The 72089-nt window shown below is 37.6% G+C and overlaps 3 protein-coding genes across 3 annotated transcripts; all 3 read left to right on the top strand.

The window, feature by feature from the left end:
• Positions 1–2105: 2105 nt before the first annotated feature.
• Positions 2106–3052, top strand: LOC102911916 (olfactory receptor 5K1-like). Its single transcript, XM_006998221.2, has one exon. The coding sequence runs from the start codon at positions 2106–2108 to the stop codon at positions 3030–3032; it is 927 nt and encodes a 308-aa protein (XP_006998283.2). The 3' UTR covers positions 3033–3052.
• A 15201-nt stretch (positions 3053–18253) lies between these two features.
• LOC102911587 (olfactory receptor 5K3-like) lies at positions 18254–21140 on the top strand. Its single transcript, XM_006998220.2, has 2 exons — positions 18254–18341; positions 20203–21140. The coding sequence occupies exon 2, from the start codon at positions 20214–20216 to the stop codon at positions 21138–21140; it is 927 nt and encodes a 308-aa protein (XP_006998282.1). The 5' UTR covers positions 18254–18341; positions 20203–20213.
• A 31351-nt stretch (positions 21141–52491) lies between these two features.
• LOC102921724 (olfactory receptor 5K3-like) lies at positions 52492–53418 on the top strand. Its single transcript, XM_006996483.1, has one exon. It carries the CDS (start codon positions 52492–52494, stop codon positions 53416–53418), a length of 927 nt encoding a protein of 308 aa, XP_006996545.1.
• The last annotated feature ends 18671 nt before the right edge of the window (positions 53419–72089 follow it).

Here is a 72089-nt window from a genome sequence, read left to right as displayed (position 1 = left end):
CCTCAGGGGAATGGTCTGCAGCACAAGGAAATTCCTTTAGGAATTTTTCAAACCCTTTACTGTGCTGTGTGGTGGACATAAGTAGCACAGATCTTAGATCATCTCTGAATTTTTTTTCTCTAAACACAACAAGATACTGACTTAGCCATAAATTCTCAGACCTCCACCATAATGCCAGTGCTTCACTATGAAAAACTCCTAGGTATTCAAGGTAAGAGAGATATTCTAACACTTTTACTAAAAGTCTTTTTATAATAAAAACAGACTTATTTCTCTGAAATTTTATCATTTTTATGCTCTAGATTTGAACTCCTCCATAATAGTCTTAATTCTTCACATACCTGAATGGTATCTGAAAGAAGAATGAGGCCTAGAACTATAATTAATCTGACTTTCCAATAGGATAACTTCAGCCTCTACAGGAAAGATCACAAAATAGTCTATATTAGTCTAAAATACCACAGGCACATACATTGAAAGTTATTTCTGCTTCACTAAGTAGATGAGTTGTCTTTATTTATTACAACAATGAAATTTCTCCTGATTACCTCTTGATGTTTTGGTTAGGGAAAAACAAACCTGTTTTGACCATCAAGTTAGTATGAGTAGTCTATAAGTTTGAGTGAAAGAGAGTTTTAAAGCAAAACAAAATTTATTTTCTGAACTTACCTGAGAATTTATTTTTTTTGAAGTATTAAAAATGAAGTTTAATGACAAGTTCGTTTTATTGGCTTATTTGCATGAAAAAAATATATATTTTAAGGAAAAAGGAAGAAATTTAAAGGAACATACCTATTTCTTATAAAAGTTGATTTTTCAACTTTTCTTATAGATGCTTCTTAAGCCAATGATTATATGTGCAAATAGAGTTCACTCGTGATTATGACAAGAATACAATAACAAGGTCTCTGATCCCAGGATTTGTGTCTGGGATTGGAATCACATCTGCTTTCTCCCACTGCCAGCTATATTTCCTTTCACAGAAGTATGTAACAACTAACCTCTAGAATGTTGATAAATTAGTCAGAAAAACTTTGAGATATATTTACAAAAATAAAGTAGTGAAGATTATGTACCAGATATGGGGGATTTAATTGAACAAGGATGATATGTGAAATAATACAGAAAATGAAATTAATTAGGTCTGTTAAACTAAATTATTTTTTGCTAGTGTTGCTTCTGAAATGTCCCTTACCAAAAGAAGAAGGAGAAGCAAAAAATATATGAAAAAAAACACAACTTGAATAATTCCATAGGCAGAGTTATGGTTTAAGATAAACAAGACTGATAATTTAGGAGCATTTATTGCTTCAATCTAAGGTGATTTTATTGCCCCACAGACCTTAGTCTCTTGTGATATTTTTGCCTTCTCTAATATATATTAATTTAACTTTGGTTTATTACTAATTGATGAATGTTTTACTATTTACTTATTCTGACACAAATTCTCATGATTTCAGGCTTGCCTTCACTTACTGCATGACTAAGAATGACCTTGAACTTCTGATTACCTACTTCCAGCTCTGAGGTGCTGCAAGGACAGGCATAAAACACGATGCCTTATTGGTGAGGCACTGAGGGTAAATCCACAGCTTCATGCACAGTAAACACTAATTCTATCAACTGAGCTATATCACATACTTCTATGATCCTTTTTAAAGATTCCCTCCTCTAAAACAACATATAATAGAAACATTCTCATATTGCATGGCAATTGATTAAATGTATTTTAAGGAATTTTAAAAAATGAATGATGGAATTATTTTAGGACAATGAACAAAATCTAGGTACACTAGCATTGCCTGCTATCTTTAACACAAGCAGAAAGATAATCCTTTTCTACTTTAAGTACCCACCAGGATTATTAAAACATTCCTGTATGTTTCAAAAATTGACTCTTTAGAAATAAAAGAAACCACAAAAGTACAGGAACTGTATTCCAGAGACAGCAGGTGATGTTTGCAAAAGAAATTGTTCTGCTGTACCAATTACTTATTATTATTATTATTATTATTTATTATTATTATTATTATTATTATTAGGAAAATGAAGAGCACACAGTTGCAATCTTATGCCTTTCTTACTTGTCAACAGAGTAGCTGAAGATGACTGAGAACAACTTCTCCTTGACAACAGAGTTCATCCTGGTGGGATTCTCAGATCACCCAGACCTGAAGATCCTTCTATTCCTGGTGTTCTTTGCCATCTATCTGGTGACCATGGTGGGGAATCTCGGACTCGTGGCCTTGATCTACATGGAACGCCGTCTTCACACACCCATGTACATCTTTCTAGGCAACTTAGCTCTCATGGATTCCTGCTGCTCCTGTGCCATCACTCCCAAGATGCTAGAGAATTTCTTTTCTGTGGACAGAAGCATTTCTCTCTATGAATGCATGGCACAGTTCTATTTTCTCTGTCTGGCTGAAACTGCAGACTGCTTCCTTCTGGCAGCAATGGCCTATGATCGTTATGTGGCCATATGCAACCCACTACAATATCACACCATGATGTCCAATAAGCTCTGCCTTCAGATGACCACAGGAGCCTTCATAGGAGGAAACCTACATTCCATGATTCACATAGGGTTCATGTTCAGGTTAACTTTCTGTAGATCTCATGTGATCAAACACTTTTTTTGTGATGTCCTTCCATTATATAGACTCTCGTGTGTTGACCTCTATCTCAATGAATTGATGATTCTCATCTTTTCAGGACTAGTTAATGTCTTTTCTAATAGTATAGTCCTGATATCTTATTTATGTATCCTTTTTACTATATTCACAATGAAGTCCAAAGAGGGAAGAAGCAAGGCCCTATCTACTTGTGCTTCCCACTTTCTGTCTGTGTCAATTTTCTATGGTTCTCTTCTCTACATGTATATTCGACCAAATTCATTTGATAAAGGAGATGAAGATATACCTGTTGCTATTTTTTATACTCTAATAATTCCTTTATTAAACCCTTTTATTTATAGTCTGAGGAATAAGGATGTAATAAATGTGATTAAAAGAACCATGAAGAAGAGATGATTTTGTAACATTGTGAAACAAGTATCTTCTCCCTCAGAGAATTTATTTTGATCTAGATATTACAATTCTACAAAATTCTATAGGTCCATGGAAAGTAGAAAATGACACAAAGAATAAATGTTAATTTATTCAAATGTTAATTTGATTCAAACATTAAACTGTTTGAATCAAATTATTTTGAAAATAAATATTCTGCTAAAATTTACTTCTAACATCTAAAGAACTGGGACCAATTTGAACTGTTAGGATTGTTCATGAATGTGACAGTTTTTAAAATGTCCAATAAAATTAAAGGATAAAATTTAGTATATATAAGGTAATCTTCACTGTTATCAAATTCTTGATACCAAAACAAAATCAGCATAAATCTCAGGATAATTTCAAGTTCCCCAATATGAATCCTTTTTTCAATAACACCATTGTTGGGCATTAACTTCATATTTGTATGTGGTGTTTTTTTTCATCTGACTCCAGATACTTCAGTTTAAGATACTATGCATGAAAATTCATTTATACAGAGTGTGTGGTTTCTCGGAAAGAGCGTTTCATATTTGGTATGTACAATGTACTCTCAATCTATGAAGTAGACTATTTGTATTGTGGGGGATTGCTAACATGTAGTTTAAAATGATGCTCTTGATGATAAAATTCCTAAGAAATTTATTTTGTGTGATTCTTTATTTGTTCATTAATATGGCATTCCATTTATTTCACAAAATCATTAACAAAAGTTTTCTGCTCTGATCAATGATTTTTTCATTTCTGTGATTAAGACAACAAAAACTGGCACTGAAAATTGGTATGTTCATAGCATATTTACAAGATAATGATATCATGTTCAAGTAAGGTAGGAAATTAGTGGGTTGATGTAAACCACAATATTTAGTTTTCAAACAATTTTGCAAATATAAAACAAAATAGCTTCCTGTAAACATCATATCTGCCAGGCATTATGTGAGGCTTTTTATATAGCCAAAGACGAAGTGATTTTTTTTGTGTTTTCTGGAATAAAAAGTTATACTTGGAAATATTGAATAGCTTGTTCAAGTTCATCCCAGCAAGCACAATACAACTGTGATTGGAGTTAATACTATGCTTCCCCCATGTGCTTGTGTCTCAGCAAATGGAGGTTACATACCTCTAATGATTAGTTATTACATCACATCAGAATTAAACTGTACCTTTAAAGTGAAAATAGATGATATTTTCAATATACAGTCTGTGTTTATGGAAATGAGTGTGACAGTGGGAGGAGGACTGGGGAAAACTGGAATAAGGCTAACAAAGTACCAAACATTGGAGAGGTTTGGGACACAGGGTAGAAGTGGATCAGGTTACTGAGATCCTTCGATGGTGCCCTCTGGATCTAAACTCAATTGAGTAGCATCAGTTATGGAGTCTTACTAGAAAGAGGGTAAGATGATTGTATTTCTCAAGGAATATATTTGACAGTGCATTTAATTGGAAAGAAATTGGAATGAGACAAACTTTAAGAATTCCCTTATTGGGAGATGTGAGTGGAACTTGAAAGCAGTCAAACAAAGGAGAGGAATACCTCCAAGATAAATAGCATGTTAAAGAAAAGTAAATCAAATGTGCCATTGTAGAACAATGAAATGAAGTCTCCTGCTTATTCCTGTTTAAGCCTGCCAACATTGTATTCCCAAAACAGTGCCCTGCTTACTTGAGTACATATGTATATCATTTACTTAGGGCCAGTGATCCATGAGGTAATTTCAGAAGTTTCTCTGAAATGGGCTGATTCCAATTTCAAAGATATCCACAGAAAATTAATCTTAAGGGCTGGACACATGGGTCCATGGCTACGAGCACTTATTGTTCCATCAGTTCAGATTCCAGCCCCCACAGAAAGTGACTCAACAATGCCTGTAACTCCGGCTTCAAGAAATCTGATGTCCCCTTCTGTGTGTGTCTCCACACACATAGACACAGACATACACACATTTCTAAAATTTTTTAAAGGAATCTTACTTTCTCTGTATGTCATGGGGCATGAGTGAGAACCTACTACAGCCTATTTCCACTTTGTCATCAGAACTGACAAGGACATAGGCATATTTATGATATTGAAAATCATGTTCTTCCTTAGTTAGCATAAAATGTAATAGGTTTCCTTAAGGCATGTCACATCATACTTTATTGTGGTAGACCCCTGCCACCTACATGCAGTTCACTGCATGTCACTCTGGTCCTCATTCCCATTTGTGTCCTGTGGGGACCTGTTCCTACCCTTTTTCCCCAGGGTACTCTTGAGAAGTGAGGGATAAGAGATTTATATAGAAATATACATGGGAGAGAGAGACAGATAGAAACATACGATACCCTCAAGAGGGCCTGGATCCTTATCCATCAGCCCCTTCTGTCTCTTATAAAGTGCTTTTTAAGGGAATGACAAGGGGTGCAGCAAAAGACCTCCCCCTAGCACAGCCAAGTGTAGACACTTCCAAACACCTGATAACCACACACGTCGTCAATCCATCCCCTTATGCAGCCCTGATGAGTAAAGCAAGCTCAGATCTCACTAAGAAACTTCTGTCAGCTCCCACAGTGTCCTTCAGCTTCCAAGATTCTTTTTCTACTTCCATAACATCTATATTTCATTACCCTCACTACATACTTTCCTTAAAATATGCTTTTCTCTCTCATGGACATTTTAGTGGTTTCATAACCTATACTTACATTGACTTGCACAAATACATATATATTAGAAGCTAGGATCCACAGAAGAGAAGGACTGTGGACTGGGGAGATGGCTCAGTAAGAATGCTTGCACAAACCTAAGGACTGAGTAGGAATCACCACACTCACATGAAGACAGGAGCATGGATGCGTACATGCCCCCATAACATAGTGCTTGTAGGCAAATGGCAAGAACAAGTGGGACTCTGTGGCTTGTTGGTTGCCAGCCTAGTACCAGTCGCAGTGACAGACCCTTTCTTAAGGGAATATGGTGAAGCTTAAAGAAATCGAGGAAAAGTCAAACAAAAAATGGGAAGAAATCAGTAAATCTCTTGAAGGCCACGAGAAAGCAATTAAGCAAATGAGGGAAACAGTTCAAGATTTCAAAAGTGAAATGGAGTCAATAAAGAAGACACAAACTGAGGTAATGCTGGAAGTGGAAAATCTGAGTAAAAAAAAAAAAACAGGCACTACAGATGCAAGTATAACCAACAGAAAGAAAGAGATGGAAGAGCAGATCTCTGGAGTGAAGACACAGTAGAAGTAATAGATTCATCATTCAAAGAAAACACTAAAACCAACAAAGTCATGACCCAAAATGTCCAGGAAATTTGGGACCCCATGAAAAGACCAAACCTAAGAATAATAGGGATAAAAGAAGGAGAAGAATACCAACTCAAAGGCACAGAAAATATATTCAACAAAATCATAGAAAAAAAACTTTCCCAACCTAAAGAAGGAAATGCCTATAAAAATACAAAAAGGTTACAGAACACCAAATAGACTGGATCAAAAAAAAGTGCCCTTGCCACATAATAATCAAACCACTAAACATACAGAATAAAGATAAAATATTAAGAGCTACAAAGGAAAAAGGCCATGTAATATATAAAGGCAGACCCATTAGAATAACACCTGACATCTCAATGGAGACTCAAAAAGCCAGAAGGTCTTGGACAGATGTTATGCAGATACTAAGAGACCATGGATGCCAACCCAGACTATCATACCCAGCAAAACAATCAATCAACATAGACGGAGTAAACAAAATATTCCATTATAAAAACAGATTTAAACAATATCTCTCCACAAATCCAGCCATACAGAAAGCACTTGAAGGAAAAATCCAACCTAAGAAAGTTAGATACACCCATGAAAACACAGGCAATAGATAGTCCCATACCAACAAATACCATTGAAGGGAAACATACAACACTACCACCAAAAAATAACAAGAATTAACAATCACTGGTCATTAATATCCATCAATATCAATGGTCTCAATTCACCTATAAAAAGACACAGGCTAACATAATGGACACAAAAACAAATTCCATCCATTTGCTGCATGCAAGAAACACACCTCAACTTCAAAGACAGACACCATCTCAGAATAAAAGGCTGAGAAAAGACATTCCAATCAAATGGATTTAAGAAGCAAGCTGGTGTAGCTCTCCTAATATCTAATAAAATAGACTTCAAATTAAAATCAATTGAAAGAGATCAGGAAGGACACTACATATTTATGACAGGGAAAATCCGACAAGATGAAGTCTCAATTCTGAATATTTATGCCCCAAATACGAGGGCACTGACATTCATAAAAGAAGCATTACTAAAGCTTAAATCACCCATCAAACCCCATACACTAGTAGTGGGAGACTACAACACCCCACTCTCACCAATGGACAGGTCTGCCAGACAGAAACTTAACAGAGAATTAAGGGAACTAACAGACATTATGACTCAAATAGACTTAATAGATATTTACAGAATATTCCACCCTAACACAAAAGAATATACCTTCTTTCCAGCACCCCATGGAACTTTCTCCAAAATCGACCACATGCTTGGTCACAAAGCAAATTTCAACAGATACAAAAAAATTGAAATAACCTCCTGTGTCTTATCAGACCACCGTGGCTTAAAGTTAGACTTCAACAATAACAAAAATTACAGAAAGCATACAATCTAATGGAAACTGAATAGTGCCCAATTGAATCACCAATGGGTCAAGTAAGAAATAAAGAAAGAAATTAAAGATTTCCTAAAAGTCAATAAAAATGAATGTACAACATTCCCAAACTTGTGGGATACCAAAAAGCAGTGCTAAGTGGAAAATTCATCACTCTAAATGCCCACATAAAGAAGTTGGAGAAATCCCACACTAATGACTTAACAGCACAACTGAAAGCTCTAGAAGAAGAAGAAGAAGCAAACTCACACAGGAGAAACAGACACCAGGAAATAATCAAATTGAGAGCTGAAATCAATAAAATAGAAACGAAGAGAACAGTACAAAGAATCAATGAAACAAAAAGTTGGTTTTTTGAGAAAATCAACAAGATAGATAAGCCCTTATCCAAATTAACCAAAAAGCAGAGAGAGAGCATCGAAATTGACAAAATCAGGAATGAAAAGGGGGACATAACAAAAGACAATGAGGAAATCCAGAGAATCATCAGGTCATACTTCAAAAACCTGTACTCAAAAAATTGGAAAATCTAAAAGAAATGGACGATTTCCTGGATAGGTACCCCATACTAAAGTTAAATCAAGACCAGATAAACTATTTAAATAGACCAATAACCCCTAGAGAAATGGAAATGGTCATTAAAAGTCTCCCAACCAAAAAAAGCCCAGGACCAGATGGTTTCAGCAAAGAATTCTACCAGATTTTCAAAGAAGAGCTAATACCAATAGTCTTCAAATTGTTCTACACCATAGAGACAGAAGGAACATTACCAAATTCTTTTTATGAGGCAATAGTTACACTGATACCCAAACCGCACAAAGATGCAACCAAAAAAGAGATCTACAGACCAATCTCCCTCATGAACATTGATGCAAATATACTCAATAAAATACTAGCTAACCAAATCCAGGAACACATCAAAACAATTATCCACCATGACAAATTAGCCTTCATCCCAGGGATGCAAGATGGTTCATCATACGAAAATCTGTCAAAGTAATACGCCATATAAACAAACTGAAAGAAAAAAAAAAAACATGATCATCTCATTAGATGCTGAAAAAGCCTTTGACAAAATCCAACACCCATTCATGATCAAGGACATGGAGAGATCAAGAAAACAAAGAACATAACTAAACATAATAAAGGCAATTTACAGCAAGCTGACAGCCAATACCAAATTAAATGGAGAGAAACTCAAAACGATACCACTAAAATCAGGAACAAGACAAGGCTGTCCAAGCTCCCCATAGTTATTCAATATAGTACTTGAAGTTCTAGCTAGAGCAATAAGACAACAAAAGGAGATCAAGGGGATACAAATTGGAAAGGAAGAAGTCAAACTTTCATTATTTGCAGATGATATGATAGTATACATAAGTGACCGCAAAAATTCTACCAGGGAATTCTACAACTGATAAACTCCTTCAGTAAAGTAGCAGGATACAATATTAACTCAAAAAAATCAGTAGCCCTCCTACATACAAATGAAAAAGGGGCTGAGAAAGAATTCAGAGAAACATCACCCTTTACAGTAGCCACAAATAGTATAAAATACCTTGGGTTAACTCTAACTAAGCAAGTGAAAGACCTATATTATAAGAACTTTAAGCCTCTGAAGAAAGAAATTGAAGAAGATATCAGAAAATGAAAAGATCTCCCATGCTCATGGATAGGTAGAATCAACATAGTAAAAATGGCAATCTTACCAAAAGCAATCTGCAGATACAATAAAATCCCCATCAAAATCCCAACACAATTCTCCACAGACTTGGAAAGAACAAAACTTTATATGGAAAAACAAAAAAAACTAGGATAGCTAAAAGAATCCTGTATAATAAAACAACCTCTAGAGGCATCATGATCCCCGACCTCAAGCTCTACTATAGAGCTATAGTAATAAAAACAGCTTGGTACTGGCATAAAAACCTACATGTGGACCAATGGAACCAAATTGAGACCCTGACATTAATCCACAAACTTATAAACATATGATTTTTGACAAAGAAGCCAAAACTGGACCGTGGAAAAAGGAAAGCATCTTCAACAAATGGTGCTGGCATAACTGGATGTCAACATGCAGAAGATTGCAAATAGATCCATATCTGTCACCAACACAAAACTCAAGTCCAAGTGGATCAAAGACCTCAACTTAAGTCCAATTTCATGGAACTTGATAGAATAGAAAGTAGGAAGTAGTCTGGAACGAATTGGCACAGGAGACCACTTCCTGGATATACGACCAGTAGCACAGACACTGAGAGGGACAATTAATAAATGGGACCTCCTGAAACTGAGAAGCTTTTGTAGAGCAAAGGACATGGTCAATAAGACCAAACGACGACCTACAGAATGGGAAAAGATCTTCACCAACCCCACATCTGACAGAGGGCTGATCTCCAAAATATATAAAGAACTCAAAAGGCTAGACATAAAAATACTGAAGAATCCAATTAAAAAATGGGCTACAGAGCTTAAAAGAGAATTCTCAACAGAAGAATCTCAAATGGCTGAAATACATTCAAGGAATTGCTCAACATCCTAATCATCAGGGAAATCCAAATCAAAACAACTCTGAGATACCATCTTACACCTCTCAGAATAGCTAAGACCAAAAACACTGAAGACAGCTTATGATGGAGAGGATGTGGAGCAAGGGGAACATTCCTTTACTGTTGGTGGGAATGCAAACTTGTACAGCCACTCTGGAAATCAGTACGGCAGTTTCTCAAAAAATTGGGAATAAGTCTTCCTAAAGACCCAGTTATACCTATTCTTGGGCATATAACCAAAGAAAGCTCAATCTTACCACAAGGACACATGCTCAACTATGTTCATATCAGCATTATTCGTAATAGCAAGAACCTGGAAAAAACCTAGATGCCCCTCAACTGAAGAATGGATAAAGAAAATATGGTGGACATTCAGGCCCAGCGGCAGCCGGCAGAGACATACAGGCCTGGCAGCAGCTGGCAGAGACATACAGGCCCGGTAGCCCGCAGAGGTAGACAGGCAGGGCAGCAGTGACAAGCAGAGGCAGGTAGGCCCGCAGCAGCAGCCGGCAGAGGTAGACTGGCAGAGGCAGGCAGTCCAGGTGCAGAGGCAGGCAGGCCCACCAGGTGGCGGCCGAAACACAGTCGCAATAAAGACCAGAAACAGAGCTATTACTTGCTGAAGAGCTAGTGAAAAAAAACTCTTAATCAAAAGCTTGGAACAGGGATGCCTCTAACCCCAACACCCACGGAAGAAGCTATCTCTGTAAGACGGAACCAGAATGAATCTGAACATTCCGTCTGAAGCCAACCCAGGGCCCAGCTGCTGATCCTGCGAAACCCAGCAACTTGGAGGTGTTGGTGAGACTACCCCGCTCAGCTGAAATCCATCTGGGAGAGGATTCAGATCCCTATAGTTTGAAGTCTGAAGAAACAAGATCAGCTGAGGAGTTGACGAATGAACAAAAAGTGACCTGGGAACACAGAAGAAGGCAATGCCCAGCCACCAAACCAGATCAACAGAATCATAAGTATATACTTCACCAACTGAGATCAGCTGCTCCAAAAAACAGCCCAATAGCACCAATTTAACCAAGAACCCATACTAAACCAAGACTAAAAATTAGAACAAGAGAGGCACTCTCAGACACAGACACCACCTGCACCTAGCAGAGGAAGAGATGAGTAGATGCCAGTGCAAAAATACAGGCAACAACATATAGACCTATATGGCAACATCAGAACCTAGTGATTCTACACCTGCAAGACCTGAACATACCAAGACAGAAGAAACAGAAGAAATCAATCCTAAAAATGACTTTAAGAAGATGATAGAGGCCCTTAAAAAGAGGAAATAAAAAATTCCCTTAAAGAGGAAATGAAAAACTCCATTAAAGAGGAATTAAAAAGTTCCCTTAAAGAGGAAATGAAAAACTCCATTAAAGAGGAAATAAAAAAAAACTACCTTAAAGAAATGGAAGAAACAACAAACAAAAAATGGGAAGAAATCACAGAAAGCCAAGAAAAAGCAATTAAACAGATGAAAGAAACATTCCAAGATCTGAAAAATGAATTTGAGACAATAAAGAAAACACATGCTGAGGGAATGCTGGAAATAGAAGTCCTGACTAAACGAACAGGAACTACAGAAACAAGCATAAGCAACTGATTGCAAGAAATGGAACAGAGAATCTCTGACACTGAAGACACAATAGAGAAAATAGATTCATCAGTCAAAGAAAACACTAAAGACAAAAAAGTCTTAACACAAAACGTCCAGGAAATTTGGGACACCATGAAAAGACCAAACCTAAGAATAATAGGGATAGAAGAAGGAGAATACCAACTCAAAGGCACAGAAAATATATTTAACAAAATCATAGAAGAAAACTTTCCTAACCTAAAGAAAGAAATACCTATGAAGATACAAGAAGCTTACAGAACACCGAATAGGCTAGATCCAAAAAAAAAAAAAAAAAGTCCCCTCACCACATAATAATCAAAACACTAAAAACACAGAACAAAGAAAAAATATTAAGAGCTACAAAGAAAAAAGACCAAGTAACATGTAAAGGCAAACCCATCAGAATAACACCAGACTTCTCAATAGAGACTATGAAAGCTAGAAGATCATGGACAAATCTTATGCAGACACTAAGAGACCACAGATGCCAACCCAGACTATTATACCCAGCAAAACTCTCAATCACCATAGGCGGAGTAAACAAAATATTCCAAATTAAAACCAGATTTAATCAATACCTGTCCACAAACCCAGCCCTACAGAAAGCACTAGAAGGGAAAATCCAACCCAAATAAGCTAAACACATCCATGAAAAATCAAGCAATAGATAATCCCACACCAACATACACCACAGAAGGACAACACAACACAACCACAAAAAATAACAGGAATTAACAGTCACTGGTCATTAATATCCATCAATATCAATGGTCTCAACTCACCTATAAAACGACACAGGCTAACAGAATGGATAAGAAAACAGGACCCATCCATCTGCTGCATACAAGAAACACACCTTAACTTCAAAGACAGACACTACCTCCAAATAAAGGGCTGGGAAAAGGCTTTCCAAGCAAATGGACCTAAGAAACAAGCTGGTGTAGCTATCCTAATATCTAATAAAATAGACTTCAAACTAAAATCAATCAAAAGAGATCAGGATGGACATTACATATTGATGACAGGAAAAATCCACCAAGATGAAGTCTCAATTCTAAACATTTATGTTCCAAATACAAAAGCACCCACATTCATAAAAGAAACACTACTAAAGTTTAAAACACACATCAAAGCCCACACATTAGTAGTGGGAGATTTTAACACACCAATCTCACCAAAAGACAGATCTACCAGACTGAAACTTAACAAAGAAATAAAGGACCTAACAGATGTTATGACTCAAATGGACTTAATAGATATCTATAGAACATTCCATCCTAACACAAAAGAATATACCTTCTTCTCAGCACCCCATGGAACCTTCTCAAAAATTGACCACATGCTTGGCCACAAAACAAATCTCAACAGATACAAAAAAATTGGAATAACCTCCTGTATCTTATCAGACCACAAAGCCTTAAAGTTAGACCTCAACAACAACAAAAGTTATAGAAAACCCACAAACTCATGGAAACTGAATAATGCCCACCTGAAACATCAATGGGTCAAGGAAGAAATAAAGAATGAAATTAAAGATTTCCTAGAATTCAATGAAAATGAAAGTACAACATACCCAAACTTATGGGACACTATGAAAGCAATGCTAAGAGGAAAATTCATACCTTTAAATGCGCACATAAAGAAGATGGAGCAATCTAATACCAATGAATTAACAGCACAACTGAAAGCTCTAGAACAAAAAAAAAACTCACCCAGAAGAAATAGATGCCTGGAAATAATCAAATTGAGGGCTGAAATCAACGAAATAGAAAACAAGAGAACAATACAAAAAAAATCAATGAACAAAGAGTTGGTTATTTGAAAAAATCAACAAGATAGACAAACCCCTAGCTGAATTAACCAAAAAGCAAAGAGAGAGCACCAAAATTAAAAAAATCAGAAATGAAAAGGGAGACATAACAACAGACAATGAGGAAATCCAGAGAATCATCAGATCATACTTCAAAAACCTGTACTCCACAAAAATGGAAAACCAGGAAGAAATGAACAATTTTCTGGAAAAATACCACATACCAAAATTAAATCAAGACCATATAAACCATTTAAATAGACCAATAACCCCTAAAGAAATAAAAAACAGTCATCAAAAGTCTCCCAACCAAAAAAGCCCAGGACCAGATGGTTTCAGTGCAGAATTCTACCAGACTTTCAAAGAAGAACTAATACCAATACTCTTCAAAATGTTCCACACCATAAAAACAGTAGGAACATTACCAAATTCCTTTTATGAAGCTACAGTTACTCTGATACCCAAACCACACAAAGATGCAACAAAGAAAGAGAACTACAGACCAATCTCCCTCATGAACATTGATGCAAAAATAACAAAATATTGGCAAACCGAATCCAAGAATACATCAAAACAATTATCCATCACGACGAAGTAGGATTCATCCCAGGGATGCAAGGATGGTTCATCATACGAAAATCAGTCAATGTAATACATCATATAAACAAACTCAAAGAAAAAAAAACACATGATCATCTCATTAGATGCTGAAAAAGCCTTTGACAAAATCCAACACCCCTTCATGATAAAGGTCTTAGAAAGATCAGGAATACAAGGAACATTTCTAAACATAATAAAGGCAATTTATAGCAAGCCAACAACAAACATCAAATTAAATGGAGAGAAACTCAAAGCGATACCACTAAATTCAGGAACAAGACAAGGCTGTCCACTCTCCCCATATTTATTCAATATAGTACTAGAAGTTCTAACTAGAGCAATAAGACAACAAAAGGAGATCAAGGGGATACAAATTGGCAAGGAAGAAGTCAAACTTTCACTATTTGCATATGATATGATAGTATACATAAATGACCCCAAAAACTCTATCAGGGAATTCCTACAGCTGATAAACTCCTTCAGTAAAGTGTCAGGATACAAGACAAACTCAAAAAAATCGGTAGCCCTCCTATACACAAATGATAAAAGGGCTGCGAAAGAAGTCCGAGAAACATCACCCTTTACAGTTGCCACAAATAATATAAAATACCTTGGGATAACACTAATTAAACAAGTGAAGGACTTTTTTGATAAGAACTTTAAATCTCTAAAGAAAGAAATTGAAGAGATAGAAAATGGAAGGATCTCCCATGCTCATGGATAGGTAGGATTAACATAGAAAAAGGGCAATCTTACCAAAAGCAATCTACAGATTCAATGCAATCCCCATCAAAATCACAACACAATTCTTCACAGTCTTGGAAAGAAAAATACTCAACTTCATATAGAAAAACAAAAGACCCAGGAGAGCTAAAAGAATCCTATACAATAAAGCAACCTTTGGAGGCAACACCATCCCTGACCTCAAACTCTACTATAGAGCTATAGTAATAAAAACAGCTTGGTACTGGTATAAAAACCAACATACGGACCAATGGAAGCGAATTGAAGGCCCTGACATTAATCCATGCACATATGAACACCTGGTTTTTGACAAAGGAGGCAAAACTATACACTGGAAAAAAGAAAGTATCTTCAACAAATGGTGCTGGCATAACTGGATGTCAACATGCAGAAGATTACAAATAGATCCATATCTGTCACCATGCACAAAACTCAAGTCCAAGTGGATCAAAGACCTGAACATCAATCCAGTTACACTAAAATTAATAGAAAAGACAGTAGGAAGCACTCTTGAACACAATAACACCAGAGACCATTTCCTATATAAAACACCAACAGCACAGACCCTGAGCACAACAATTAATAAATGAGACCTCTCGAAATTGAGAAGCTTTTGCAGGGCAAAAGACATGGTCAATAAGAAAAAAAGACAGCCAACAGAATGGGAAAAAATCTTCACCAATCCCACATCTGACAAAGGACTGATATACACAGTATATAAAGAACTCAAGAAACTAGACATCAAAATGCTGAACAGTCCAATTAAAAAATGCACTAAAGAGCTAAACAGAGAATTCACAAAACAAAAATCACAAATGGCTGAAAGACATTTAAAGAAATGCTCAACATCCTTAATCATCAGAGAAATGCAAATCAAAACAACTCTGAAATACCACCTTACACCTGTCAGAATGGCTACGATCAAAAATACCAATGACAGTCAATGTTCGAGAGGATGTGGAGCAAAGGGAACACTCCTCCACTGTTGGTGGGAATGCAAACTTGTACAAACACTGTGGAAATCAGTATGGCGGTTTCACCAGAAAATTAGGAATCGAACTACCTCAAGACTCAGCCATCCCACTCTTGGGCATATACTCAAGGAATGCAGATTTATACCATAAAGATACATGCTCAGCTATGTTCATAGCAGCACTATTTGTAATAGCCAGAACCTGGAAACAACCTAGATGCCTGTCAACAGAAGAATGGATGAAAAAAATGTGGTACATATACACAATGGAGTACTACTCAGCAGAGAAAAACAATGAAAGCATGAAATTTGCAGGCAAATGGATGGAACTAGAAAAAATCATCCTGAGTGAGGTAACCCAAACCCAGAAAGACAGTCATGGAATGTACTCACTCAAAAGTGAATCCTAGATATAAAATAAAGAACAATCAGACCACAAGCCATAGAACCATGGAGGCCATATATATAGCATGGTGGTCCCTAGGACGGCTGTAGCTTATAATAAATTTTGGTTTTACTCAATTATTGAAAAAAATAGCCAAACGAATGGAAACACATGAACTATGAACCAAAGGCTGAAGGTCCCCCAGCTGGATCAGGCCCTCTGAATAGGTGAGACAGTTGATTGGCTTGATCTGTTTGGGAGGCAACTAGGCAGTGGGACCGAGTCCTGTGCTCATTGCATAAGTTGGCTGTTTGAAACCTGGAGCTTATGCAGGGACGATTGGCTCAGTCTGGGAGGAGGGGACTGGACCTGCCTGGACTGAGTCTACCAGGCTGATCACACTCCTCAGGGGAGGCTTTGCCCTGGAGGAGGTGGGAATGGGGGGTGGGCTGGGAATAATAGGAGGGGTGGGAGGGGGAAGAACAGGGGAACCCGTCGCTGATATGTATAACTGAATGGTATTGTAAAATAAAATAAAAGGAAAAAAATTAATGATTTCACTTTTTGAAAGGAGTACAAGAAAAAAGTTGGAAAAGATATATAAAAATGCTAAGAGTAATTTTTAGGTAGCCATCAAAATGGTTTTAAATTTTAATTTTTCTGTTAATACATTCATGCTTTATGTGTTTCCTCATGTTTTGTTTTCCTATGAATAATGGAAAATGATGATTTCATAGTAAAAAAATTCTTTTTGAAAAATTTATATGCTTAATGAACAGTAGATATTGGCATTATTTGTTCTGTCCATAAATTCACATTCACTGTTTTTTTTTTCCAATATCAGATTCAGATAGGAGATTCATGTGTACAGACCAGTACTGGCATGCTACATCACCTAAACTTTCCATCCTTCTTTGGTAGTCAGGTGGGTTCACTGTGTGAGCCACTCTTCTATGCACGTAATAAATCATGGACTGCATCATTTCCCAAAATGTGGGTTGGGCATGGCCAATTAGAGCCATTTCATTTCATCCAGATGTGCTTTGATCCCAGGTCTTGGGCAGCAAGAACTATACGAAGTGATAGTGTGGTTGAATAACGAGGTATATACTGAGCCAGTAAATTCTAGGTACACCTACGCCAGTGAAACTGAGACTTTCTAGGAGAACAAAAAGTTGAGAAGTGTGTGCTAAGTAATGAGAGATGGGAAGACAAGTAAATGTGCAGTGACTGGGATACTTTTTTAATAATCAATTATTCATCTTTCCCTTTATTCAGTTCTGTGTAAGAAATACAGACAGGTGTAAGTTCAAGGGGTGAATGACTCCACAGACACAGCATCTTCCAGAAACAATAGGATGGGTGCACATGTGATCTCACAGAGTATTCATGGCTGCATGCAAAAGATCTGCACAGGCTCAAACCAGACAAAATCCCTAGACTGAGAAGGGGAAGGGAACACAAAGTCCTCACCGAGAATCTACTTGCAGTTAATACCTGCTGGGAAGAAAAAAAATATCAGTTCTCTCTAATGGAGTACATTTTTACATTGCACATACTGTTTGATATTTTATGCATACATGTGAAATAAATTATAAAAATCAAGTCAGTTAGTCACAAATCAACAATAATATCTTCAAACAAACTTGGCCAAAGTCCTTTGCTTTGACACTCATAACTCACAGGATATTGTTTAGTGCTACCAAATGGTTTGTATGGTTTAAGGGATAATATCTCAGGGGAATGGTCTACAACACAAGGAAATTCCTTTAGGATTTTTTCAAACCCTTTAACTGTGCTGTGTGGTGGACATAAGTAGCACAGATCTTGGATCATCTCTGAATTTTTCTCCTCTGAACACAACAAGATACTGACTTAGCCATAAATTCTCAGACCTCCAATATAATGCCAGTGCTTCAACTATGAAAATTTCCTAAGTATTCAAGGTAAGAGAGATATTCTAACACTTTTAATAAAGGTTTTTTTATAGTAAAAACAGACTTACTTCTCTGAAATCTTATCATCTTTATGCTCTAGATTTCAATTAATCCATAATAGTGTTAGTTCTTCACATACCTGAATGGTATCTGAAAGAAGAATGAGGCCTAGGATAATTAATCTGACTTTCCAATAGGATAACTTCAGCCTCTACAGGAAAAATCACAAAATAGTCTATAATATCACAGGCACATACACTGAAAGTTATTTCTACTTTACTTAACTAGATGAATTGTCTTTAGTTATTACAGCAATGAAACTTCTCCTGAATCCCACTTGATGCTTTGGTTAGGGAAAAAACAAATCTATTTTGACCATCAAGTTAGTATGAGTAGTCAATAAGTTTGAGTGAAACAGTTTTAGAGCAAAACAAAATGTATTTTCTGAACTTCTCTGAGAATTTGTTTTTTCTAAGAATTAAAAATGAAGTTTAATGATAAGTTCATTTTATTAGCTTATTTGCCAGAAAAAAATATATGTTTTGAAGGAAAAAAAAGAAATTTAAAGGAACATACCATTTTCTTATAAAAGTTGATTTTTCAACTTTCCTTATAGACTTGTTTTAAGGCAAAAAAATGTGCAAAGTAGAGTTCACTCAAGATTATGACAGGAATACAATAACAAGGTCTCCGATCCCAGGATTTGTATCTAAGATTGGAATTGCATCTGCTTTCTTCCATTGCCTGTTATATTTCCTTTCACAGAAGTATGTAACAACTAACCTCTAGAATGTTGATAAATTAGTCAGAAAAACTTTCAGATATATTTACAAAAATAAAGTAGTGAAGATTATGTACCAGAAATGGAGAATATAACTGAACGAAGGTGATATGTGAAATAATACAGAAAATGAAATTAGTTAAGTCTCTTATTAAATTAATTTTTTTGCTAGTGTTGCTTCTGAAATGTCACTTACCAAAGAAGAAGGAGAAGCAGAAAATATCTGGAAAAAAACACAACTTGAAGAATGCCATGGGTAGAGTTATTGTTTAAGATAAACAAGACTGATAATTTAGAAACATTTATTGCTTCAATCTAAGGTGATTTCATTGCCCCACAGGCCCCAGTCTGTTGTGATACTTTTGCCATCTCTAATATATATAAATTTAACATTGGTTTATTACTTATTTATGAATATTTTACTACTTACTTATTCTGACACAAATTCTCATGATTTCAGGCTTGCCTTCACTTACTACGAGACTAAGAATGACATTGAACAACTGACTCCCTACTTCCAGCTCTGAGGTGCTGCAATGACAGGCATACAACATGATGCCTTATTGGTGGGGCACTGAGGGTAAATCCACAGCTTCATGCACAGTAAACACTAATTCTATCAACTGAGCTATATCACATACTTCTATGATCCTTTTTAAAGATTCCCTCCTCTAAAACAACATATAATAGCACCATTCTCATATTGCATGATAATTGATTTAAATGTATTTTAAGAACTCAAAAAATGAATGATGGAATTATTTTAGGACAATGGACAAAATCTAGGTACACTAGTATTGCCTGATATCTTTATACACAAGCAGAAAGATACTGCCATTCCACTTTAAGTTCCCACCAGGATTATTAAAACATTCCTGTAATCTTCATAACTTGACTCTTTAATCTTAAAGGAAACCAAAAAAGTACAGGAACTATATTCCACAGATAGCTGGTGATGTTTCAGAAGAAATAATTCTGCTGTACAAAATTGTTGTTGTTGTTGTTATTATTATTATTATTATTATTATTATTATTTGGAAAATGAAGAGCACACAGTTGCAATCTTATGCCTTTCTCACTTGTCAACAGAGTAGCTGAAGATGACTGAAAACAACTACTCCTTGACAACAGAGTTCATCCTGGTGGGATTCTCAGACCACCCAGACCTGAAGATCCTTCTATTCCTGGTGTTCTTTGCCATCTATCTGGTGACCATGGTGGGGAATCTCGGACTGGTGGCCTTGATCTACATGGAACGCCGTCTTCACACACCCATGTACATCTTTCTAGGCAACTTGGCTCTTATGGATTCCTGCTGCTCCTGCGCCATCACTCCCAAGATGCTAGAGAATTTCTTTTCTGTGGACAGAAGCATTTCTCTCTATGAATGCATGGTACAGTTTTATTTTCTCTGCCTGGCTGAAACTACAGACTGCTTTCTTCTGGCAGCAATGGCCTATGATCGTTATGTGGCCATATGCAACCCACTACAGTACCACACCATGATGTCCAAGAAGCTCTGCCTTCAGATGACCACAGGAGCCTACATAGGAGGAAACCTACATTCCATGATCCACATAGGGTTCATGTTCAGGTTAACTTTCTGTAGATCTCATGTGATCAAACACTTTTTTTGTGATGTTCTTCCATTATATAGACTCTCGTGTGTTGACCCCTATCTCAATGAATTAATGATTCTCGTCTTTTCGGGATCAGTTAATGTCTTTTCCAATAGTATAGTCCTAATATCTTATTTCTGTATCCTTTTTACTATATTCACAATGAAGTCCAAAGAGGGAAGAAGCAAGGCCTTATCTACTTGTGCTTCCCACTTTCTGTCTGTGTCAATTTTCTATGGTTCTCTTCTCTACATGTATATTCGACCAAATTCATTTGATAAAGGAGATGAAGATATACCTGTTGCTATTTTTTATACTCTAATAATTCCTTTGTTAAACCCTTTTATTTATAGTCTGAGAAATAAGGAAGTATTAAATGTGATTAAAAGAACCATGAAGAAGAGATAATTTTGTAACATTGTGAAACAAGTATCTTCTCCCTTGGAAAATTTATTTTGATCTAGATATTACAATTCTACAAAACTGTAGGTCCAGGGAAAATAGAAAATGACACAAAGAATAAATGTTAATTTATTCAAAGGTAAATTTGATTCAAATATTATACTGTTTGAATGAATCAAATTATTTTGAAAATAAATATTCTACTAAAATTTACTTCTAATATCTAAGAAACTGGAGCCAATTTGAACTATTAGGATTGTTCATGAATGTGACAGTTTTCAAAATATCCAACAGAATTAAAGGATCAAATTTAGTATATATAAGGTAATATTCTCTGTTATCAAATTCCTGATCCCAAAAAATAATCAGCATAAATCTCAGGAAAACTTCAAGTTCCCCAAAAGGAATCAATTTTTCAATAATGCCATTGTTGGGCATTAACTTCATATTTGTATGGAATGGTTTTTCCATCTGACTTTAGATATTTAAGATACCATGCATGAACATTCATTTATACACAGTGTGTTATCTCTTAGTAAGAGCATTTCATATTTGGTATATACAATTTACTCTCATTCTATTAAATAGACTATTTGTATTCTGGGAGATTACTAACATGTAGTTTAAAATGATGCTCTTGATAATAAAATTCCTAAGAAATTTATTTTGTGTGCTTATTATTTGTTCATCAATATGGCATTCCATTTATTTCACTAATCATTAACAAAAATTTTCTGCTGTGATCACTGATTTTTTTGGTTTCTGTGATTAAGACAACAAAATCTGGCACCAAAAATTGGTATGTTCATAGCATATGTGCAAGACAGTGATATCATGTTCAAGTAATTTATAAGGTAAGAAATTAGTGGGTTGATATAAACCACAGTATTTAGTTATCAAACAATTTTGCAAATATAAAACAAAATAGCTTCCTGTAAACATCACATCTGCCAGGCATTATGTGAAGCTTTTCATATAACCAAAGACCAAGTAATTAGTTATTTGTTGGTGTTTTCTGGAATAAAAAGTTATACTTGAAAATATTGAATAGCTTGTTCAAGCTCATCCCAACAAGAACAATACAACTGGGATTGGAGTTAATACTATGCTTTCCCCATGTGCTTGAATCTCAGCAAATGGAGGTTACATACCTCTAATGATTAGTTATTACATCACATCAGAATTAATCTGTACCTTAAAAGTAAAAATAGATCATATTTTCAATGTACAATCTCTGTTTATGGAAATGAGTGTGACAGTGGGAAGGGGATTGGGGAAAACTGGAATAACGCTCACAAAGTATCAAATATTGGAGAGGTTTGAGACACAGGGTAAAAGTAGATCAAGTTACTGAGATCCTTCAGTGGTGCCCTCTGGATTTAAACTCAATTAGAAGCATCAGTTATGGAGTCTTCCTAGAAACAAGTTAAGATGATTGTATTTCTCAAGGAACTGATCTGACAGTGGATTTAATTAGAAAGAAATTGGAATGAAACAAACTTTAAGAATTCCCTTATTGGGAGATGAGAGTAGAACTTGACAGCAGTCAAACCAAAAAGAGGAATACCTCCAAGATAAATAGCATGTTAGAGAAAAGTAAATCAAATTTTGCCATTGTAGAACAATGAAATGAAGTCTCCTGCCTATTCCTGTCTAAGTCTGCCAACACTGTATTCCCAAAAGAGTGCCCTGCATATTTGAACACGTATGTATGTCATTTAATTAGGGCCAGTGATCCATGAGGTAATTTCAGAAGTTTCTCTGAAATGGGCTTACTCCGTTTTTAAAGAGATTCACAGAAAATTAATCTTAAGGGCTGGACACATCCGTGTTTTGTTTTGTTTTGTTTTGATTTCATGAAGTCCTGTTTGTCAATTAATGACATGATTTCCTTAGTGGCTAGATTATTAGGCAAAAGATCTTATCTAGGCCTATATCTTAAAGTGTTGCCCCAAATTTTCTTCTAACAGTTTCAAAATTTCAAGTCTTATATTAAGGCCTTTGGTGAATTTGAAGTTGGTTTTGTATGATTTGAGATATAGGCCTATAGTTTCATTATTCTATTTGTGGTTATTCAATTTTCTCATCATTTGCTGAAGAGAGGCCATCTTCAAAGCATACTTTTTAATATCTTTGTCAAAACTCAGATTACTGCAGCTGTCTGTTTATATCTTGGTTCACTATTCTATTCCTCTGATTCATGATTCGATTTTTATGCCAATACCATGCTGTTTCTGATGGCCCTCCTAAAACTACAAATCAGATATGGTGACACTAGCAGCCCTGGTCCCTGCTCAGGACTATTTGGCTATCCAGGAACTATTTTGCTTCCATGTGAATTTTAAGATTTTTTTTCTATTTCTGAGAAGAATGATATTAGTAATTTGAATGGCATGTTGTATTGAATCTGTAAATTGCCTTTGACAATATTGCCAGTTTCACAATATCAATTCTTCAATGTATGACCATAAGAGGTCTTTCCATCTTCTAGTGTCTTCTTTTGTAGAACATAATTTTAAGGTATGTTGCATTTGTTTAACTCTGTGAAGCTCTGTTACTGTGCCAGTCTAAAACACATTATGGTCTAATAAAGAACTGAATGGCCAATAGCAAAGCAGGAGAAAGGAAAGGTGGAGGTGGAAGATAGAGAGAATATATAGAATGAGAAATCACCAGAGAAGGAGGAGGACTCCAGGGGCCAGCCACCCAGCTACACAGCAAGCCATGGAGTGAGAGTAAGATTTATAAAAGATAATGGGGAAAGCCCAAAGACAAAAGACAGATTGCTAATTTAAGCTAAGGAAAGCTAGCTAGAAACAAGCCAAGCTAAGGCTGGGCATTCATTACTAAGCAATAAGTACCTGTGAGTAATTTATTTGGGAGCTGGGTGGTGGGCCCCTCAAAGAATCAAAGGAGTAAAACAAGCGACAACAGTCTTATTCTTTAATGTTTTAGAATTTTCACTGTGGAGATCTTTCATCTTTTTTCGAAGGGTGTAAACAATTAAGCATTTCATCCTTTACTACTAAATAATTTTCCAGGGATTCCAACAACTTGCAGAAATGCAACTAGTTTTCCATTCCATACTGTACAGATAAAAATATTATCATTTCTCTGAATCTTGCTGTTTCAATAAGCAAAATAAATAAACTCATGTCACTGTTTCAAGTAATAAGTTTCTGGGAAGGAAGTCAATCACTTATGATCCATTAAAACCTTATTAGTGTTTATGCCATTTATCAGTTTTCCAAAAATCCTGATCATTTGTAAGTTTTGCATGGAAAAGAACTACAAAAAAACTTTCATTTTTTGACATTTGATTTTATCCATGAATTTTAATTGGGAATTTATTCATTGTAACCCTTCAGATTTCCTTCTTCTTTGCTCCTCCCTCACACCTTCTCTCTTTCTGTGTGTCCTTCTCTCATACTGTCTCTTGCTATCTCTATTCTTTGTGTCTCACTGCACATTCCCCAGTCTCTTATTGCCTCCCTGTGTCAGCCCACTGATTGTGCTTCCCAATCTTCAGGGAAAATGCTTTGTAAATATCCACTGTTCTCTGAAGTATTTTGTTTTCAGTGTATATCCAATAACATTAGAAATGAAAAAAAAGCAAAAACAGGGCCCACTAGCACAAGTTGGACTCAGAGATAATCCCTGAGACAAAAAGTCCGTCAGCTAGACCAAGAGCTCCCACTGGATGAAGAGTATCAATCAAACCAAGAGAGGCTCCCTCAGATACAGACACCACTTACACCAAGTGGAGAAAGAGATGGGTAGACAACAGTGCAAAAATACAGTCAACAACATAAAAACCAACATGGCTCCATCAGATCCTACATCAGCAAGACCTGAACATCCCAACACAGAAGAAACAGAAGATATATACCATAAAAATGACTTTAAGAAGATATTAGAGATCTTAAAAGAGGAAAAGAAAAATCCCTTAAAGTAATCAAGGAAAACGAACAAAAAAAAATGGGAAGAAATCAGTAAATCCTTTGAAAGCCAAGAGAAAGCAATTAAACAAAGGAGGGAACACAGTTCAAGATTTCAAAACGGAAATGGAGTCAATAAAGAAGACACAAACTGAGGTAATGCTGGAAGTGGAAAATCTGAGTAAACGAACAGAAACTACAGATGAAAGCATAACCAACAGAATGAAAGAGATGGAAGAGCACATCTCTGGCATTGAAGATACGGTAGAAGAAATAGATTCATCAGTCAAAGAAAACACTAAAACCAACAAAGTCATGACCCAAAATGTCCAGGAAATTTGGGACACAATGAAAAGACCAAGCCTAAGAATAATAGAGATAGAAGAAGGAGAAGAATACCAACTCAAAGTCACAGAAAATATATTCAACAAAATCATAGAAGAAAACATTCTCAGCCTAAATAAGGAAATGCCTATAAAAATACAAGAAGGTTACAGAACACCAAATAGACTGGATCCAAAAAAAAGGTCCCCTCGCCACATAATAATCAAACCACTAAACATACAGAATAGAGAAAAAATATTAAGATCTGCAAAGGAAAAAGGACAAGTAACATATAAAGGCAGACCCATAAGAATAACACCTGTCTCAGAACTTCCCGGAGGCCAGGGAGTGATGAGCACTCAGCACATAGCCCCACATACAACCACTTTGTAAATCAATATGGCGCTTTCTTAGAAAATTGGGAATCAATATCCCCCAAGATCCAGCTACACCATTCTTGGGCATATAACCAAGGAATGCTCAATCATACCACAAGGACACTTGCTCAGCTATGTTCATATCAGTATAGTTTGTAAATAAATAAAATCTGTCAATGTAATACACCATGTAAACAAACTGAAAAGAAAAAAACCACACGATCATCTCATTAGATGCTGAAAAAGCCTTTGACAAAATCCAACACCACTTCATGATGAAGGTCTTGGAGAGATCAAGAATACAAGGAACATACCTAAACATAATAAAGGCCATTTAGAGCAAGCTGACAGCCAACATCAAATTAAATGGAGAGAAACTCAAAGCAATTCCACTAAAATCAGGAACAAGACAAGGATGTCCACTCTCCCCATACTTATTCAATATAGTACTTGAAGTTCTAGCTAGAGAAATAAGACAACAAAAGGAGATCAAGGGGATACAAATTGGAAAGAAAGAAGTCAAACTTCCATTATTTGCAGACAATCTGATAGTATACAAAAGTGATCCCAATAATTCTACCAGGGAATTCCTACAGCTGAAAAATTCCTTCAGCAAAGTGGCAGGATACAAGATCAACTCAAAATAATCAGTAGTCCTCCTATATACAAATGAAAAGGGGCTGAGAAAGAAATCAGAGAAACATCACCCTTTAACAGTACCCACAAACAATATAAAATACCTTGGGGTAACTCTAACTAAGCAAGTGAAAGACCTATATGATAAGAACTTTAAGTCTCTAAAGAAAGAAATTGAAGAAGATATCAGAAAATGGAAAGATTCCCCCATGCTCATGGATAGGTAGAATCAATATAGTAAAAATAGCAAACATACTGAAAGCAATATACAGATTCAATGCAATCCCCATCAAAATCCCAACACAATTCTTCACAGACTTGGAAAGAACAATACTTAACTTTACATGGAAAAACAAAAAACCTAGGATAGCTAAAAGAATCCTGTATAATAAAGCAACCTCTGGAGGCATCATGATCCCTGATCTCAAGCTCTACTATAGAGCTATAGTAAAAAAAAAAAAAACAGCTTGGTACTGGCATAAAAACTGACATGTGGGTAGACAGGCCCGGCGGTGGAGACAAGCAGACGCAGGTAGGCCTGTGGCGGGGGCCCGTGGAGGTAGACGTGCCCAGCGGCGGCAGCCGACAGGGATATTCAGACCCGGCGGCAGCTGTCAGAGACACTCAGGCCCAGCGGCGGCCCACAGAGGTAGACGGGCCCAGCAGCGGCCCGCTGAGGTAAACGGGCCCGGCAGCAGCGGCCAACAGGGACATTCAGGCCCGGCGGCAGCCGGCAGAGACATTCAGGCCCAGCAGCGGCCCACAGAGGTAGACAGGCCCGGCAGCAGAGACAAGCAGACGCAGGTAGGCCTGCGGCGGCGGCCCGCGAAGGTAGACGGGCCCAGCAACAGCCCGCTGAGGTAGACGTGCCCAGCGGCGGCAGCCGACAGGGTTATTCAGACCCGGCGGCAGCCGGTAGAGACATTCAGGCCCAGCGGCGGTCCACAGAGGTAGACAGGTCCGGCGGCGGAGACAAGCAGACGCAGGTAGGCCTGTGGCGGCGGCCTGTGGAGGTAGACGGACCCAGCGGCAGCCCGCTGAGGTAGACGCGCCCGGCGGCAGCGGCCGACAGAGACATTCAGGCCCGGTGGCGGCCCCCAGAGGCAGACAGAACCAGCGGCAGCTGACAGGGACCACAGGCCCGGCGGAGGACCACAGAGGTAAACAGGCCCAGGGACGGAGACAAGCAGACGCAGCTTGGAACAGGGATGCCCCTAACCCCAACAACTGGGGAAGAAGCTATCTCCGTGGGTCAGAACCAGAACGAATCTGAACACTCCATCTGAGGACAACCCAGGGCCCAGCTGCTGATCCTGTGAAACCCAACAACTTGGAGGTGTTGGTGAGACTACCCTGCTCAGCTGAAACCCATCTGGGAGAGGATTCAGATGCCTACAGTTTAAAGTCTGAAGAAACAAGATCAGCTGAGGAGTTGACAAATGAACAAAAAGTGACCTGAGAACACAGAAGAAGGCGCTACCCAGACACCAAACCAGATCACCAGAATCATAAGTATATAATTCACCGATCGAAATCAGCTGCCCCTGAAGAAATAGCCCAATAGCACCAATTTAACCAAGAACCACTACTAAACCAAGACTAAAAATTAGAACAAGAGAGGCACTCTCAGACACAGACACCACCTGCACCTCACAGAGGAAGAGATGAGCAGACGCCAGTGCAAAAATACAGGCAACAACATAAAGACCTATATGGCAACATCAGAACCTAGTGATTCTACACCTGCAAGACCTAAACATACCATGACAGAAGAAGCAGAAGAAATCAACCCTAAAAATGACATTAAGAAGATGATAGAGGCCCTTAAAGAAGAAACAAAACATTCCCTCAATGAGGAAATAAAAACTTTCCTTAAAGAGGAATTTAAAAACTACCTTAAAGAGGAAATAAAAACTTTCCTTAAAGAGGAAATAAAAAATTCCCTTAAAGAGGAAATAAAAACTTCCCTTAAAGAGGAAATGAAAAACTCCATTAAAGAGGAAATAAAAAACTCCCTTAAAGAAATGGAAGAAAAAACGAACAAAAAATGGGAAGAAATCAAAGAAAGCCAAGAAAAAGCAATTAAACAGATGAAAGAAACATTCCAAGATCTGAAAAATGAATTTGAGACAATAAAGAAAACACATGCTGAGGGAATGCTGGAAATAGAAATCCTGACAAAACGAACAGGAACTACAGAAACAAGCATAACCAACCGATTGCAAGAGATGGAACAGAGAATCTCTGACACTGAAGACACGATAGAGAAAATAGATTCGTCAGTCAAAGAAAACAATAAAGACAAAAAAGTCCTAACACAAAACGTCCAGGAAATTTGGGACACCATGAAAAGACCAAACCTAAGAATAATAGGGATAGAAGAAGGAGAAGAATACCAACTCAAAGGCACAGAAAATATATTCAACAAAATCATAGAAGAAAACTTTCCTAACCTAAAGAAAGAAATACCTATGAAGATACAAGAAGCTTACAGAACACCGAATAGGCTGGATCCAAAAAAAAAGTCCCCTCGCCACATAATAAAACACTAAACACACAGAATAAAGAAAAAATATTAAGAGCTGCAAAGGAAAAGGACCAAGTAACATATAAAGGCAAACCCATCAGAATAACACCAGACTACTCAATAGAGACTATGAAAGATAGAAGATCATGGACAAACCTCATGCAGACACTAAGAGACCATGGATGCCAACCCAGACTATTATACCCAGCAAAACTCTTAATCACCATAGGCGGAGTAAACAAAATATTCCAGGATAAAACCAGATTTAATCAATACCTGTCCACAAACCCAGCCCTACAGAAAGCACTAGAAGGGAAAATTCAACCCAAAGAAGCTAAACACATCCATGAAAAATCAAGCAATAGATAATCCTACACCAACATACACCACAGAAGGACAACACAACACAACCAAAAAAATAACAGGAATTAACAATCACTGGTCATTAATATCCATCAATATCAATGGTCTCAACTCACCTATAAAAAGACACAGACTAACAGAATGGATTAGAAAACAGGACCCATCCATATGCTGCATACAAGAAACACACCTTAACTCCAAAGACAGACACTACCTCCGAGTAAAGGGCTGGGAAAAGGTTTTCCAAGCAAATGGACCTAAGAAACAAGCTGGTGTAGCTATCCTAATATCTAATAAAATAGACTTCAAACTAAAATCAATCAAAAGAGACCAGGATGGACATTACATATTCATCACAGGAAAAATCCACCAAGATGAAGTCTCGATTCTAAACATTTATGCTCCAAATACAAAAGCACCCACATTCATAAAAGAAACACTACTAAAGTTTAAAACGCACATCAAACCCCACACATTAGTAGTGGGAGACTTTAACACACCACTCTCACCAAAAGATAGATCTACCAGACTGAAACTTAACAAAGAAATAAAGGACCTAACAGATGTTATGACTCAAATGGACCTAACAGATATCTACAGAATATTCCATCCTAACATAAAAGAATATACCTTCTTCTCAGCACCCCATGGAACCTTCTCAAAAATTGACCACATGCTTGGACACAAAACAAATCTCAACAGATACAAAAAAATTGGAATAACCTCCTGTATCTTATCAGACCACCATGCCTTAAAGTTAGAACTCAATAACAACAAAAATTATAGAAAACCCACAAACTCATGGAAACTGAATAATACCCACCTGAAACATCAATGGGTCAAGGAAGAAATAAAGACAGAAATTAAAGAGTTCCTAGAATTCAATGAAAATGAAAGTACAACATACCCAAACTTATGGGACACTATGAAAGCAGTGCTAAGAGGAAAATTCATAGCTCTAAATGCACACATAAAGAAGATGGAGCAATCCCATACCAATGAATTAACAGCACAACTGAAAGCTCTAGAACAAAAAGAAACAAACTCACCCAGGAGAAATAGACGCCAGGAAATAATCAAATTGAGGGCTGAAATCAATGAAATAGAAAACAATAGAACAATACAAAAAATCAATGAAACAAAGAGTTGGTTCTTTGAAAAAATCAACAAGATAGACAAACCACTAGCCAAATTAATCAAAAAGCAAAGAGAGAACACCCAAATTCACAAAATCAGAAATGAAAAGGGAGACATAACAACAGACAATGAGGAAATCCAGAGAATCATCAGATCATACTTCAAAAACCTGTACTCCACAAAAATGGAAAACCAGGAAGAAATGGACAATTTTCTGGATAAATACCAAATACCAAAATTAAATCAAGACCAGATAAACCATTTAAATAGACCAATAACCCCTAAAGAAATAGAAACAGTCATCAAAAGTCTCCCAACTAAAAAAAGCCCAGGACCAGATGGTTTTAGTGCAGAACTCTACCAGACTTTCAAAGAAGAACTAATACCAATCCTCTTCAAAGTGTTCCACACAATAGAAACAGAAGGAACACTACCAAACTCTTTTTATGAGGCTACAATTACCCTGATACCCAAACCACACAAAGATGCAACAAAGAAAGAGAACTACAGACCAATCTCCCTCATGAACATTGATGCAAAAATACTCAACAAAATATTGGCAAACCGAATCCGAGAATACATCAAAACAATCATCCATCACGACCAAGTAGGATTCATCCCAGGGATGCAAGGATGGTTCAACATACGGAAATCAGTCAATGTAATACACCATATAAACAAACTGAAAGAAAAAAACCACATGATCATCTCCCTAGATGCTGAAAAAGCCTTTGACAAAATCCAACACCCCTTCATGATAAAGGTCTTAGAAAGAATAGGAATACAAGGAACCTTTCTAAACATAATAAAAGCAATTTATAGCAAGCCAAAAGCAAACATCAAATTAAATGGAGAGAAACTCAAAGCGATACCACTAAATTCAGGAACAAGACAAGGCTGTCCACTCTCCCCATATTTATTCAATATAGTACTAGAAGTTCTAGCTAGAGCAATAAGACAACAAAAGGAGATCAAAGGGATACAAATTGGCAAGGAAGAAGTCAAACTTTCACTATTTGCAGATGATATGATAGTATACATAAGTGACCCCAAAAACTCTACCAGGGAACTTCTACAGCTGATAAACTCCTTCAGTAAAGTGGCAGGATACAAGATCAACTCAAAAAAATCAGTAGCCCTCCTATACACAAATGATAAAAGGGCTGAGAAAGAAGTCAGAGAAACATCACCCTTTACAATAGCCACAAATAATATAAAATACCTTGGGATAACACTAACTAAACAAGTGAAAGACCTTTTTGATAAGAACTTTAAATCTCTAAAGAAAGAAATTGAAGAAGATATCAGAAAATGGAAGGATCTCCCATGCTCATGGATAGGCAGGATTAACATAGTAAAAATGGCAATCTTACCAAAAGCAATCTACAGACTCAATGCAATCCCCATCAAAATCCCAACACAATTCTTCACAGACTTGGAAAGAAAAATACTCAACTTTATATGGAAAAACAAAAGACCCAGGATAGCTAAAAGAATCCTATACGATAAAGCAACCCTTGGAGGCATCACCATCCCGGACCTCAAACTCTACTATAGAGCTATAGTAATAAAAACAGCTTGGTACTGGTATAAAAACCGACATACGGACCAATGGAATCGAATTGAAGACCCTGACATTAATCCATGCACACCTGGTTTTTGACAAAGGAGCCAAAACTATACAATGGAACAAAGAAAGTATCTTCAACAAATGGTGCTGGCATAACTGGATGTCAATATGTAAAAGATTACAAATAGATCCATATCTGTCACCATGCACAAAACTCAAGTCCAAGTGGATCAAAGACCTAAACATAAATCCAGTTACACTAAACTTAATAGAAAAGAAGATAGGAAGCACTCTTGAACGCATTGGCACTGGAGACCATTTCCTAAATAAAACACCGACAGCACAAACCCTGAGCACAACCATTAATAAATGGGACCTCTCAAAACTGAGAAGCTTTTGCAGGGCAAAAGACACAGTCAATAAGACAAAAAGACAGCCAACAGATTGGGAAAAGATCTTCACCAACCCCACATCTGACAGAGGATTGATCTCCACAATATATAAAGAACTCAAGAAACTAGACATCAAAGCACTGAACAGTCCAATTAAAAAATGGGCTAAAGAGCTAAACAGAGAATTCACAAAACAAGAACTACAAATGGCTGAAAGACATTTAAAGAAATGCTCAACATCCTTAATCATCAGAGAAATGCAAATCAAAACGACTCTGAGATACCACCTTACACCTGTCAGAATGGCTAAGATCAAAAACACCAATGACAACCAATGTTGGAGAGGATGTGGAGCAAAGGGAACACTCCTCCACTGTTGGTGGGAATGTAAACTTGTACAACCACTGTGGAAATCAGTATGGCAGTTTCTCAGAAAATTGGGAATAATTCTTCCTCAAGACCCAGTTATACCTACACTTGGGCATATACCCAAGGAATGCTCAATCTTACCACAAGGACACATGCTCAGCTATGTTCATATCAGCATTATTTGTGATAGCAAGAACCTGGAACCAACCTAGATGCCCTTCAAGTGAAGAATGGATAAAGAAACTATGGCACATATACACAATGGAATACTACTCAGCAATAAAAAAGACAATGAGATCATGAAATTTGCAGGCAAATGGATGGATCTAGAAAAATATCATCTTGAGTAAGGTAACCCAGACCCAGAAGGACAAACATAGTTTGTAGTCACTCATAAGTGGATACTAAATGGGAGGGAAGGGATGGACAGACTGCAACCCACACTTCCAGAGAGGCTAGCTAATAGGAAAAGACCCTGGGAGGGACACATAGATGACCCTGTGAAGGAGAAGTGGATGAGATCTACGTGAGTGGACTCGGTATAGTGGACAGGTGGCAGAGGGCAAGGAGTGGGGGATGAGAACATAGGGATATGAGAGGGTCAAACTGGAAGAGGGACAGATTGGGAGGGAAGGGAGGAAGATACAATGATGGATGAGGACATCATAGGAATAGGAAGAGGCAGGGTGCTGGGGAGGCTCTCAGGAATCCACAAGGTTAACCCCACCTTGGTCTGCTGGCAGTGGTCCAGAGGGTGCCTGGACCAGTGTACTCTGGTGACCAGCCTAGCAAATAACCTGTCATCAGAGAGCCTTTGTCCAGTGACAGATGGAGGCAGACACAGTGATCCATGGCCAGGCACAAGGCTGAGTTCCAGGAATCCAGTTGATGAGAAAGAGGAGAGATACTGAAGGTGAGGGTAGTCAAGATCATGATGGGAGGATGTGCAGAGATGACAGACCACACTAGTGGAAACCCATGAACTGTAGACAGATGGCTGTAGAGCCCCTGTGGGACTGGACTAAGGTCTCAGGACACGGAAGACTATTTGGCTCGAACTGTTTTGGGGGGTACCCAGGTAGAGGGATCTGGATCTGTCCCCGGTGCATGGGCAGGCTTCTGGGAATTCGATGCCTGTGGTATGACACCTTGCACAGCCTTGGAGCAGTGGGAAGGGGCTTGGACCTGCCTAGGCTCAGTGAGTTGGGCTCTGCTGACTCCCCATGGGAGATCCTGACTTGGGGGATGTGGGGATGCGGGGTACTTGGGAAGAAGGGCAGGGGTAGGAGGAGGGAGGAGAGGGATCTGTAGATAGCATGAGGAGTGAGTAGAAATTTTCTTAATAAATAAAATAAATGGAAAAAATATGAAAGAGAAAAAATACTAAAAACATATATGTAACATATAATTTAGAATTTGAGGTTATGCAACTGTGTAGTTACACAGTGTTAGGTGCATTTACTTTGTGCAACTATCACCATTACTCATCTGAAGAATTATTCCATCTTCTCAAACAGAAAAATGGATATTCATTAACCCAGATCTCTCTGTTCCCAGTTCCCTCCACAATCACCACTTCAGAATCTCTATCTCTGGATGTGTCTACTGTAGGTACCTCACTTAATAAAATTACAGAATGTATCCATTTTGTCTGCCTTCCTTCACTTAGCGTTGAGATTTACCTGTGTTGTAACAGGTCAATATTCCATTCCTTGATAAGAATAGCTAATATTCCATTTATGTATACACATATTATATCCAGTCATCTGCCCATGCACATCTAGATTCTTGCCACCTTTTGGATACTGCTGCTATCAATATTGTAGCAATGATAGTCTTCTGAACATTATCCTTAGCTACTACAAATGCAGCCATTGAATTTGTTTGAGAATGACGATATAATTTATCATACTCACTCCCCTCCTCTATTCTACATACAATCCCCATAGTCATTGCTAGCTCTGTAGCAGACCACCTGTTGTGAACTCTCACTCTCTGCCATCATTCCCAGGTGATGGTGGAACACCCTACTTTGCTCCCTCCTGGTGACACTGTCAGTCTTGATCCCCTTCCAACACATTACCATTCCTAAGTGTCAGCTCCCAATACCTAGAATCATATTTTACCCGAATCCCCCAGTGGTCACACCTAGCAAGATCCCAGAAGAAAACCCAAACTGAGGGAAATCTGAAAATAAAAAATTTAGGAACTCAAACATGAACTTCCAGGGAAAGTCTCACCAACAGAATGCAGAGTACAAGAGATAGAAAAGAAAATCTCAGGAATTGAAGAACAGTATCAATGGATATCTCATTCAAAGAAAATGTTAAATCTTAAAAATCCTGGCACAAAACATCCAGGTGGCAACACACAGCCACCACACTCTCCTAAGAACCAGAGAGGGCAACCAAACCACAGAACAAAATACCCACTCATGAAGATAAAACCATATATCATCACCTATTAAAATATTCCCAAACCCAAATATCTATATCAATTATAGCCAGGACAGTGTGTCTCCAGTAGAACCCAGCAACCCTACCACAGCAGGCTCTGTATACTGCAATAGAGCTGAAGCAAAAGAAAAATACCTTAAAATTGCCTTTATGAATAGGATAGAGATGCTCAAAAAGGAAATTAATAAATATCTTTAAAAGTCTATGAAAACACAAACAGTAGAAGGAAATTAATAAACTGTTCAAGGCCTAAAAATGGAAATAGAATCAATACAGAAAAAACAAAACTGAGGGAAATCTGGAAATGAAATACTTAGGAACTCAAACAGGAACCTCAGTGGCAACACCAACAGAATACAAGACAAGGGAGGGGGAAACTCAGGCACTGAAGACACAACACAAGAAATGGACGCCTCAGTCAAAGAAAGTGTTAAATCTAAAAGTCTAACCTAAAGAAGGAGATACTATCAAGGTACAAGAGTAGACAGAGCACCAAATAGACTGGGCTGGGAAAGAAAGTCCCCTCAGCACATAATAATCAAAACACTATATGCAGAACAAAGAAAGAATATTAAAAGCTGCAAGGAGAAAGGCCAAGTAACATATAAAGGCAGACCTATTCAAATAACACCAGACTTCTCAATGGAGACTCTAAAACTCAGAAGGGCCTAGACAGATGTTCTACAGACACTAAGAGACCACAGATACCTACTGTACTTGATTTTGTGTGTTAGTTTGACACAAGCTAGAGTTATCAGAGAGGAAGAAGCCTCACTTGAGGAAATGCTTCCATGAGATGCAGCTCTAAGGCATTTTCTCAGTGAGTGTTCAATCTCAGTAAGTCTATGGTGGGTGGTGTGATCCTTGGCCTGGTAGTCCTGGGTTCTATAACAAATCAGGCTGAGCAAGCCAGGGGGAGCAAGTGAGAAAGCAGCATGCTCCATAGCCTCTGCATCAGTTCCTGCCTTCAGGATCCTGCCTTGCTTGATTTACTGTCCCAACATCCTCAATTGATGAACAGCAATGTGGAAGTGTAAGCCAAATCAACCCTTTCCTCCCCAACTTGCTTTTTGGTCACAGTTTTTCATCACAGCAATAGTAACCTAGCTCTTACCACGGTATAGACTACTATAAGTCTATAACCAAGGTATAGATACTATATTCAGCAAAACTTTCAATCACAATAGATGGCGAAAAAAAGGACATTCCATGACAAAAACAAGATAAATCAATATCTATCTAAATATCCAGCCCTACAGAAGGCACTAGATGGAGAACTCCAACCTAAAGAAGTTAAGCACACCCAAGAAAACACAGGATTAAATAGTATTAGACCAGCAAATCATAAGAGGAGAAACACACACAACAACATATAACAAATAACAGGAATCAACAAACACAGCTCATTGATATCTTTCAACACCAATGGTCTCAATTTTATGATAAAATGATGTAGACTAACAGAACGGGAGCAAAAGCAGGATCCAATAAACACACCTTAACATCAAGGAGATACATCACCTCAGGGTAAAAGGATGGAAAAAGATATTCGTAGCAAATGGACCTGAGAAGCAAGCTGGTGTAGCAATTTTAATGTGACACAAAATAGAATTCATCCCAAAACAGTCAGAAGAGATAGAGAAGGACATACATACATACATACTCATCAAAGGAAAATTCCATCAAGAGGAAATTGTAACTCTTAACATCTATGCGCCAAAAACAAGGGCACCCAGTTCATTTAAAAAAAAAAACTGAATCAATCTCCCCCAAGATCCAGCTATACCACTCTTGGGCATATACCCAAGAAATGCTCAATCATACTACAAGAGCACTTGCTCAGCTATGTTCATATCAACATTGTTTGTAATAGCCAAAACCTGGAAACAACCTAGACACACTTCAACTGAAGAATGGATAAATAAATTGTGGCACATATACAACAATGGAGTACTACTCAGCAGAGAAAAACAATGACATCAAGAGTTTTGCAGGCAAATGGATGGATCTAGAAAAAATCATCCTGAGTGAGGTAACCCAGACTCAGAAAGACAAATATGGTATGTACTCACTCATAGGAGGATGCTAGATGTGGAACAAGGATGACTGGGCTGCTACTCACATCACCAGGGAGGCTACCTGGAAAACAGGACCCCAAGAAAGACACGGTGATCACCCAATGATGGAGAAATGGATGAGATCTACATGAACAGCCTGAACATGAGTGGGAGCAATAAAGGGCGAGGGTCGAGGGAAAGAGAGCGGGAGATCCTAGCTGGATCAAGAAAAGAGAGGGAGAACAAGGAATAGGAGAGCATGGTAAATGAAGACCACATGAGAAAAGGAAAAAACAAAGAGCTAAAGAAGCCCACAGAAATCCACAAAGATACCCCCACAAAAGACTGCTGGCAATGGTCGAGAGACAGCCAGAACTGACCTACTCTGGTGATGGGATGGCCAAACACCCTAATAGTTGGGCCTGAAACCCCATCCAAGGACTGAGGAATCTGGATGCAGACATCCACAGCTAGGCCCCGGGTGGAGCGCTTGGAGTCTAATTAGTGAGAAAGAAAAGGGTTTATATGAGCGAGAATTGTTGAAACCAAAGTTGGATAAAGCACAGGGAAAAAGAACCAAACGAATGGAAACACATGAACTACGAACCAAAGGCTGAGGGGCCCCCAACTGGATCAGGCCCTCTGAATAGGTGAGACAGTCGATTGGCTTGATCTGTTTGAGAGGCATCTAGGCAGTGGTACCAGGTCCTGTGCTCATTGCATGAGTTAGCTGTTTGAAATCTGGGACTTATGCAGGGACGATTGGCTCAATCTGGGAGGAGGGGACTGGACCTGCCTGGACTGAGTCTATCAGGTCGATCTCAGTCCTCGGGGGAGACCTTGATCTGGATGAGGTGGGAATAGGGGGTGGGCTGGGGGGAAGGGGAAGGGGGCAGGAAGGGAGAGAACAAGGGAATCTGTGGCTATTATGTAGAACTGAATAGTATTGTAAAATAAAAAAAATTTTAAAAAAGAAGAAAGTAAAAAAAAAACTAATACATCTTAAATTACACTGATAATGGGCAACTTCAATACCCCATTCTTAGCAATATGCAGATCACCCAGACAAAAACTAAACAGAGAATTGCTGGAGATAATAGATGTTATAAACCAAAGAAAACTAATAGATATTTACAGAGCATTTCATGCAAACACAGAAGAATATACATTCTCAACACCTCATGTACTTTTCTCTAAAATTGACCATATACTTTGACACAAAGCAAATCTCAACAAATACAAGAAAACTGAAATAACACCCTGCATCTTATCTGACCTCCACAATTGAAGCTGCATATCAACAACAACAGAAAGCTTAAAAACACATGGAAAATAACAACTCCTATTGAATGAATAATAGGTCAAGTTGGAAATGAAGTAAAAAATTAAAGATTTTCTGGCATTGGATGAAAATGAATACATAGCATAGTCAAACTTCTGAGACACAATGAAGGTGGTTCTAAGAGGTAAGTTCATAGCATGAGTGTGGACATTAAAAGAAAATAGAGTGATTACATACTAGCAATTTAAACAGCAAACCTGAAAACTCAGGGACAAAAAGAAGAAATCATGCCCACAATTAGTAGACAGCATAAAATGAAATAATCAGACTCAGTGCTGAAATCAATAACACACACACACACAGAGAGAGACACACAGAGACAGAGACAGAGACACACAGAAGACAAGAATCAATGAAACTAAGAGTCTTTGATAAAATCAATGAGATCAGACACCCTTATCCAAATTAACTAAAAGGCAGATATGGATTCTCCAAATGAAGAAAATTAGAGATGAAAGGGGGGACATAACAGACACCAGGGAAATCCAGAGAATCATAAGGGCATACTTTCAAAAACCTGTACTGCACCAAATTGTAAAATCTAAAAGAAATTGATAATTTTCTCAATACATATCACTTACATGAGTTAAATAAAGAGGAGGTAAGCAATTTAAACAGACATATAATCCTTGTGAAATAGAAGCAGTAATTAAAATTCTGCCTGGTGGAGGTGGGGAAGCCCAGGGCCAGACAGTTTTAGCACAGAATTCCATCAGACATTCAAAAAAGAACTATTGCCAATACTTCTCAAATCCACAAAAATAGAAACAGAAGGAACATTGCCCAATTCATTTTATGAGGCCACAGTTACCCTGATAGCCAATCCATATAAAGACCCAACAAAGAATGAGAATTACAGTCCAATTTCTCTTATAAACGCAGATGCAAAAATTCACAATAAATTTGAAAATTGAATCCAAGAACACATCAAAAAGATTATCCACTGTGACCAAGTAGCCTTCATCCCAGAGATTCAACGATGGTTCAACATAAATAAATTAAAAAACGTAATGCACCATATAAACAAATTGAAAGACATAAACCACATGGTGATCTCATTAGATTCTGAAAAGGCCTTTGACAAATATCCAACTCTACTTTGTGATAAAAGTTCTGGACAGCTTAGAATAAAAGGAACATAGCTCACCATAATAAAGACAGTTTACAAAAAGCTTATAGTCAACATCAACTTCAATGAAGAGAAACTCAAATTCACTCTAAAACTCAATTCCACTAAAAACTGTAATAGGCCTATTCCTATTCAATATAGGTAGTACTTAAGTCTTAGCTGGAGCAATTTGACAACAGAAGGAGATTGAGGATATGCAAACTGGAAAGGAGGAAATCAAAGTATCTTTATTTGCAAACGATGTGATAGTATACATAAGTGACCCTAAAATTCCCATCAGTAAACTCCTACAGCTGATAAAACAATTATAGCAAAATAGCAGGACACAAAATTAACTCACAAAAATCAGTAGCCCCTCCCATGTACAAATGACAAATGGACTGAGAAAAAAAATCATGGAAATACACCTTTCACAACAGCATCAAATAATGTAAAATATATTGAGGTATCTCTAACAAAACAGGTCAGATTTTTGTATGACAAAAACTTCAGGACATTGAAGAAAAATAAATGAAGATGTCATATGATGGAAAGATCTCTCATGCTCACAAATCAGTAGGAACAATATAGTAAAAACAGCCATCCTACCAAAAGTATTCTACACATTCAATACAACCCTCATCAAAATTTCAACAAAGTTCTTCACAGAACTTGAAAAAAATTAGCTTCATATGGAAACACACACAAAAAAAAATAAATAAAGGATAACTAAAACAATCCTGAATAATAAATACCTGCTGGCATTCTTACCCGCCCAAGTTTCAACTAGTACTATAGAGATTTGGTTTTTAAAAGAAAAGTAGCATGGTATTGGCACAAAAACAGACACATTAATCACTGGATTCTAATAGAAGACTCACATAAATCCATACACCCATGGATGCCTGGATTTTTATAGATGCCAGAATTATACAATAAAAAAAAAGAAAGAATCTTCAACAAATGGTGCTGGTCAAGCTGGGTGTCAGCATGTAGAATAATGCAGATATATCCATATCTATCACCTTCACAGAACCCAAGTCCAAGTGGATCAAAGACCTCAATATAAAACCAGATACAATGAATCTGACAGAAACAGGGAATAATCTTGGACTCATTGGCACAGGAAACGAATTTTTGAACAGAATATTGAAAGCAAAAGCATTAAGACCAACAATTAATAAATGGGGCCTCATGAAACTGAAGAGCTTCTATATGGCAGAGAACACTGTCCTTCCAGCAAAGCAGCAACCTACAGAATGGGAAAATGTTTTTACCAACTGCACATCTGATAGAAAGATAATATCCAAAGTAAATAAAGAACTCAAAAAATTATATATTGTACCATGAATCTTAAAAGGTCTTATTAATGAAAACAAACCCAGAGCCAGGTATTGGGGTAATGCTAAAAGATCAGAGAAACATAGCAATCCAAAGCCAACCTCACCTTGTCAATTCCTCAGCTGATCTTGTTTCCTCAAACTGGAAGCCTCTGTGTCTTAATCTGAATGGATCTCAGCTGAACCGCTGCTCAAAAGCTAAAAGCTTAAAGGGGCTCTAGTTCCTGGTCCTCATGCCTCATATACCTTTCTGCTTCCTGCCATCACTTCCTGGGATTAAAGGCCTGTGTCATCTTGCCTGGCTGATTCCAGTGTGGCTTTGAACTCAGAGATCCAAACAGATGTCTGCTCCAGAATGCTAGGATTAAAGGTGTGTGCTACTACTGCCTAAACCTATGATTAATATAGTGGCTCTTCTGTTCTCTGACCCCCAGATATGTTTATTGGGGTGCATAATATATATTATCAACCACAACATATCAAAAACCATAGGAGGATACTAGATGTAAAACAAAGGATGACTAGACTACTACTCACAACTCCAGAGAGGCTACCTAGAAAACAGGACCCCAAGAAAGACACAGAAATTTCCAAATCAGAGAAATGGATGACATCTACATGAGCAAACTGGACCTGAGGGGGAGTAATGACGGGCAAGGGTTGATGGAAAGAGAGCTTAGGGTAACGGGAGATCCCAGCTGGATCAAGAACAGAGAGGGAGAACAAGGAAAAAGAGATCACGATAAATGAAGACCCCATGGGAATAGGAAGAAGAAAAGTGCTAGACAGGTCTCCAGAAATCCACAAAGATACCTCCACAATAGACTACTAGCAATGGTCGAGTGAAAGCCCGAACTGATTGATCTAGTCTGGTGATCCGACGGCCAAACACCCTAACTGTGGTGCTAGAACTCTCATCGAATGACTGATGGAAGCAGATGCAGAGATCCATGGACACGCCCCAGGTGGAGCTCTGGGAATCCAATCGGCGAGAAAGAGGAGGGATTATATGAGCGAGAATTGTTGAGACAATGATTGGAAAAAGCACAGGGACAAATAGCCAAACTAGTGGAAACACATGAACTATAAACCAGTAGCTGAGTAGCCCCGAACTAGTTCAGGCCCTCTGGAAATGTGAGACAGTTGATTAACTTGAACGGCTTGGGAGGCCCCCAGGCAGTGGGACCTGGACCTGTCCTTGGTGGATGAGCTGACTGTTTGGAACCTAGGGCCTATTTAGGGACATTTTGCTCAGCCTGGGTGAAGAGAGGAGGGGACTGAACCTGCCTCCATTGAATCTACCAAACTGAGCTGAATCACCAGGGGAGTCCTTGCCCTGGGGAGATCTGAATGGTGGGCTGGGGGGAGGGCGAGGAAAGCGGCTGGAGAAGGGAAGACAGGGGAATTCGTGGCTGTAATGCAAAATTAAATTAAATTATAAAATAAATTTAAAAAAAAAGATGGGAAAAAAAGTAATCAAATAACTCAGTTTAAAAAGTGGGAAGGAATATAGGTCTACACGGAGAATCTTTTTTAAAAAAATGCTCAGAAACACTTAAAGAAATGTTAAACATTGTTAGTCCATCAGGGAAATGCAAATCAAAACTACTTTGAAATTTCATCTTATACACATCAGAATGGCTAAGATCAATAAAACAAATGACAGTTTATACTGGCAAGGAAGTGGTATAAGGGGAACACTCACACATTGCTGGTAGGGGTGCAAACTTTTACAGTGACTATAGAAATCAGTGTGACAGTTCCTCAGGAAGATGAGTATATGCCCAAGAGTGGTATAGCTGGATTTTTAACTGCAGAGAGATATTTGATTATAAAGGCTTCTTAGTTAAACCAATATGTATATTTTAAAGGTATCTTGACTTCAAAATTTGGATCTAAGGATATGTTGCTTTGGAAGGGATGCTCTGCTTTTGTTTCCACAGGAAGCAAGAGGCTATGGATTTGTTCCAGATTAAGCAACATCAAGTTTGATGAGTCAAGACCCCCTGAAAGGTCTCTGATGACCCAATGGCCCAGATCATCCAACATCCAAAATCAGCTTCAAAGAAACCAGCTCAGAGAATACAGAATCACAGACTATTCCAGTCAGGACTTGACCATAGTTCTTAATTTTCTCAGCATCCCCATAAAAATACAGCACTCTCTATCAGCAGGAAATAGCCTATGAAACTATGCCCACATTCCCAAATAATGGCTTATGGATGTTTGACTCTGTTTAGGTTGTTGGTTAAAAATTTTTATTGGTCATGGTCAATCTCTTTCTAAAAAAAAGGAAGGGGATATGATATAGAAATATAAGATATAGATATAGGTTAAAAGGGTAGATTATTTCATCTACATTTAAAGAGCAACAACTTGCTTAAAATATTTTACATTGCTATGGATTTTAGATTATTGATACAAATTTAAAGTTAATTTTATTATACTCTATGTATATTTCCATTCTTGTTTAAGGTATTAGGTTTGTGCAGCTCATTTAAAATTGTAATGTATAAAATTAAGATAAACAGATTAATTATTAGTCATCCATGATAATCAAACTTATAGTCATATTAAGTTTTCTATGTATACATAGATATATTTCAGATAGATAGGTAATCTTCCAACACTTCAAATACCTACAGAATATGGCATTTAAAATGTCTTAAAACTTAGACTTTCTGGACAGTGAGACATGTCTGCTCCTGGCTGCACCAATTTACTTCAAAGAGAAAGATGGGCATCAAAGACACTCTATTATGAAATTTATCTTCTTCTTAGCAAAAGTAGCCATTTGGACAAGAAACTGTTCTTGCCTGGACTGCTTCACAAAATGTTGTATTGACTAGACATGCAGCACCATAGGAAGGGGACCACTGAACTTCACAAGACAAAATAGTCCTTCAGATTCCTGGTTTGCAGAAGAAACTGCCTGACATTCTACAAAACACAGAAAAAAGTGATTGAGCTAAGCCAATGGGCTGAACATGGATGCCCAAATGTTACAGAAGAACTTTGGGTGACTGTCCAGGTAGTCAGCTGTCTCTGTCATTCTAGATCTTTGGAAGTTGCTTACAATGCTCTTACTGTTTACTTAGGTAATAGTGTATCCTTCTGAGGTCTTTGATAATGTTGAAGATTAGATAGTTATAATTATAATTATGGTTTTCCTTGGTTATGATAAGAAACAAGGTAAATATGAAACCTTAGACTTACAAATATAGGATAAAAAATATTTTCTTTGAATTTGCCAATTATAAGTAGACTGGATATTTTAACTGTGATTCTTGCTTGATAACTCTTTTATGATATGTCATTTTACTATGTTAAAATTAAAATCAACCTTTTGTTTAGGGAACAAAAGGGAAGTGATGGGGAAATGTCTTTCTGTATGCTGTGCATATATGTTGCTCTGATTGGTTGATAAGTAAAGTTGTTTGGCCCATAGCAAAAGCAGCTTTGAGGCAGGTGGGAAATCCTAACTGATAGACAGAGAAAGAAAACAGAGGCAAGAAGTCACCTGCGAGACACAGAGGAAGCAAGATGTGAAGGCAGAACTGAGAAAAAGTACCAAGCCATGTGGCTAAACATGGATAAGAATAATGGGTTAAACTTTGGAAATCAATATGGCACTTTCTTAGAAAATTGGGAATCAATCTCCCCAAGATCCAGCTATACCACTCTTGGGCACATACCCAAGAAATGCTCAATCATACTACAAGAGCACTTGCTCAGCTAGGTTCATATCAGCATTGTTTGTAATAGCCAAAACCTGGAAACAACCTAGATGCCCTTCAACTGAAGAATGGATAAATAAATTGTGGCACATATACACAATGGAATACTACTCAGCAGAGAAAAACAATGACATCATGAGGTTTGCAGGCAAATGGATGGATCTAGAAAAAATCATCCTGAGTAAGGTAACCCAGACACAGAAAGACAAATATGGTATGTACTCACTCATAGGAGGATACTAGATGTGGAACAAGGATGACTGGGTTGCTAGTCACATCACCAGGGAGGCTACCTAGAAAACAGGACCCCAAGAAAGACACAGGGATCGCCCAATGATGGAGAAATGGCTGAGATCTACATGAACAACCTGGACATGAGTGGGAGTAATGAAGGGCGAGGGTCGAGGGAAAGAGAGCCTGTGGGAGCAGGAGATCACAGCTGGATCAAGAACAGAGAGGGAGAACAAGGAATAGGAGAGCATGGTAAATGAAGACCACATGAGAAAAGGGAGAAACAAAGTGCTAGAGAGGCCCACAGAAATCCACAAAGATATCCCCACAAAAGACTGCTGACAATGGTCAAGAGGCAGCCAGAACTGACCTACTCTGGTGATGGGATGGCCAAACACCCTAATAGTCTTGCCAGAAACCCCATCCAATGACTGAGGGATCTGGATGCAGAGATCCATGGCTAGGCCCTGGGTGGAGCTCCAGGAGTCTAACTATCAGTTGAAACCAATTGTTGAAACCTAAAGCACAGGGACAAATAGCCAAACGAATGAAAACACATGAACTATGAACCAAAGGCTGAGGGCCCCCCAACTGGATCAGGCCCTCTGAATAGGTGAGACAGTTGATTGGCTTGATCTGTTTGGGAGGCATCTAGGCACGGGTACCGGGTCCTGTGCTAATTGCATGAGTTGGCTGTTTGAAACCTGGGACTTATGCAGGGACGCTTGGCTCAGTCTGGGAGGAGGGGACTGGACTTGCCTGGACTGAGTCTACCAGGTTGATCTCAGTCCTCGGGGGAGGCTTTGCCCTGGAAGAGGTGGGAATGGGGTGGGCTGGGGGGAAGGGAAGGGGAGCAGGATGGGAGAGAACAAGGGAATCCGTGGCTGATATGTAGAATGAAATGGTATTGTAAAATAAAATAAAATTTTAAAAAAAGAATGATGGGTTAATTTAAGTGTAAGAGCTAGTCAGCAATACGCCTAAGCTAATGGCCAAGCAGTTATAATTAATATAAACCTCTGTGTGTTCATTTGGGTCTGAGTGGCTACAGGACCACAGGGCCACAGGAGCCAGGTGGGAAATTGAAAACTTCAAATTTCTCTCTATTTCTCTTTCTTTGTTGGGTATCAATCCTGAATGTTTAACATTCTTGGTTTCCCTAGCACTTATCTGAATACAAACACCTTCATGTTCCCAACAAGTACTTAGGCTGATTCTAAAACTTAGTCATTATGAATAGTGTCACAGTCAATATGACTGTTCAAATAGTGAATAGAAGACAAAATCATATGCTAGTGATAGAAGAAATAATCATGGAAAGGGCAGTAATTAAAAAACTATAAAGTAGATAGAAATAAGCCACACTAACTCTTCCTCTTTGCTCTAGGCAGTGTCTGCAGCACCAGATACATCCCCTCTATTAGTCCACCTCCTGCATGGTAGTTCTATCTATAGTCAAAGTCCTGGGATATGTTAGCATCACTCCTCTTTGTAGAATATTAATTAAAACCTCTAGTCTCTGAGTAGATTTGATTGACTTCTTGATTTTTCAACCTATTGCAACTATTTCTTTAAACAGCTAACAAATACAGTTTTTGAGAGTGGACTTCATACAATTATTATGTAAAAAAGAAAGCTTCTAAATACTTTTTTAAAAAAACAGAGTAAACAGCCCAAAGATTTGTACCACCAACAATGGAGTTGGTCTTTGCATCTCAGTCAACCTAATCAAGATAATCTTCCAAACACTAAAGGATTATCTTCCGGGTGATTCTTGATCTCATCAACACTGCAATTTAAATTAACCATCATGAAGAGAAACCATGGAAAAATACACAAACACATGGAAATTAAACAATACATTATTAATGAAAAACTGGAATACTATAGAAATCCATAAGAAAACAATGTAAAGTTCCTAGAGTAGAATAAAAAATAAAACACAACTTTATTAGTTTCTTTCCTCACTGTGCTGAAAAAAAAAATATCAAACATGAAATGACTTACTGAAGATTGGGTTTTCTTTGGCTGACAGTTGGAGAGGATAAGGCATGGTAGCAAGAGTGGGGATTGGCTGATTACATTTTTGTCTGTCATCAGGAAGCAGATGGTAAACAAGAAGTGAATCCAGGTGATAAAAAACCAAGGCCTTCCCCTCATGACTCACTTCCTTCAGCAAAGCTCTTCATCTTAAAGATTATACAACTTTCTCAAGCCACAAAGTGGTAGTCAATGTTCAGACACATGAGCCTATGGGGGTAGTTCACATGCAAGTCATAATATTTCTTCCTGCTTTCTATAGGGCTTCATGGTCATCTCTTGATGCAAAATGTATTCATTGTAATAGTAAAAAGTCTCCATCGTCTTTAATATCAACACTTTTCATAAGCCTAATATGCAAATTTCTTCTGAGATTCCAGGAACAATATAATTTTTTAATTACTTTCTTTCAACATACTGTGACAAAGAATAAATTATTCCAAAAGGGAGAAGTAGGGACAAAGTTGAAAAGATCAAACCAAAGTAGACTGAAACCCGGCAGGCAAACATGAAATCCTTCAGTTCAGTGTCAGGCACCTGAATTATGGGATAGAATCATGTAGGCTTCAGTGGGCTTGAAAATCCTGTTGCTCCAGCTCCACTGCCTGCAGAACACACAGCCTCTCTCTTAGATAATTTTCATTCCATGTGTGCTGCTTCCTACAGTGGATGTTCCATCATCCTGGAACTTCCAACATCCTCAAGTATAAATTGCTGCTCAGTGTTCATCTTCAAAGTTTCCAAAAAAAAGGCCTCTCAAGGTTCAGTGCAGGGACTCTGGCTCTGCAACACATTGTCTGGCCAAAACAACTCTCTGAAACTAATGGAGAAAGACCCTATGCCGTCATAAAATTTGAATCTTTCTTGCTTGCAAATCACCACCATGTGGATGACTCTGTGTATTGTGGTACCACTTCAAGGGTACTCCTGGTTCTCTTGGACCAAAGATGAATAAGCTTCTGTGTGCTGGCATTGAAGAAAGACATGCCTAGACAATTGTTTTAGAGCAGGGGATTCTTTCAGTGGTATTTTCAGTTTAGGCTCTCTCTCTCTCTCTCTCTCTCTCTCTCTCTCTCTCTCTCTCTCATATATATATATATATATATATATATATATATATATATGGCTTTATTCTCAAGGTGTAGCCTTTATTACTACAACAAGTTTAAACACTCTCAATGCCTTTCCCAGTCACACTTCAAACTTCACATTCTTCCTATATTACTGCTTCTCTTAATATAGGACTGAATAAGAGCCATGAGCAATAAGTCATTCCATAGCCTCAATATTAGACTGCCTTAAAATTTCCACTAAACAAGTTATTTTATTATTTTAAGTCAGTCTCTCATAAGATCTTAAGACATGAGCAGGATGTAAACAAGTTCTTGCTAGAATGCAGCATGAATGACCTCAGCACAATGCCTAACAGAATCCACTCCCCACATCTGAAACCTCATGAGCTGACATAAAAAAAATGTAAGAGTTAGAAGAGGTGGGACTGTGATGTAGAATAACATGGACCTTTCCTTCTTGAACTTGCAGAATCCATCATTACCTCTACAAGATTTACAAAAGATGGGGCGGGAAGAAGAGTTCATGGGACCCCACACTTTCTTAAGGATTTGTAAGCAGTAAATACTTGCAAGAGGAGCGAAAGAGATTTTTCTTCAGTAGTGTGTCCACTGGTAAAGTGACCATGTAAATGTATACAATCCCTCACAAATGTTCCCATAAGCAATTCCAACTTATTGGGTCATCAAAAGGGGGAGAAGACATGAAAGTCAAACAGGTACCACATAGGAAAAGGACATGGATCAGTCAGAGTGTGATGGTATTGGGGAATAAATGTGATCAAAATATATCATCTCCTGATTCATACAGCATTGTAGAAAATAATATTTAATATACATCCATAATTAGATTAATATATTTAAAGATATTGGATGGGAAAATGAAAGTATTATAGTGGATGCTAATAAGTAGTTTTATTATAATAAAAGAAAATGAAATGAAATTATATGTTCAACTAAGGAAAATAAGCTAAAATAGTAGTACAAAACTGATTACATGAAAAAATAGTCTTAGTTCAACTCACTGATATGGATTCTGCACTATATTGGTGAGTTAAACAATGATTTCTCTTTTCTAAAGGAGTATAAGAAAAAAGTTGGAAAAGATATATAAAAATGCTAAGAGTAATTTTTAGGTAGCCATCAAAATGATTTTAAATCTTAATAAATTTTCTGTTAATACATTTATGCTTTATGTGTTTCCTCATGCTTTTTCTATAAATATTTGAAAATGATTATGTTACGGTAAAAAAAATATTTTTGAGTAAGTCATATGCTCAATGAACAGTAGATATTGGCATTATTTGTTCTGTCCATAAATTTACATTCACTGGTTTTTTTTTTTCAATGTAAGATGTAGATAGGAGATTCACATGTATAGACAGGTACTGGCATGCTACATCACTCAAATTTTCCATCCTTCTTTGAAAGCAAAGTGGGTTCACTGTATGAGTCACTGTGTTATGCACATGATAAATGGTGAACTGCATAATTTCCCAAAATGTGGGTTGGGCATGACCAATCGGAGCCATTTCAATTCATTCAGATGTTGCTTTGATCCCTGGTCCTGGGCAGCAAGAACTGTATGAAGTGATAGTGTGGTTGAATAACAAGGTATATACTGAGCCAGTAAATTCTAGGTACACCTATGCCAGTGAAAGTGAGACTTACTGGGAAAACAAAAAGGTGAGGAATGCATGCTAAGTAATAAGAGAAGAGATGGGAAGACAAGTAAATGTGCAGTGACTGGGATACTTTTTTAAATGATCAATTATTCTTCTTTCCCTTTATTCAGTTCTGTTTAAGAAATACAGACAGATATAAGTTCAAGGGGTGGATGACTCCACGGACACAGCATCTTCCAGAAACAATAGGATGGGTGCACATGTGAACTCACAGAGTGCTGATGGCTGCATGCAAAAGATCTGCACAGGCTCAAACCAGACAAAATCCCTAGACTGAGAAAGGGACGGGAACACAAAGTCCCACTCCTCACCGAGAATCTACTTGCAGTTAATACCTGCTGGGAAGAAAAAAATATGTCAGTTCTCTCTAATGGAGTACATTTTTACATTGCACATACTGTTTGATATTTTATGCATACATTTGTGAAATAAATTATAAAATCAAGTCAGTTAGTTGAATCTACAATAGTATCTTCAAACAAACTTGGCCAAAAGTCCCTTGCTTTGACACTCATAACTCACAGGATATTGTTTATTGCTACCAAGTGGTTTGTATGACTTAAGGGATAATATCTCAGGGGAATGGTCTGCAACACAAGGAAATTCCTTTAGGATTTTTTCAAACCCTTTAACTGTGCTGTGTGGTGGACATAAGTAGCGCAGATCTTAGATCATCTCTGAATTTTTTTCCTCTGAACACAACAAGATACTGACTTAGCCATAAATTCTCAGACCTCCACCATAATGCCAGTGCTTAAGCTATGAAAATTTCCTAGATATTCAAGGTAAGAGAGATATTCTAACGCTTTTACTAAAGGTTTTTTTTATAGTAAAAACAGACTTACTTCTCTGAAATCTTATCATCTTTATGCTCTAGATAATCCTCCATAATAGTATTAGCTCTTCACATACCTGAATGGTATCTGAAAGAAGAATAAGGCCTAGAACAATAATTAATCTGACTTTCCAATAGGATAACTTCAGCCTCTACAGGAGAGATCACAAAATAGTCTATAATACCGCAGGCACATACACTGAAAGTTATTTCTACTTTACTTAACTAGATGAATTGTTTTTATTTATTACAGCAATGAAATTTCTCCTGATTCACACTTGATGCTTTGCTTAGGGAAACACAGATATTTTTTGACCATCAACTTAGTATGAGCAGTCTATAAGTTTGAGTGAAACAGAGTTTTAAAGCAAAACAAAATTTATTTTCTGAACTTCTCTGAGAATTTGTTTTTTTCTAAGAATTAAAAATGAAGTTTAATGATAAGTTCGTTTTATTAGCCTATTTGCCAGAAAAAATATATGTTTTGAAGGAAAAAGAAAAGAAATTTAAAGGAACATACCATTTTCTTATAAATGTTGATTTTTCAACTTTCCTTATAGACTCTTTTTAAGGCAAAAAATGTGCAAAGTAGAGTTCACTCAAGATTATGACAGGAATACAATAACAAGGTCTCCGATCCTAGGATTTGTATCTAGGATTGAAATTACATCTGCTTTCTTCCATTGCCTGTTATATTTCCTTTCACAGAAGTATGTAACAACTAACCTCTAGAATGTTGATAAATTAGTCAGAAAAATTTTCAGATATATTTACAAAAATAAAGTAGTGAAGATTATGAACCAGATATGGGGGATTTAATTAAACGAAGGTGATATGTAAATAATACAAAAAATGAAATTAGTTAATTCTCTTAAACTAAATTAATTTTTTTGCTAGTGTAGCTTCTGAAATGTCGCTTACCAAAGAAGAAGGAGAAGCAGAAAATATCTGGAAAAAAAACACAACTTGAAGAATGCCATGGGCAGAGTTATTGTTTAAGATAAACAAGACTGATAATTTAGAAACATTTATTGCTTCAATCTAAGGTGATTTCATTGCCCCACAGGCCTTAGTCTGTTGTGATATTTTTGCCATCTCTAATATATATTAATTTAACTTGGTTTATTACTTATTTATGAATGTTTTACTATTTACTTATTCTGACACAAATTCTCATGAATTCAGGCTTGCCTTCACTTACTGCGTGACTAAGAATGACCTTGAACAACTGACTCCCTACTTCCAGCTCTGAGGTGCTGCAATGACAGGCATACAACATGAGGCCTTATTGGTGGGGCACTGAGGGTAAATCCACGGCTTCATGCACAGTAAACACTAATTCTATCAAATGAGCTATATCACATACTTCTATGATCCTCTTAAAAGATTCCCTCCTCTAAAACAATGTAAAATAACACCGTTCTCCTACTGCATGATAATTGATTTAAATGTATTTTAAGGAACTAAAAAAATGAATGATGGAATTATTTTAGGACAATGGAAAAAATCTAGGTACACTAGCATTGCCTGATATCTTTATATACAAGCAGAAAGATACTGCCATTCCAATTTAAGTTCCCACCAGGATTATTAAAACATTCCTGTAATTTTCATAACTTGACTCTTTAATCTTAAAGGAAACCAAAAAAGTACAGGAACTATATTCCACAGACAGTTGGTGATGTTTCAGAAGAAATTATTCTGCTGTACAAATTTGTTGTTATTATTATTGTTATTATTATTATTATTATTATTATTTGGAAAATGATGAGCACACAGTTGCAATCTTATGCCTTTCTCACTTGTCAATAGAATAGCTGAAGATGACTGAAAACAACTACTCCTTGACAACAGAGTTCATCCTGGTGGGATTCTCAGATCACCCAGACCTGAAGATCCTTCTATTCCTGGTGTTCTTCGCCATCTATCTGGTGACCATGGTGGGGAATCTCGGACTGGTGGCCTTGATCTACATGGAACGCCGTCTTCACACACCCATGTACATTTTTCTAGGCAACTTGGCTCTCATGGATTCCTGCTGCTCCTGCGCCATCACTCCCAAGATGCTAGAGAACTTCTTTTCTGTGGACAGAAGCATTTCTCTCTATGAATGCATGGCACAGTTCTATTTTCTCTGTCTGGCTGAAACTACAGACTGCTTCCTTCTGGCAGCAATGGCCTATGATCGTTATGTGGCCATATGCAACCCACTACAGTACCATACCATGATGTCCAAGAAGCTCTGCCTTCAGATGATCACAGGAGCCTACATAGGAGGAAACCTACATCCCATGATCCACATAGGGTTCATGTTCAGGTTAACTTTCTGTAGATCTCATGTGATCAAACACTTTTTTTGTGATTTCCTTCCATTATATAGAATCTCGTGTGTTGACCCCTATCTCAATGAATTAATGATTCTCATTTTTTCAGGATCAGTTAATGTCTTTTCCAATAGTATAGTCCTGATATCTTATTTCCGTATCCTTTTTACTATATTCACAATGAAGTCCAAAGAGGGAAGAAGCAAGGCCTTATCTACTTGTGCTTCTCACTTTTTGTCTGTGTCAATTTTCTATGGTTCTCTTCTCTACATGTATACTCGACCAAATTCATTTAATAAAGGAGATGAAGATATACCTGTTGCTATTTTTTATACTCTAATAATTCCTTTATTAAACCCTTTTATTTATAGTCTGAGGAATAAGGAAGTAATAAATGCGATTAAAAGAACCATGAAGAAGAGATAATTTTGTAACATTGTGAAACAAGTATCTTCTACCTCGGAGAACTTATTTTGATCCAGATATTACAATTCTACAAAATTCTATAGGTACAGGGAAAGTAGAAAATGACACAAAGAATAAATGTTAATTTATTCAAGGGTTAATTTGATTCAAACATTAGACTGTTTGAATGAATCAAATTATTTTGAAAATAAATATTCTACTAAAATTTACTTCTAATATTTAAGGAACTGGAACCAATTTGAACTATTAGGATTGTTCATGAATGTGACAGTTTTCAAAATATCCAACAAAATTAAAGGATAAAATTTAGTATACATAAGGTAATCTTCACTGTTATCAAATTCCTGATCCCAAAAAATATCAGCATAAATCTCAGGAAAACTTCAAGTTCCCCAAAAGGATTCATTTTTCAATAACACCACTGTTGGGCATTAACTTCATATTTGTATGTAATGTTTTTTTTCATCTGACTTTAGGTATTTAAGATACCATGCATGAACATTCATTTATACACAGTGTGTTGTCTTTCAGTAAGAGCATTTCATATTTGGTATGTACAATTTTACACATTCTATGAAGTAGACTATTTGTATTCTGGGGGATTACTAACGTAGATTAAATTGATGCTCTTGATAATAAAATCCCTAAGAAATTTATTTTGTGTGGTTATTATTTGTTCATCAATATGGCATTCCATTTATTTCACATAATCATTAACAAAAATTTTCTGCTGTGATCATTGATTTTTTTGGTTTCTGTGATTAAGACAACAAAATCTGGTACCAAAAACTGGTATGTTCATAGCATATGTACAAGACAGTGATATCATGTTCAAGTAATTTATAAGGTAAGAAATGAGTGGGTTGATATAAACCACAGTATTTAGTTATCAAACAATTTTGCAAATATAAAACAAAATAGCTTCCTGTAAACATCACATCTGCCAGGCATTATGTGAAGCTTTACATATAGCCAAAGACCAAGTAATTAGTTATTTTTTGGTGTTTTCTGGGATAAAAAGTTATACTTGGAAATATTGAATAGCTTGTTCAAGCTCATCCCAGCAAGAACAATACAACTGGGATCTGAATTAATACTATGCTTTCCCCATGTGCTTGAATCTCAGCAAATGGAGGTTACATACCTCTAATGATTAGTTATTACATCACATCAGAATTAATCTGTACCTTAAAAGTAAAAATAGATCATATTTTCAATGTACAATCTGTGTTTATGGAAATGAATGTGACAGTGGGAAGAGGATTGGGGAAAACTGGAATAACGCTCACAAAGTATCAAATATTGGAGAGGTTTGGGACACGGTAAAAGTAGATCAAGTTACTGAGATCCTTCAGTGGTGACCTCTGGATCTAAACTCAAATAGAAGCATCAGTTATGGAGTCTTCCTAGAAACAAGTTAAGATGATTGTATTTCTAAAGGAACTGATCTGACAGTGGATTTAATTAGAAAGAAATTGGAATGAAACAAACTTTAAGAATTCCCTTATTGGGAGATGAGAGTGGAACTTGACAGCAGTCAAACCAAGAAGAGGAACACCTCCAAGATAAATAGCATATTAAAGAAAAGTAAATCAAATTTTGCCATTGTAGAACAATGAAATGAAGTCTCCTGCCTATTCCTGTCTAAGTCTGCCAACACTGTATTCCCAAAAGAGTGCCCTGCATATTTGAACACGTACGTATGTCATTTAATTAGGGCCAGTGATCCATGAGGTAATTTCAAAAGTTTCTCTGAAATGGGCTTACTCCATTTTTAAAGAGATCCACAGAAAATTAATCTTAAGGGCTGCACACATCCGTGTTTTGTTTTGTTTTGTTTTGAATTTCATGAAGTCCTGTTTGTCAATTAATGACATTATTCCTTAGTGGCTAGATTATTAGGCAAAAGATCTTATCTAGGCCTATATCTTAAAGCGTTGCCCCAAATTTTCTTCTAATAGTTTCAAAATTTCTAGTATTATATTAAGGCCTTTGGCAAATTTGAAGTTGGTTTTTGTAGGATTTGAGATATAGGCCTATAGTTTCATTATTCTATTTTTGGTTATTCAATTTTCTCATCACCATTTGTTAAGAGATGCCATCTTCAAAGCATACTTTTTAATATATTTGTCAAAACTCAGATTACTGCAGCTGTCTACATCTTGGTTCACTATTCTATTCCTCTGATTCATGTAACAATATTTATGCCAATACCATGCTATTTCTGATGGCCCTCCTAAAACTACAAATCAGATATGGTAACACTAGCATCCCTGCTCCCTGCTCAGGACTATTTGGCTATCCAGGAACTATTTTGCTTCAATGTGAATTTTAAGATTTTTTTCTTTTTCTGAGAAGAATGATATTAGTAATTTGAATGGCATTCTGTATTGAATCAGTAAATTGCCTTTGACAATATTGCCAGGTTCACAATATCAATTCTTCAATGTATGACCATGAGAGGTCTTTCCATCTTCTAGTGTCTTCTTTTGTAGAACATAATTTTAAGGTATGTTGCATTTGTTTAACTCTGTGAAGCTCTGTTACTGTGCCAGTCTAAAACACATTATGGTCTAATAAAGAACTGAATGGCCAATAGCAAAGCAGGAGAAAGGAAAGGTGGAGCTGGAAGATAGAGAGAATATATAGAATGAGATATCTGTGAGAGAGGAGAATCGCCAGAGAAGGAGGAGGACTCCAGGGGCCAGCCACACAGATACACAGCAAGCCATGGAGTGGGAGTAAGATTTATAGAAGAGAATGGGAAAAGACCAGAGACAAACTACAGATTGCTAATTTAAGCTAAGGAAAGCTAGCTAGAAACAAGCCAAGCTAAGGCTGGGCATTCATTACTAAGCATAAGTACCTGTGAGTAATTTATTTGGGAGCTGGGTGGTGGGCCCCTCAAAGAACCAAAGGAGTAAAACAAGCAACAACAGTCTTCTTCAGTATCATTCTTTAATGTTTTAGAATTTTCACTGTGGAGATCTTTCATCTTTTTTTCTAAGAGTGTAAACAATTAAGCATTTCATCCTTTACTACTAAATAATTTTCCAGGAATTCCAACAACTTGCAGAAATGCAACTAGTTTTCCATTCCATACTGTACAGATAAAATATTATCATTTCTCTAAATCTTGCTGTTTCAATAAGCAAAATAAATAAACTCATGTCACTGTTTCAAGTAATAAGTTTCTGGGAAGGAAGTCAATCACTTATGATCCATTAAAACCTTATTAGTATTTATGCCATTTATCTGTTTTCCAAAAATCCTGATCATTTGTAAGTTTTGCATAGAAAAGAACTACAAAAATAAAAACACTTTCATTTTTGACATTTGATTTTATCCATGAATTTTAATTTGGAATTTATTCATTGTAACCCTTCAGATTTCCTTCTTCTTTGCTCCTTCCTCACACCTTCTCTCTTTCTGTGTGTCCTTATCTCATACTGTCTCTTGCTATCTCTATTCTTTGTGTCTCACTGCACATTCCCAGGCTCTTATAGCCTCCCTGTGTCAGCCAACTGATTGTGCTTCCCAATCCTCAGGGAATCCTCATGGCTTACGTCACACTTCAACAACAGACTTCAACTGAATAATACACACTTGAATAACCAATGGGTCAAATAAGAAATAAAGAAAGAAATTAAAGATTTCCTAAAAGTCAATGAAAATGAATGTACAACATTCCCTAGCTTATGGGACACCATGAGAGCAGTGCTAAGAGGAAAATTCATAGCTCTAAATGCCCACATAAAGAAGTTGGAGAAATCTCACACTAGTAACTTAACAGCACAACTGAAAGCTCTAGAACAAGAAGAAGCAAACTCACCCAGGAGAAACAGACGCCAGGCAATAACCAAATTGAGGGCTGAAATCAATAAAATAGAAACAAAGATAACAATACAAAAAGAATCAATGAAACAAAGAGTTGGTTCTTTGAGAAAATCAACAAGATAAATAAGCCCTTATCCAAATTAACCAAAAAGCAGAGAGAGAGCATCCAAATTAACAAAATCAGAAATGAAAAGGGAGAAATAATAACACACAGTGAGGAAATCCAGAGAATCAACAGGTCATACTTCAAAAACCTGTACTCCACAAAATTGAAAAACCTGAAAGAAATGGATGATTTTTTGGATAGGTACCCCATATCAAAGTTAAATCAAGACCAGATAAACTATTTAAATAGACCAATAACCCCTAAGGAAATAGAAATGGTCATTAAAAGTCTCCAAACCAAAAAAAAGCCCAGGACCAGATGGTTTCAGCACAGAATTCTACCAGATTTTCAAAGAAAAGCTAATACCAATACTCTTCAAATTGTTCCACACCATAAAAACAGTAGGAACATTACCAAATTCTTTTTATGAGGCTACAGTTACTCTGATACCCGAACCACACAAAGATGCAACAAAGAAAGAGAACTACAGACCAATCTCCCTCATGAACATATACCCAAATACAATGCAAATATACTCAATAAAATACTGGCTAACCAAATCCAGGAACACATCAAAACAATTATTTACCATGACCAAGTAGGCTTCATCCCAGGGATGCAAGGATGGTTCATCATATGAAAATATGTCAATGTAATACACCATACAAACAAACAGAAAGAAAAAAACCACATGATCATCTCATTAGATGCTGAAAAAGCCATTGACAAAATCTAACAGCCCTTCATGATAAGCGTTTGGAGAGATCAAGGATACTAGGAACATAACTAAACATAATAAAAACAATATACAGCAAACAGACATCCAACATCAAATTAAATGGAAAGAAACTCAAAGCAATTCCACTAAAATCAGGAATAAGACAAGGCTATCCACTCTCCCCATACTTATTCAATATAGTACTTGAAGTTCTAGCTATAGCAATAAGACAACAAAAGGAGATCAAGGGGAAACAAATTGGAAAGGGAGAAGTCAAACTTCCATTATTTGCAGACGATCTGATAGTATACATAAGTGATCCCAATAATTCTACCAGGGAATTCCTATAGCTGAAAAACTCCTTCAGTAAAGTGGCAGCATACAAGATTAACTCAAAAAAAAATCAGTAGTCTTCCTATATACAAATGAAAAGGGGCTGAGAAAGAAATCAGAGAAACATCACCCTTTAACAGTACCCACAAAGGCTGGGTGGTGGTGGCGCACACCTGTAATCTCAGCACTCAGGAGGCAGAGGCAGGTGGATCTCTGTGAGTTCGAGGCCAGCCTGGTCTACAGAGCTAGTCCAGAACAGGTTCCAAAGCTACAGAGAAACCCTGACTCAAAAAACTCAAAAACTAAAAAAAAAAAAAAAAAAAAAAAAACAGTACCCACAAATAATGTAAAATACCTTGGGTTAACTCTAACTAAGCAAGTGAAAGACCTGAATAATAACTTTAAGTCTCTGAAGAAAGAAATTGAAGATATCAATAAATGGAAAGATCTCCTATGCTCATGGATAGGTATGCTGTGGGATGGTCTATATGTCAAATTGCTCTGATTGGTCAATAAATAAAACACTGATTGGTCAGTGGCCAGGCAGGAAGTAGGTGGGACAAGGACGGAGGAGAATTCTAGGAAGCGGAAGGCTGAGGCAGAGAGACACTGCCAGCCGCAGCCATGACCAGCAGCATGTGAAGACGCTGTTAAGCCACCAGCCACGTGGCAAGGTATAGATTTATGGAAATAGATTAATTTAAGCTATAAGAACAGTTAGTAAGAAGCCTGCCACAGCCATACAGTTTGTATGCAATATAAGTCTCTGTGTTTACTTGGTTGGGTCTGAGTGGCTGTGGGACTGGCAGGTGACAAAGATTTGTCCTGACTGTGGGCAAGGCAGGAAAACTCTAGCTACAAATGGTGCCCAACGAGTTGGCAAGAGTTTCCACCTAAAACCTGAGAAAAGATTCTAAAACGGAACTAAAAACTGCTTCCTCATTGTCTCTCTCAAATGAGCAGCAGCTGCAGGTTTGAGTTACTGGCGGGTTCCTGGTGGGTGCGCTTGACCTGCAGTATGGCGAGAATGAGGCCTCTGCAAGTGGCACATTAAGCTGCGTGGTGGATTTAGCCTCTGCTAGTACAAAACAAAAAAAGAGGTTTCTGGGCTACACGCTGCTTGGATAAAAGCATAGACCCACGATGGCTCCCAGAGCTGGCAGAAAACGTACCACCGCCATGTTGGGAAGCTGAAGGGGGCGGAGCCAGCAGCCACAGAGCTGTTTCAGGCTTAGAAGGCTACAGTTTAAATCAATAAGTTCGCAATAAGACTGATTCAGATGAAATAGTTTATAATGCATGTAAAAATGTACGTAGGCTTAAAAGAAAAAAATATACCATTATATAAACAATAGTATCTAAAAATAAAGTGTTTAAAAAAACAGTAAAGGTAATAAGCCACGTAAAGATGGCTACCACACAGAGAATCTGGATTATGTTCTCTTTGATATTTGTAACTGAAGAAAAACATTTGATTGCAAAAACTGTTGAGTTATGCCAAAATGTATATTTTAAAGGTACCTTGACTTCAAAATTTGGATGTAAGGATATGTTGCTTTGGAAAGGAGGCTCTGTTTTTGTTTCTACAGAAAGCCAGAGGCTATGGATTTGTTCCAGATTAAAATACATCAGGTTTGACCAGCCAAGACCACCTGAAAGGTCTCTGATGACACCATGGCCCAGATGATCCAACATCCAGAATCGTTTCAAGGCAACTGGCTCAGACGATACAGCCTCACAAACTACTCCATGATCCTAAAATTTTCTTTGTGTCCCCATAAGATACAGCGCCCCCCTCCAGCAGGAAGTAGTAAGAGAAGCTACGCCCAATTCCCAAATATACCAAGCTGGCTTTGGAGATGTGTAAAAGTTAAAACCTTCCTTTTTAAAAAAAGAAAGGGGGAAGTGCTGTGGGATGGTCTATATGTCAAATTGCTCTGATTGGTCAATAAATAAAACACTGATTGGTCAGTGGCCAGGCAGGAAGTAGGTGGGACAAGGAGAGAGGAGAATTCTGGGAAGCGGAAGGCTGAGGCAGAGAGACACTGCCAGCTGCTGCCATGACCAGCAGCATGTGAAGACGCCGGTAAGCCACCAGCCACGTGGCAAGGTATAGATTTGTGGAAATAGATTAATTTAAGCTATAAGAACAGTTAGCAAGAAGCCTGCCACGGCCATACAGTTTTATGCAATATAAGTCTCTGTGTTTACTTGGTTGGGTCTGAGTGGCTGTGGGACTGGCGGGTGACAAACATTTGTACTGACTGTGGGCAAGGCAGGAAAACTCTAGCTACATAGGTAGAATCAACATAGTAAAAATTGCAAACATACTGAAAGCAATATACAGATTCAATGCAATCCCCATCAAAATCCCAACACAATTCTTCACAGACTTGGAAAGAACGATACTTAACTTTATATGGAAAACCGAAAAACCTAGGATAGCTAAAAGAATCCTGTATAATAAAGCAACCTCTGGAGGCATCATGATTCCTGATCTCAAGCTCTACTGTAGAGCTATAGTAATAAAAAACAGCTTGGTACTAGCATAAAAACCTACATGTGGAAGATGGCCGAGACAAGCAGATGCAGGTAGGCCTGTGGCAGCAGCCCGCGGAGGTTGACGGGTCCAGCGGCAGCGGCCAACAGGGACATTTAGGCCCGGCGGCAGCTGGCAGAGACATTCAGGCCCAGCGGCGGCCCACAGAGGTGGACAGGCCCTGTGGCAGAGATAAGCAGACAGAGGTGGATGGGCCCGGCGGCAGCGGCCGACAGAGACATTCAGGCCCGGCGGCGGCGGCCCACAGAAGTAGACAGGCCACGGGGCGGAGAAGGGCGGACACAGGTCGGTGACTCGCGGAGGTGGAAGGGCCCGGTGGCAGCAGCCCACAGGGACATACAGGCCCCGTGGCAGTTCGCAGAGGTGAATGGGCCCGGCGGCGGCGGCGGTGACAAGCAGAGGTGTTGGTGAGACTACCCTGCTCAGCTGAAACCCATCTGGGAGAGGATTCAGATGCCTAAAGTTTGAAGTCTGAAGAAACAAGATCAGCTGAGGAGTTGACAAATGAACAAAACGTGACCTGGGAACACAGAAGAAGGCGCTACCCAGCCACTAAACCAGATCACCAGAATCATAAGTATATAATTCACCGACTGAAATCAGCTGTCCCTGAAGAAACAGCCCAATAGCACCAATTTAACCAAGAATCCCTACTAAACCAAGACTAAAAATTAGAACAAGAGAGGCACTCTCAGACACAGACACCACCTGCACCGCACAGAGGAAAAGATGAGTAGACACCAGTGCAAAAATACAGGCAACAACATAAAGACCTATATGGCAACATCAGAACCTAGTGATTCTACACCTGCAAGACCTAAACATACCATGACAGAAGAAACAGAAGAGATCAACCCTAAAAATGACTTTAAGAAGATGATAGAGGCCCTTAAAGAAGAAATAAAACATTCCCTCAATGAGGAAATAAAAACTTTCCTTAAAGAGGAAATGAAAAACTACCTTAAAGAGGAAATAAAAACTTTCCTTAAAGTGGAAATGAAAAACTCTCTTAAAGAGGAAATAAAAACTTCCCTTAAAGAGGAAATGAAAAACTCCATTAAAGAGGAAATAAAAAACTCCCTTAAAGAAATGGAAGAAAAAATGAACAAAAAATGGGAAGAAATCAAAGAAAGCCAAGAAAAAGCAATTAAACAGATGAAAGAAACATTCCAAGATCTGAAAAATGAATTTGAGACAATAAAGAAAACACATGCTGAGGGAATGCTGGAAATAGAAATCCTGACAAAATGAACAGGAACTACAGAAACAAGCATAACCAACCGATTGCAAGAGATGGAACAGAGAATCTCTGACACTGAAGACACGATAGAGAAAATAGATTCGTCAGTCAAAGAAAATACTAAAGACAAAAAAGTCATAACACAAAACGTCCAGGAAATTTGGGACACCATGAAAAGACCAAACCTAAGAATAATAGGGATAGAAGAAGGAGAAGAATACCAAATCAAAGGCACAGAAAATATATTCAACAAAATCATAGAAGAAAACTTTCCTAACCTAAAGAAAGAAATACCTATGAAGACACAAGAAGCTTACAGAACACCGAATAGGCTGGATCCAAAAAAAAAGTCCCCTTGCCACATAATAATCAAAACACTAAACACACAGAACAAAGAAAAAATATTAAGAGCCGCAAAGGAAAAAGACCAAGTAACATATAAAGGTAAAGCCATCAGAATAACACCAGACTACTCAATAGAGACTATGAAAGCTAGAAGATCATGGACAAATCTCATGCAGACACTAAGAGACCACGGATGCCAACCCAGACTATTATACCCAGCAAAACTCTCAATCACCATAGGCAGAGTAAAGAAAATATTCCAGGATAAAACCAGATTTAATCAATACCTGTCTACAAACCCAGCCCTACAGAAAGCACTAGAAGGGAAAATTCAACCCAAAGAAGCCAAACACATCCATGAAAAATCAAGCAATAGATAATCCCACACCAACATACACCACAGAAGAAACAAGCTGGTGTAGCTATCCTAATATCTAGAGAAAAAGGATGTTTCAAAAGAGAAGAAGTCTTGTGGCAATGCCTCAGTGGTCCAGGTAACTACCAGAACTTGGAAAAGTTGGTTGAACTTGGGATTGACGGGGAGGCCAAAGATTTAAAAAGCACAAGATTCTGTCAAGACACAAGTTGTATGATAATAGTGTGCATTGTGTGTGTGAATGAGAATTTGTAAATGTTGAATTCTGGGCTTCGACAATCATTGTCAGTGCAGATTAAGCTGCAAGTATTTATGTTCTAAAACTTAAACTATAAAGCTAGTTACGTCTTTCTAACAACTAGTTTTAATGTTTATGAGCATATTTTACCTACATTACCTTTTCAGGATGTTGAGAAAGATGCATCACAAGCACAGGCTGGAGGCTGGGGGCTAGATGGTTTTGAGGAAGAGGTCTTGGTGGACTCTTTCATAGAGCAAAGGGAAGCAATGCCTTCTGGGAAATGAGCTAAGCTTTAATCTAGTCTTTAAGATTAGAAGTCAAAAACAAAAATATTAAGGAAAGGAAAACCTAATTGATCTTTGAAGTATTGTTATGTGGAATTGAGTGGGACTTTTGAGGCCTTTCTTCCAGAAAACAAGGACTTGGTTGTCAGGCCTATATTAGGCCTAAACCTTGGTGCCATGTAGTTGTACTTAAATCATTTCAATGGGAAGTGTCTTAGTGATTGGATCTTCTAGTGCAGTTTGGAGTTCTTCCATTTGAAAAATGTGATATTTGCATGGGATTGTTTGAATCTTGTTTTCTAGTCCCTCCCCATCACCACCCTCATAGTCTGAAGGTAGATTTTTCTTTTGATAAAGGAACAAAAAAGGTGAACATCTTGTTTGTAAATAGGTATCTAGTAACTAGTGGTAAACTTGAAATGGTAGAATTCTTTAAAGCCTAATTCTAGGTAGCCTTAAGAAAATGTATCTTAATTATTTTTGAACCTGTATTCACCTTGTTTTTTTCAAATATCTTAAGTTATATTTTCTTTTTCAGAGCTGCTTCTTATTTGGGGCTACTTTTTTTTTTTTTAATTGAGGCGTAATTCATAAAAGGGTAAATTGTTTTGATGAGACTTTTTACAACTATGGCTGGATGTCTTTCTTTAGTCTTCCAAGAAGGGCCATTTTCCTTTTTTAGAATTACTTTTTAAAGTCATGAGATCAACAACTTGGACTACTATGCATGTAAGTGCTAATGCAAATTAAAGCCCAAGTTGACCTCCAGCAGCAGTTCATTCTATGTTGACAGTGAGAGAACACTTTGCCTGTTAGGATACTGTTACTCGTGGACTGAAATGCTGAAGAAACCCCTCCCCCTATTTTGTTTTTTGCAAAAATCAAGGTATATTCTAGGGTTTCCTGGTTGACCTCAAAAGATAAACTGAGATGATAGTCTTAGTTCAGAAATGATCTGAATGTAGATTTACAGTCTACGTGTACAGCTGGCTAAGTGAGATCGCTTTCACAGTTCTGCATGTATCCCATCGACACCCCATTAGTCACTGAACTCTTAAAACTGGTATTGTAACATTATCACAATGTTTTGCGCCAATTTTATAAACTTTACAGTACAATATGTGTTCCTTTTCTGAGGCAAACCAAAGGTATATTTCTCAAGGTTCTGCTGCTATCAGCAGCGTTGATGGAGGATTTTTTATACATTTGTAATAGATAGAAATAAACCAGAAAAAAAGAAGGAAAAAAAAGTGGTGGAGGAAAAGGTGAACACTGCAAGAATACTCAAAAGGGCTGAGAGTTGCAAATGCCAAGAATAGCTTTGCATAGTAAATGGAATAGAACAGCTCTGAACTATAGCTTACTTTTCCTGGTTTGGTCAGACAGAATGATTGAATGCTTTTGTACAAAAATCAGAGCCTTAAAAACAAGGATTTGGTGAGATTGTAAAATGGTGTGCCACTTTGGCAAAACAGTTTGGTGGTTGGTCAAAATGCAAAGCATTGTTACTCTGTTACTCAACAATTCTACCCTTAGGAATAAATCCTCAAACTACTGAAAATGTGCACCTATGAAACATGTACATGAAGGTTTACTGCAGTGTGTTGCTAATAGTAAAAAAGTTAAAACAACTCAAATAGCTATCAAATACTGGAGAGAAATAAAATGTGGCTTATTCATACAATAGAATATTATTAAGACATAAAAATGAATGAGAAACTGACAGATTAAATGACTTTGGTGAACCTTCATAATTTCATTTGTAGATCTTTCAATTTCTAATTTATAAATACATTTGGGGTTATAAATTATAAATGTACTGCCTCCTGTCAACATTGTATACTTCTATTTGATGATTTCTGTGTCAAACATTATATGGAAATGTTTCCAAGCATTTTCTGTATTAACTGTGAATGAATAGAACAAAATAAATTGCCTGTGATGGAGAAAAAATAAAACCTACATGTGGACCAAGGGAATTGAATTGAAGACTCTGACATTAATCCACACACTTATGAACATACGATTTTCAACAAAAAAGCCAAAACTGTACCATGGAAAAAAGAAAGCCTCTTCAACAAATGGTGCTGGCATAACTGGATGTCAACATGCAGAAGATTGCAAATAGATCCATATTAGTCACCAACACAAAACTCAAGTCCAAGAGGATCAAAGACCTCAATGTAAATCCAGTTACACTTAACTTGATAGAAGAGAAAGTAGGAAGTAGTCTGGAACGAATTGGTGCAGGAGACTACTTCCTGAATATAACACCAGTAGCACAGACACCAAGAGCGACAATTAAAGGATGGGACCTCCTAAAACTAAGAAGCTTTTGTAGAGCAAAGGACATGGTCAATAAGACCAAAGGACGGCCTACAAAGTGGTAAAAGATCTTCACCAACCCCACATCTGACAAAGGGCTGATCTCTAAAACATATAAAGAACTCAAAAAGCTAGACATCAAAATACTGAACAATACAATTTAAAATATGGGCTACAGAGCTTAACAGAGAATTCTCAACAGAAGAATCTCAAATGGCTGAAAGACAATTAAAGAATTGCTCAACATCCTTTATCATCAGGGAAATGCAAATCAAAACAACTCTGAGATACCATCTTACACTTGTCACAATAGCTAAGATCAAAAACATTGACAACAGCTTATGTTGGAGAGGATGTGGAGCAAGGGGAACACTCCTCCACTGTTGGTGGGAATGCAAACTTGTACAGCCAATCTGGAGATCAGTATGGCAGTTTCTCAGAAAATTGGGAATAACTCTTCCTCAAGACCCAGTTATACCTTCACTTGGGCATATACCCAAGGAATGCTCAATCTTACCACAAGGACACATGCTCAGCTATGTTCATATCAGCATTATTGGTGAAAGCAAGAACCTGGAACCAATCTAGATGCCCTTCAACTGAAGAATGGGTAAAGAAAATATGGCACATATACACAATGGAATACTACTCAGCAGTAAAAAAACAATTAGATCATGAAATTTGCAGGCAAATGGATAGATCTAGAAAAAATATCATCTTGAGTAAGGTAACCCAGACCCAAAAGGACAAACATAGTATGTACTCACTCATAAATGGATACTAAATGGGAGGGAAGGGATGGCCAGACTGCAACCCACACTTCCAGAGAGGCTAGCTAATAGGAAAAGACCCTGGGAGGGACACATAGATGACCCTGAGAAGGAGAAGTGGATGAGATCTACATGAGCAGACTCGGTATAGTGGGTAGGTGGCAGAGGGCAAGGAGTGGAGGATGAGAACATAGGGATATGAGAGGGTCAAGCTGGAAGAGGGACAGATTGGGAGGGAAGGGAAGAAGATATAATGATGGATGAGGACATCATAGGAATAGGAAGAGGCAGGGTACTAGGGAGGCTCTCAGGAATCCACAAGGTTAACACGACCTTGGTATGCTGGCAGTAGTCCAGAGGGTGCCTGGACCAGTGTACTCTGGTGACCAGCCTAGCAAATAACCTAACTGTCATCATAGAGACTTTGTCCAGTGACAGATGGAGGCAGACACAGAGATCCACAGCCAGGCACAAGGCTGAGTTCCAGGAATCCAACTGATGAGAAAGAGGAGAGGTACTGAAGGTGAGGGTCGTCAAGATGATGATGGGAGGATGTGCTGAGATGACAGACCACACTAGTGGAAATCCATGAACTGTGGCTGTAGAGCCCCTATGGGACTGGACTAGGGCCTCGGGACACGGAAGATTGTTGTTTGGCTCAAACTGTTTGGGGTGCACACAGGCAGACGAATCTGGATCTGTCCCCAGTGCAAGGGCAGGCTTCTGGGAATCCGATGCCTGTGGTGTGACACCTTGCACAGCCTTGGAGCAGTAGGAAGGGGCTTGGACCTGCCTAGGCTTAGTGAGCTGGGTTCTGCTGATGCCCCATGGGAGATCCTGATATGGGGGATGTGTGGATGCGGGGTACTTGGGAAGAAGGCTGGGGTGGGAGGAGGGAGGAGGGGGATCTGTAGATAGCATGAGGAGTGAGTAGATATTTTCATAATAAATAAAATAATATAAATGGAAAAATATGAAAGAGAAAAATTACTAAAAACATATACGTAACATATAATTTAGAATTTTAGGTTATGCAACTGTGTAGTTCCATAGTGTTAGGTGCATTTATTTTGTGCAACTATTACCATTACTCATCTGAAGAATTATTCCATCTTCTCGAACAGAAAAATGGATGTTCATTAAACCAGATCTCTTTGTTCCCAGTTCCATCCACAATCACCACTTCAGAATCTCTTTCTCTGGATGTGTTTACTGTAGGTACCTCACTTAAGTAAAATTACAGAATGTATCCATTTTGTCTGCCTTCCTTCACTTAACATTGAGATTTACCTATGTTGTAACAGGTCAATATTCCATTCCTTGATAAGAATAGCTAATATTCCATTTATGTATACACATATTATATCCAGTCATCTGCCCATGCACATCTAGATTCTGGCCACCTTTTGGATACTGCTGCTTTCAATATTGTAGCAATAATAGTCTTTTGAACATTATCCTTAGCTACTACATATGCAGCCATTGGATTTGTTTGAGAATGATGATATAATGTATCATGCTCACTCCCCTCCTCTATTCTACATACAATCCCCCATAGTCATTGCTAGCTCTGTAGCAGACCAACTATTGTGGACTCTCACTCTCTGCCATCATTCCCAGGTAACTAAGCAGATCATGGTGGAACACCCTACTTTGCTCCCTCCTGGTGACCTTGTCAGTCTTGATCCCCTTCTAACACATTCCCATTCTTAACTATCAGCTCCCAATACCTACCAACATAAATTATCCAAATTCCCCATGGGTCACACCTAGCAAGATCCAATAACAAAACCCAAACTGAGGGATGTCTGAAAATGAAAAATTTAGGAACTCAAACATGAACTTCCAGGGAAAGTCTCACCAACAGAACACAGAGTACAAGAGATGGAAGAGGGAATCTCAGGACTTGAAGAACAGTATAAATGGATATCTCATTCAAAGAAAATGTTAAATCTTAAAAACCCTGGCACAAAACATCCAGGTGGCAACACACAGCCACCACACTCTCCTAAAAAGTAGAGAGGGCAACCAAAACCGCAAAACAAAATGCCCACTCATGAAGACAAGACAATATATCATCAACTTGAATAAAAATATTCCCAAACCCAAATACCTATATCAATTATAGCCAGGACAATATGTCTCCAGCAGAACCCAGCAAGGCTACCAACAGCAGGCTCTGTATACTGCAATAGAGCTGAAGCAAAAGAAAAATACCTTAAAATAACCTTTATGAATAGGATAGAGATACTCAAAAGGGAAATTAATAAATATCTTTAAAAGTCTATGAAAATACAAACAGTACAAGGAAATTAATAAACTGTTCAAGGCCTAAAAATGGAAATAGAATCAATACAGAAAAACCAAAACTGAGGGAAATCTGGAAATGAAATACTTAGGAACTCAAACAGGAACCTCAGTGGCAACACCAACAGAATACAAGACAAGGGAGGGAGAAACTCAGGCACTGAAGACACAACACAAGAAATGGATAACTCAGTCAAAGAAAGTGTTAAATCTAAACGTCCAACCTACAGAAGTAGATACCTATCAAGGTACAAGAGTAGACAGAGCACCAAATAGACTGGACTGGAAAAGAAAGTCCCTCAGCACATAATAATCAAAACACTATATGCAGAACCAAGAAAGAATATTAAAAGCTGCAAGGAGAAAGGCCAAGTAACATATAAAGGCAGACCTATTCAAATAACACTGGACTTCTCAATGGAGACTCTAAAACTCAGAAGGGCCTAGACAGATGTTCTACAGACACTAAGAGACCACAGATACCTACTGTACTGGCTGATTTTGTGTGTTAGTTTGACACAAGCTAGAGTCATCAGAGAGGAAGGAGCCTCACTTGAGGAAATGCTTCCATGAGATGCAGCTCTAAGGCATTTTCTCAGTGAGTGTTCAATCTCAGTAAGCCTATGGTGGGTGGTGTCATCCTTGGGCTGGTGGTCCTGGGTTCTATAACAAATCAGGCTGAGCAAGCCAGGGGAAGCAAGTGAGAAAGCAGCATGCTCCATGGCCTCTGCATCAGTTCCTGCCTCCAGGATCCTGCCTTGCTTGATTTACTGTCCCAACTTTCTCAAGGGATGAACAGCAATGTGGAAGTGTAAGCCAAATCAACCCTTTCCTCCCCAACTTGCTTTTTGGTCACAGTTTTTCATCACAGTAATAGTAACCTAACTCTTCCCATGGTATAGACTACTATAAGTCTATAACCAAGGTATAGACTACTATATTCAGCAAAACTTTCAATCACAATAGATGGCAAAAAAGGACATTCCATGACAAAAACAAGATAAATCAATATCTATCTAAATATCCAGCCCTACAGAAGGCACTAGATGGAGAACTCCAACCTAAAAAAGTTAAGCACACCCAAGAAAACACAGAAATAAATAGTATAAGACCAGCAAATCATAAGAGGAGAAACACACACAACATATAACAAATAACAGGAATCAACAAACACAGCTCATAGATATCTTTCAACACCAATGGTCTCAATTTCATGATAAAATGATGTAGACTAACAGAACGGAAGCAAAAACAGGATCCAATAAACACACCTTAACATCAAGGAGATACATCACCTCAGGCTAAAAGGATGGAAAAAGATATTCATAGCAAATGGACCTGAGAAGCAAGCTGGTGTCGCAATGTGACAGAAAATAGAATTCATCCCAAAACAGTCAGAAGAGATAGAGAAGGACATACATACATACTCATCAAAGGAAAATGCCATCAAGAGGAAATTGTAACTCTTAACATCTATGCGCCAAAAACAAGGGCACCCAGTTCATTTAAAAAAAAAAACCTACTACATCTTAAATTACACTTATAATGGGCAACTTCAATACCCAGTTCTCCAGACAAAAACTAAACAGAGAATTGCTGGAGATAATAGATGTTATAAACCAAAGGAAGCTAATACATATTACAGAGCATTTCACGCAAACACAGAATACACCTTCTTAGCGCCTCATGTACTTTTCTCCAAAATTGACCATATACTTTGACACAAAGCAAATCTCAACAAATACAAGAAAACTGAAATAACACCCTGCATCTTATCTAACCTCCACAATTAAAGCTTCATCTCAACAACAACAGAAAGCTTAAAAACACATGGAAAATAACAACTCACTATTGAATGAACAATAGGTCAAGTTGGAAATGAAGAAAGAAATTAAAGATTTTCTGGCATTGGATGAAAATGAATACATAGCATAGTCAAACTTCTGGAACACAATGAAGGTGGTTCTAAGAGGCAAGTTCATAGCATGAGTGTGGACATTGAAAGAAAATGAAGTGATTACATACTAGCAATTTAAACAGCAAACCTGAAAGCTCAAGGACACAAAGAAGAAATCATGCCCACAATTAGTAGACAGCATAAAATGAAATAATCAGACTCAGTGCTGAAATCAATAACAGAGAGAGAGAGAGAGAAACACAGAGACACACAAAAGACAAGAATCAATGAAACTAAGAGTCTTTGATAAAATCAATGAGATCAGACACCCTTATCCAAATTAACTAAAGGGCAGATATAGATTATCCAAATGAAGAAAATTAGAGATGAAAGGGGGGACATAACAGACACCAAGGAAATCCAGAGAATCATAAGGGCATACTTTCAAAAACCTGTACTGCACCAAATTGTAAAATCTAAAAGAAATTGATAATTTTCTCAATACATATCACTTATATGAGTTAAATAAAGAGGAGGTAAGCAATTTAAACAGACATATAATCCTTGAGAAATAGAAGCAGTAATTAAAATTCTGCCTGGTGGAGGTGGGGAAGCCCAGGGCCAGTTGTAGCACAGAATTCCATCAGACATTCAAAAAAGAACTATTGCCAATACTTCTCAAATCCCCAAAATAGAAACAGCGGAACATTGCCCAATTCATTTTATGAGGCCACAGTTACCCTGATAGCCAATCCATATAAAGACCCAACAAAGAACGAGAATTACAGTCCAATTTCTCTTATAAATGCAGATGCAAAAATTCACAATAAAATATGTGAAAATTGAATCCAAGAACACATCAAAAAGATTATCCACTGTGACCAAGTAGCCTTCATCCCAGAGATTCAGTGATGGTTCAATATAAATAAATTAAAAAACGTAATGCACCATGTAAACAAATTGAAAGACATAAACCACATGGTGATCTCATTAGATTCAGAAAAGACCTTTGACAAAAATCCAACACTACTTTGTGATAGAAGTTCTGGACAGCTTGGAATAAAAGGGACATAGCTCACCATAATAAAGACAGTTTACAAAAAGCTTATAGCCAACATCAACTTCAATGAAGAGAAACTCAAATTCACTCTAAAACTCAATTCCACTAAAAATTGTAATAGGCCTATTCCTATTCCACATAGGTAGTACTTAAGTCTTAGCTGTAGCAATTTGACAACATAAGGAGATTGAGAATATGCAAATTGGAAAGGTGGAAATCAAAGTATCTTTATTTGCAAACGATATGATAGTATACATAAGTGACCCTAAAAT

The sequence above is a fragment of the Peromyscus maniculatus genome, chromosome 12 (genome assembly GCF_049852395.1).
Source record: "Peromyscus maniculatus bairdii isolate BWxNUB_F1_BW_parent chromosome 12, HU_Pman_BW_mat_3.1, whole genome shotgun sequence".
NCBI classification, from domain to species: Eukaryota; Metazoa; Chordata; class Mammalia; order Rodentia; family Cricetidae; genus Peromyscus; species Peromyscus maniculatus.
This window is presented reverse-complemented; position numbering and strand designations above follow the sequence as displayed.

Coding starts and splice junctions, on each gene's coding strand:
- LOC102911916 (XM_006998221.2), top strand. CDS start 2,106: ATGACTGAGAACAACTTCTCCTTGACAACAGAGTTCATCCTGGTGGGA.
- LOC102911587 (XM_006998220.2), top strand. CDS start 20,214: ATGACTGAAAACAACTACTCCTTGACAACAGAGTTCATCCTGGTGGGA.
- LOC102921724 (XM_006996483.1), top strand. CDS start 52,492: ATGACTGAAAACAACTACTCCTTGACAACAGAGTTCATCCTGGTGGGA.